The 71,487-nt window shown below is 43.6% G+C and overlaps 2 protein-coding genes across 8 annotated transcripts; both read right to left on the bottom strand.

The window, feature by feature from the left end:
- Positions 1-24,272: 24,272 nt before the first annotated feature.
- ASB1 (ankyrin repeat and SOCS box containing 1) lies at positions 24,273-38,208 on the bottom strand. Of its 3 annotated transcripts, none has more exons than XM_083712487.1 (6): positions 38,034-38,208; positions 35,081-35,222; positions 33,846-34,148; positions 27,252-27,314; positions 26,548-26,933; positions 24,273-24,660 (listed from the first exon to the last, which is right to left on the bottom strand). In XM_083712487.1, the coding sequence occupies exons 1-6, from the start codon at positions 38,191-38,193 to the stop codon at positions 24,530-24,532; spliced, it is 1,185 nt and encodes a 394-aa protein (XP_083568613.1). In that variant the 5' UTR covers positions 38,194-38,208; the 3' UTR covers positions 24,273-24,529. The 3 variants fall into 3 exon arrangements, with proteins under 3 accessions (XP_083568613.1, XP_083568614.1, XP_083568615.1); XM_083712488.1 differs by having other exon boundaries at positions 27,252-27,263; XM_083712489.1 differs by lacking the exon at positions 27,252-27,314.
- A 5,766-nt stretch (positions 38,209-43,974) lies between these two features.
- TRAF3IP1 (TRAF3 interacting protein 1) lies at positions 43,975-65,707 on the bottom strand. 5 transcript variants are annotated; one of them, XM_083708194.1, is made up of 17 exons: positions 65,531-65,707; positions 63,111-63,179; positions 62,812-62,973; positions 61,674-61,790; positions 61,082-61,564; positions 60,068-60,145; positions 58,556-58,631; positions 57,106-57,207; positions 56,267-56,341; positions 55,619-55,639; positions 55,138-55,231; positions 52,988-53,071; positions 51,918-52,035; positions 51,243-51,279; positions 50,695-50,768; positions 47,588-47,811; positions 43,975-44,254 (listed from the first exon to the last, which is right to left on the bottom strand). In XM_083708194.1, the coding sequence occupies exons 1-17, from the start codon at positions 65,651-65,653 to the stop codon at positions 44,095-44,097; spliced, it is 2,097 nt and encodes a 698-aa protein (XP_083564320.1). In that variant the 5' UTR covers positions 65,654-65,707; the 3' UTR covers positions 43,975-44,094. The 5 variants fall into 5 exon arrangements, with proteins under 5 accessions (XP_083564320.1, XP_083564324.1, XP_083564321.1 ...); XM_083708198.1 differs by lacking the exon at positions 65,531-65,707 and adding an exon at positions 65,161-65,185; XM_083708195.1 differs by lacking the exon at positions 55,619-55,639.
- Positions 65,708-71,487: the final 5,780 nt, after the last annotated feature.

Raw genomic sequence — 71,487 nt, 5'->3', positions numbered from 1 at the left:
TGAGAAAGCTTGAGAAGCCTCAGGACATTTGCCAGGGGTGGGGGGAAAGATGGGAAATTTAACTTTCTTTCTTTCTTTCTTTCTTTCTTTCTTTCTTTCTTTCTTTCTTTCTTTCTTTCTCTCTCTCTCTCTCTCTCTCTCTCTCTCTCTCTCTCTCTCTCTCCCACTGTGCCTAAAAGAATCTCTCCACTTGCACTCCCAAGGAAGCCACTATTGCTGCCAAGTGTGGCTTCCCTTTAAATGTGAACAGCAGCTTCAGAGAGCTGCAACTTTTTTGCCAGAGCATGGCAGAAAGAGAAAGAGGTATACTTCTCAGCGCCACCCCAGCAGTCCACACTCTCCACAGCTGCTATTTACACAACAAGTGTGTGTACAGTAAGGATATTCATGCAATTCTTGCCCATCTAGTTTGTCCCCTTCTTGTGGGCACCTGCCTGAACAGAAGAGCGCCATAATGAAATGAAATAGACTCCCAGGTGAGCATGACTTTGCCCACCGCTTCGCTTTTGTCATGACATGGAATCAAATGTCCTCAGATATTTGACAGAAGAAAATTAGTACTAATAGGTATTGGCAGGGGGTTTTTCAGGGGGAACACACAAGAACTCTGTTCCTGTACCTCTCAGGTGGGTTCCGGCCCCTCTCAGGTGGGCGCCATTGCCATTCTAAGAGAATGAGGGAGGCGTTCATGGTGAGTTCTGGCACCTCTTTTCTAGAAAAATAGTCCTGGTTAGATAAAAAATCCTCAAGCCAGGGGGCAAGCCCCAGCCTTATCTGTAGGGTGGGTGGGCTTGCCAAGTTTTGTGGGCCATAAGGGAAAGACTGGCAAGTGCAGTGGAGGTTTCCTACCCTTGCCATGGGGCTCTTCCACACTTTCACTCGTCACATCGCTTTCTCCCAAATGGAAAACGACTTGGACCCAGGCCATGAAAGCAGGGGGCGAGTGGAAAACCTTTCAGACCCACAGTTTCTGGGCACAGGACAAGCTAAATTGGATGAGCTCACAGATGTTTTTGTCATCTCCAAATTATCATGTCCCTAAGTACTGTATCTGTTTTATTGTATGCAGATGCCATTGTACCTTCATCCAAGACAAAAGTGGATTTGAGAACATTGCTGGGGGAATTTTGTAAAATAAAATAAAAAATCACTTTATGGTGAATTATAGCCAGCTAAAGCTATACTCTAAATTATGCAAAATGGTGTTTGGGTAAACAGCTCATTGGATAAGTAAGACTTTAAAAATATTTGGGTATCACTTTTCAATAGTCTGAAAGAGTGTTTTTCAACCAGTGTGCCGTGGCACCCTAGGGTGCCTTGAATGATAGTCAGGGGTGCCAAGGACAACACTGGCCTCTGCCCCTTTTCCCTTCCCTCCTTCCTCTGATGCCCTTTTGCGTCTCTGCCTCCCAAAGGCTTGTGCGTCTGTTTGTTGCAGCAGCCCTGGCTACAAGCTCCCTGAGGGTGCTGGTTGCCAGCAGCTGAGGCGGCCTTGGAGTAAGCAAGCAAGTAGGTGAGGGAACCCAGCCAGCCTGCCTGCCAGCCCTCACGGTTGGGAAGTTGGAGGCCAGGCAGGGGCCACACGGGCCTTTCTTGTGCTTGCTGTGTGCGGTGCCTACAAGAGCGGAGTGTCTGGTGCCAAAGGGTGACCTTTCTGCCATGCTGTCCCGGGGGTGCCCGCTGCTGCCACTGCTGCTTCCTAAGGTGAATAAGGTGCTGCCAAGGAGATAGGAGAGGAGGCTGAGGGAACACTGCCCCAGGGAGGGTGTTTGTAAAGGGGTGAGGGGCTGCCAGCTCTGCAGGCAAGGGGTGACATAACTGGGCTTCTGAGGCTCAGGGGAGCCGCGAAAGAATGTCGTTAGTCAAAAGGTTGACTCTGGTCTAGAACATGATCAGCTTAAAAAAAATACATGGTAGAAAGAGTTGTGCAAATTATGAAACTCAAAGCATGTTTCTTCATAATTTTTATACATGCTGTGCGTGAAAATGTTAAAGCTAAAGTCTTAGCCTAATTGTTTTATGAAATTTAAAATTGGGCTGATGCCAATTTAAGCCCACTAAAGATTGTGCAATCTTAAAATCCTTAGACTTTTTTCCTCTGTACTAGAATGTGTTTCTAATGCTGCTTTGTGATTCAGAGTCAGTCTCCCCTCCATTTTTACAAATGTCTGGGTCAGGACATTTAGCTGTTTGCCTCAGTTGAATTTAGCTCCTACTGGCTTGGTTGCCTTAGTTCTGCTTAATTTGTATGAAAACAGTTGGATGAAAGCCATTCATTTAAGATTATGCTTTCTTGGCTTTTCACCACAGCAGTTACTATGTTTAGGCCTCAGTAAAGCAAAAGTCCTGTTGAGGAAATACCTGTTTGATTTTGAACATCAGAACAATTTTCCTGTAAAACACCCCACAGTATTTCATAAGAAATGATAGTATGGGTACATGGATTGTGGTTCACATCATGTGCACATCACAAACTAGTAGTGGAAACACACTGGGTGCTGAGTAAATGGAAGTGTACACACAGCCATTGCTTCTGATTATTATTATTTTGTTTCTCCTTTCCAATCAAGTTAAGGTGGTGGCAGCCAAGACCACAAAATGTCTAGCAGGGTACCACTGAGATAAAGGGGATGATCCTCTCTGAGTTTTACATGGCATGAATTTTAATTTGATTTGGTAATATTACTTACATTTGCACTTTGTATACACACTGTAAAGGCTGGTAGCTGATGCAAATAAATATACTTCTACCTTTGTTCAGAATTTACTTGGTCTGATTATTTCAGTGCAGCATCCAAGTTGGCTTCAAGAGATTAGCCTTGTTCCAGGTTCCATGAGACGTTTCTTTTTATGGCAACCTGTTACTCCATGAGACTTTTGTTCCCTACCAATGTAATGAAGACAATGACATTTCCCGCATGTCTGAACATGTTTGAGTTCGAACTGTGGAACTGCAAAGTTGGAGCCAAAATGCAGTATTGCCAAACAAGGAACCAGAAGGCTAATAGACATTTGATGCCCAGACAGAGAATTCCCCTGATAGGCAGTTTACCTACGGATACTTCCATATAGTGGAGACAGCTGTTCAGGCCAATAATTCTGAAGAAGGCTATGTTATATTTGAAGAATTTTGGGGGGTAACCTCTGCTGGGAGGAAGGTATGGCTACTCTAAACGCATTCTTCAGCCACACGGCAAACTCTCATGTCCCCCAAGAAACCTTAGGAACTGTAGTTCTGTGAGGACTAATGATCTCTGAGATCCAGGCTACATGTTACACTCCCTGCGGAGCGTGGCAGGCTTGCCACCTAGGAACTCTACTTGTTAGACTCCTTAAGGCTCCCCTACCAAGAAGTAGAAGAAATTGGGTGGGAAAAATGAATCTGCCTCCCCTCTCTCCCTCTCATATAAACAGCCTTCATGTGATTTCTTCACCCACACTAATGGTACTACCACATATAATAGTGCAAGCATCTTAGCAACTGAACATAATATTAAAAGGTAGTGCCAGGGTGGGTGGAAATCATGCATTTCATTCTCAAAGAGCAGATAGATCCCCCTCCTTGATCTTTAAGTCTTATCTCCAATCTACCGATAATTCTAATCTATAGTAATACTAGCAGAGAGAGCCCACCACTGCCCTAGTATTTTTAGAAACCAAAAGCTATTGTGATTTTTAAATTTGTGAGTTTGGATCTAGGTGAAGTTAGTCCAAAGTGACATTTTGTGCCACCTTCTTGATTCAAAACGAAGCCCAGGATTCAAACGTCAATGAAAACTGCTGCTCCCACCTTGGGAACTCTTGTGCCAAGTTTGACAATGATATATTGAGAGTTGGCTAAATCTATGCCAAAAAATGGGCGAAGTCATGCCACAGTCATAGTTTGGTCTGCCATCTTGAATCAAAATGGTTCCCCACCCCAGGAATCATCATGCTGAGTTTTGCAACATACTGAGAAGTGGTTGGATCCATGCCAAAAGAGCAAGTGAAGTCATGCTGCCGATGTCAGGTTTTGGTCCACTGTCTTGATTCAAAGTGACACCTGGCACCCAAATGTCAACACAGTCCCTCAACCCCAACTTGGGAACCCTCATACTGAGTTTGGCAATGATATCTCAAGAGGCAGACAATCCTTCGCCCAAAATCAACTTAATTCCACCAAAGTGATGTTTCAGTCAACCCTCAACAAAGTCAACCATCAGCAAAGACTGCCTCGCTCAAAATGGGAACCCAAGTTTTGTGATGGTGATATCTCAAGAGATATCTCAAGATATCTCAAGAGGTGACTAAACCTATAGAAAACAAACAGACAAACCATTTCCCCAAATATGCAGTAGACGCTAATTAAGCCATTCATCACGGTAATGGTAAAAACCATAAACTGATGAAACAATGGGATGGTTGGCAGGTGGGCGGAGAGAGCTGGGACAGGCTGGTGAGCTAGACTGAGGGATGTGGCAGGCAGAGGTCCCCTGCTGCTTCCTCAAGCAGTGCCTGAGCAGTGGGGGGTTAAAACGTATCCAAGTATATTCTGTGACTGATCTCCTTCCCAGATGGAACTGTCTTTCAGGACCAACATAAATAAATCTCATGATTAACTCAATAATTCTGTTGACATAAATGCTGGCAGCTTTTCCTAACAGTAAAATAAACTTAAGTAAGTTCTTCAAATAAACCAGTACAACCAGTACATATTTATGAAGGGAACCCTCTCACAATTTGGTCCCCCCCCTTACATAGATATCATACCACTGTTGAAATGAATGTGAAGACCAATTACTATTCAGGTTAGAAAGGACATTTTCCCTCAAAGATGGAGATGTTCAGGGCTGCCAACAGGCTTTTCTGGACATTGTACAATCCACACGGTATGTGGATTGTGCCCCCCCCCACCTACTGCACTCGCAAGAGAGGGCACATATTTGCATAGAATTTGCATAAGCATTGTACCAGTGCTTTTTTTTCTAAACAAATGTTTAGGGGCACTCTCACTTTCCTACTCATATTGAAACACTGCCCCTCAATGAGGCCAAACTTAGATTCACAAAATGTTTAAGGGTATGTGTACCCCTGCGTCCCCCCAGGAAAAAAGCACCACATTATACTATATACTGTACACATTTGTGCCCTCTATTGTAGGAGGCTAAAATAAATTCAGTGGCCACACATAAGTAATAATAAATAATAATATTTTTTTATTTATACCCCACCCTCCCCAGCCAGGGCTGGGCTCAGGGCGGCTAACACCAAATATAAATTACAATAAAACGTAATGGGGGGGACACAGTTAATTAAAATACAGCTTAAAATGCAGCCTCATTTTAGTAGTAGCCCATAAATCAAGACCATAATGGGAGGAAACATCATATATTCACCCAAGCCAGCTATCCATGCTGGTCCTACATGGGCCTGCAAAAAAGCCAAGGGAAAATTTATATACCAAATCCCATATAAGGGGGTCAGAGTGAGTCCAAGCTGAAGACCAGGCGGAACAGCTCCATCTTGCAAGCCCTGCGGAAAGATGTCAAATCCCGCTCACCCTCTTTTGGGGCGGCAGATGCTCCCCCAAGGCCCCAGGGAGGGAATGGCAGCATCGGCTTCCTATCTTGATATGGGGCATGAGCCCCCACTGCCAACAGGAGCAGGATCCTAGCCTGCACCCGGGATTGACAAATGGGGTGCAGGCTCAGACATGGGTGGGCGAGGAAGCCGAGTCAACAGAATGAGGAGGCTTCCATGGGGTCTTCTCCCTGGCCATTTCAACAGCCCACACCTGGGGGCCCACCTGCTTCTCCTTTGTCGGGTTCCCCACCCCCACCCTTGGTTCACGCTGCTGGTCGTGCCTTGGAGGGAGGGGAGGAAGCGCTGGGGTATCCTGTTAATGGGATCCGGGGGAGTCGCCATGTCCTCACACCCAGCCGGGGGCCAGGGCCAATGACTCCCCCCCAGACGGCGGTCCCTGTGGGGGTCACCCTATTTGATGTAAGTCTTAGGACCCCCTGCACCTATGCCTCACTTCCGGCAGTTGGGCTGGAAGTGTTTAATTGCCCCCTGCCCAAGCCAAACCTCTTTCATCTGTATTCAATAAAGTTGTGACCTGCTTTGATCCAAACCAATCTCAGTGGTCTTTTAATTCTCTGGGGTTGGGGACTGGGGAGCACGATGCCTGGACCTGCAAGTCTGAATGACAGAAAGCTTTCCCCACAAATGTATTTCCATATTAGAAAAGGCTTAACCTGTTAGATTTATGGCTCCTACACAGCTGTAAAAGGCACGATGCCAATCCTAAACCATGCAAAAACCTCAAGTTTCATGAGTTGTAAACCAGTTAGGTTACTGTAGGCATTTTATCTATTGATCTGAGACTAGTAATACTACATACAGTGCAAGATCAAGTGTGCTGTCAGATTAAAATAAAAATTCAAGATTTACAGCAGCCTTGCTCAGATGTTCATGTCAAAAAGCATGCAGTGTGTTTATTTATTGTAGATATTTATTAATTTTTCATCACAGGTCAAACCATCACCTTTTTTTGACATGAGAGAAGAAAAGTCTTCTCTGGCACAAGGAATAAATTTGTATACACACTTTGATCCCTTTCTGCATTCTTTTTTAAAAGTTTGTTTTAGCCACATCCTTTTCACTGAACCACTTGGCTAAAGATGCTTTAAATTATGGAGCACTTGGTCTGTCCTGCCTTCCTCCCTTCCGCTCCCCTCTCACCTGCCTGCAAGGCCTCAAGCCACTCAGATAGCTTTATTTTGAAAACAGAAGAATGGCACAAATGAAAAGATTTTTTAATTTGATTTATTCAGATATACTGTAAAGCTTCTAACATGTCTTACAAAAAACAGCAAGATAAGCAAATGGATGTCATACAACTTTTTAGAAGCAATACTCAGCATGTCTCACTGGTCAATTTTCAAACAATGGGCCAATTTTCCAAAAATTTATAAAGAGTGACCCTTTCTGCACTAGGAGCTAAAAAAATTATGCTCCCCAAATGTATTTTGCAAATAAAAAATTGTAGTATTTGGAGCAAAGCTTCACTTTACACAAACATGGGACTTAATAGTGTTGCTTTCTGACATACTGAAATCTTGTTGTAATCCTTAAAAGCAGCCCTAAAAGGTAGACCAGTATTCCTCTGTTGGGCAATCCTTAGGAGAAAGGAGAATTTTAATATGTTCATAATAAAACCCCCAGAACAAAACAAGTACAGTGGTACCTTGGTTTACAAACTTAATCCATTCCTGAAGTCCGTTCTTAAATCAAATCCATTCTTAAACCGAGGCGCGCTTTCCCTAATAAGGCCTCTCGTTGCCGGTGCCCTTCCACCGTTTGGCTTCCATTCATAGAGAGGTAAAGTTCACAAACCAGAACACTACTTTTGTGCGTGTGTGTGTAGTTTGTAAACCGAATAGTTCGTTAACAGGGCCCGAAGTACCACTGTAATACATATTCTGTCCAAGTGAAGGCAGTGATATCCATGCAGACAGGAGGGTGGTTGTCATAGTAGATATTATATCTTGTTAAACCTTGTAGATCTTAATGCAATCAATATCTGATACTGTTTACTTTGCTCTCTTTGACATGATAAATTGAGACTCTGAATAGGTATTATCTTTTCTGAACAGGAGATCCCAAAGGGCCACCATGGATTGCTGCCTGCCACTTGTGGCACAGTTTGTGACTCAAGTTTGGGTCCCTTGCGCAAGTTTGGGTCCCGTCCCCCCTGCGCCCCAGCAGGTACCCTCTAGGTCATACTGAGAACTCTGGTTCCATGGAATCCAATTTGCAGCCCTGTTCTGTTTCTACATGCTTTCTAAAGTCATCATTTATGCAAAGAAGCAAAGACAGAATACAGACCAATGCCACGCAGCAGGACACAGTGTTGTTGTTGTTTTTCAGCAGACTAGGCAGCCGTTTCCAGCTTCCTTCTCTGGATTGCTTGGAGCTCCTTCTGGCTTCCAGATGTACAATACCAGCCCCCCTCCCTTCTTTCTACTATTTTCAACACAGGCTTTGATCTTTCTCATCTGTGACAGTAGCTGTGGGGGGTGAAGCAACAAAATGCCTCCTAGGTGCTGTGAAGTAAAGTGGCTGGTTTTCAGCCATGCATAACCAGAGCCCAACTTCATCTGCAATGAATCCAGAAGCCCCAGCTTACAAAGGTTGTTGTTTTTTCTCACCTTTTCAATATTTGCAGCAGTTGCTAAGGACCTTCCAGACAATCACATCATAGTCATCGTCATCATTTGCATCATGATCCTATAATTGCACAGATTTGTTACATGGAAATCAGATGTCTGCTTGTTAAACTATTCTTCCAATGTGAATTCATTGCATTTTGCCAGCATTCAACTTGCACTCTTTCTGGCTCCCGGAAATATGCACTGTTGTTTTTTTCAGCTAGTGGTTTGGTTCAACATAGACAGCATCTTAAAAAGCAGAGACATCACCTTGCCAACAAAGGTCCATATAGTTAAAGCTATGGTTTTCCCAGTAGTGATGACTGGAAGTGAGAACTGGACCATCAAGAAGGCTGATTGCCAAAGAATGGATGCTTTTGAATTCTGGTACTGGAGGAGACTCTTGAGAGTCCCATGGACTGCAAGAAGATCAAACTTCTCCATTCTGAAGGAAATTAGCCCTGAGTGCTCACTGGAAGGACAGATCCTGAAGCTGAGGCTCCAAGACTTTGGCCACCTCATGAGAAGAGAAGACTTCCTGGAAAAGACCCTGATCTTGGGAAAGATGGAGGGCACAAGGAGAAGGGGACGACAGAGGACGAGATGGTTGGACAGTGTTCTTGAAGCTACCAGCATATGTTTGACCAAACTGTGGGAGGCAGTGTAAAACAGGAGTGCCTGGCGTGCTCTGGTCCATGGAGGTCACAAAGAGGCGGACACGACTAAACGACTAAACAACAACAACATAGTTAAATGGCCTATGGTTTGCTAGGAATGAGCTAGTGTGCTGGTGGCACAGCACTGCTCCCATTGCACTTGCCCCCTCCTTCCTGCACCAGGAGGAAACAAACCAGATGCTGGCTTAGCCTGAAGTGTGATTTCTCTTCAAACAAACCAGGAGGACAAGCCATAAAACAGGGCGTTTGTAGTATTTTGTTTCTGAGCTCTGGTCAAGCAGAAAACTCACCCAGCCCTCTAACTATCCTCATCTCTACTGCCTGCTCTCTGATGGGCACTTTCCTGGGCACAGGCACCAGCTCTATGGGGCCCTAGTCCCTTCGCCCCCTAATAAAATATTTAGGGAGACTGGGTTCCACAATATTTTCTGCAAGTTGTTACTGCCCTTCCTCCCTTGGGCAGCCAAGACACACACCCCAGGCAGGGTGGGGTGGGGGATGGAAGGGGAGACCTGCGCCCAGTGGTGTGTAGTGGAGGAAAGCACATTCTGCAGAAGTGTGGGAAGGGGAGAGAATCGGGATTCAATATGACCTTAACAGAACTGGGCCCAAACTAACAAAATGTATTTCTATAGGGATAAATGTAAGGTTCTGCGCTTAGGCAGGAAGAGCCACCTGCACCAATATAAGATAGGGGATACCAGGCTTGTGAAAAGGATCTAGGGCAGGGGTCAGCAAACTTTTTCAGCAGGGGGCCGGTCCACTGTCCCTCAGACTTTGTGGGGGGCCGGAGTTTTTTTTTGGGGGGGTGAACGAATTTATATTATAGAATTATACACATTCTACTCATGTAAAAACACCAGGTAGGCCCCACAAATAATCCAGAGATGCATTTTAAATAAAAGCATACATTCTACTCATGGAAAAACACGCTGATTCGTGGACCATCCTCGGGCCGGATTGAGAAGGCGATTGGGCCAGATCTGGCCCCCGGGCCTTAGGTTGCCTACCCATGATCTAGGGGTCTTAGTAGACCACAACCTTAACATGAGACAACAGACTTCCAGTGCTTCCTGCCTTAATGGGCGCAGCTCCCACATTAGTGGAGATCGTTAGCGAAGATAAACAAGGATGATTTGAGGGTAGTTGTCCTTCCAAGTTCCCCCCAGGGCCCGGGGGAGTGAGCTTCATCCACAGATCATCTTGATACCTGGAATGCATGAGGCAGGAAGACACTGGGTGCCAAAGCACTTCGCCTATCAGTAACCCCCCAATGCAGCCATTAAGATGCAGAGGCTCTTCTGTTTATTAGGATGAAACTGGCTCTAATTTACAGACGTGTGCAGGGTGGATGGGACAAGATTATAAACTGCCAAGTGAATCAGCTACTGAGTTGCAACGTTTTGAACTGGAAAGATGATTTCCTTCATAGAAAAATACTGTATGTGAGCAGGGAGAGGAGCCTTTGCCCTTTCTTTATATATCCCATGTTTGCTACTTAAATGATTCGGCAAACCTCCCCCTGAGTGCCAACAAACTGCTAAAAAGCAAGAGGAGAAAAAGAGAACAAGATTATATTTATGGATTAATATGAAAATAGAACTGTGTGAGAACATTGAAATGATTTAAAGCACTGAACTTCCACTTATCACAATTTGGACTATGGGCTTAGAAGATTGGCCATAGCTCTGGCAGGACACTGGATGGTTAGTGATTTAAAGGTTGGAGAAGGAGAAACTGGAGAATAGCCGGGAGCTATGGCAGGGACACCAGATTACTTCTTAGGTAAAAAGGTAAAGGTACCCCTGCCCGTACGGGCCAGTCTTGCCAGACTCTGGGGTTGGTGCGCCCATCTCACTCAAGAGGCCGGGGGCCAGCGCTGTCCGGAGACACTTCCGGGTCACGTGGCCAGCGTGACATCGCTGCTCTGGCCAGAGCCAGAGCCAGAGCCGCACACGGAAACGCCGTTTACCTTCCCGCTAGTAAGCGGTCCCTATTTATCTACTTGCACCCAGGGGTGCTTTCGAACTGCTAGGTTGGCAGGCGCTGGGACCGAGCGACGGGAGCGCACCCCGCCGCAGGGATTCGAACCGCCGACCTTTCGATCGGCAAGCCCTAGGCGCTGAGGCTTTTACCCACAGCGCCACCTGCGTCCCCAGATTACTTCTTATCTATACTCAAACAAACCAAGATGGCGTGTGATGCAGCTGAAATCAAATGGAAACAGAGGAAGAGAAAGAGTGAAAAAGCAGGAGTAGAGAAGCTGCATAGGACATGAGCAGAACAGGAAAACTGAAGAAACAAAAGGGGGGGACTTCTCACACACAGGGAATTTACAGGATATAGAACTCCTTGTGTGGAAATTTTTTTTATTAAATGTGTTAATACAAATGGAAGTCAAGAACTCTGCAGCTATTGATAAGAGACTAAGATCATGACTGAATGTAATTGGATTAATCAAGATTTTGGAAGCAGAAAGAAATAAGAACTTTGCACCCCAAAACCCAGCACACGGGAAATCACACAAATTGTATAATTGACTTTATAACTGATATCTATTTGGGTATGAATTATAATTTGATATTAATAAAATGTGGCTGTTATTGGATTTTAGCAATTGAAAATTAATAAAAAATATTTAAAAATAACATGAGACAACAGTGTGGTGCAGCAGCAAAAAAAGCTAATGCTATTTTCAGCTGCATTGACAGAAGTATAGAGTCCCAATCAAGGGAAGTAATAGCACCACTCTATTCTGCCTTGGTCAGACCACACCTGAAATACTTTGACCAATTCTGGGCACTATGATTTAAGAAGGATGTCGACAAGCTGGAACATGTGCAGAGGACGGCAACCTAGATGATCAAAGGTTTGGGAAACGGTTGAAGTATCTGGGTATGTTTGGCCTGGGAAAGACGAGACTGAGGGGAGATACAATAGCCATCTCCAAATATCTAAAGGGTAAGATGATGGAAACTTATGTTCTCCTGCACAGGGGAGTAAGAACTGAACCAATGGATTCAAGTTAAAAGAAAGGAGATTCCAACTAAACTTCAGGAATAAGGTGCTGACAGTAAGTGTTGTTTGACAGTGGAAAAGACTCCCTTGGGAAGTTGTGGACTCTGCTTCACTGGAAGTTTTTAAGCAAGGGTTTGATGGCCCTCTGTCTTGGACGCATCAGTTGAGATTCCTGCACTGCAGGGGATTGGACTTGATGACTCTTGGAGTCCCTCCCAACTCTACAATTCTGTGATTCTGTGATTCATACTACAGTCCAGCAGTTTATGCATATTCTTTTAGTTATGAAGTGCACTTTGGTTGATCATGAAGATGGTTGTTGCCTTCAGATGCCTTGATATTGTCGTGGTTCAGGCTTCATGAGAGGGAGCTGCTGTGTTGCGTAGAAACAATGGCCTGAGAATGAGTGCATGAATATTAATAAAATTAATATGGGAAAGAAACAGCATGAGGACAAACTTGCAATAAAAACAAACTAACCCTGAGCCAATGTTTGCATTGTTCCACCTTCTCCCCTTGGGGGCAGGGAGGCTGTCCCCCCATGTGCTGCCAAGAAACAGAGCAGCCATAAAATTGCTGATATTCTTTTCAGTTCCCCTTTCAAATAGGCAGCTTTTGCCCCTGCTTCCCTCTCACAAAGCAGGAAATGTTTCAGGTTAAATTAGCGTGGAAGCCTGAAAGCCTGGAATAGGAATCATTCTCTTTGCTGGGCTCTGAAGGGAGAGAGGAGGGGGAAGTCTTCAGGCAGGATTTGGGAAGGACATCCCTTGCCAGCCCTTTCCACAAAGACAGGCACATTTTCCCATCCCATATTCTGCTTTAGTGCTTATGAGATTTATCCACAGCCTTGCTATGCCAATTCAGGAAAAGCAAACGAACTGGTTTAGTTGTATGTGAGTACAACATGACGTTTTTCAGATGTCTGCTTTGCAGAATATCATACTTGATTGTTGGCATTATTTAACTGTAATTTCAATAATGCATTGTTTAGAGCACCTGTAGGGAAGTTTTTTGAGGTGTTTACTTTACCCAGGCTGGTGGTGGCCTCCTGCTGCCACTTCATTCTACTTAGTCACTTTGCTGCTTTCTTCCTATGCTTTTCTAGCTGAACTTTTCAACTGAGGGAGAAATTAGCAGTCAGCAATAGTTGGACTTAGCTGAATGCAGCTTCTGGGAGCTCTGGACCAAGAGCTTGCAAAAAGGACTTGCAAACTGGGGAGTTTGTGAGGGGGTTTAGCAGGGGAATTTAGCAGCACAAAGTGCTGTCTCAATGGTGTGCATAGGACTATGGGAGTTTCTTAAGGGTGAAATATTGAAGGCCCAAATGCATACAATTCCAACAAGAAAGAAAAATGGGGGCATCTAAGGAAACCAGTGTGGCTGCAGATGAGCTGAGATTTAAGAAGGGCATGTATATGAAATGGAAGAAAGGGGAAATCACAAAGGAGGAGTACACACAGGTAACCAACAATTGCAGGGGGGGAAGTCAAGCTGGCTAAAGCTCAGAATGAGCTTTGTCTTGCAAGAGAGATTAAGAATAACAACAAAGGTTTCTTTGGCTATGTTTGAAACAAGAGAAAGATCAAGCAATTGCTATTGGGTGACAAAGAGGAGGCAAAATTGCTCAACACCTACTTTGCAGCCCAATAAAGGAAAAGGGGTGGTAAGGGAACACCTAGCTACTTTAAATGAATTCCTATCTCCAGGGCCTGATAAGTCACTTCCAGGCCTGCCCCAGGAGGTGGGGTTGCGGGCTTCACGCCCACCCCACGTGAGCGGGGGCTGGCTCCAGCCCCCGCGAGAGCAGGGGAATCCCTGTCGGGCTTGCCCCTCCAGCCGCCAATCAGCTGGTCGGCTGGGGGGCGTGGCTTGCCCTATTTAGGGCCGGCGCGGAGGGGGCTCGCCCTCTTTTCGCCGGCTCGCCCTTACGTTTTCCCACCCTCCCTCCCTTTAAGTAGGTTAGGCTTAGGCAGGCCTTTGACATTGCTATGGACTTTGGTCTGTCGCCGCAAGGGACATGGTAGGAATTTTTCCCAATTGGCAATTTCGGGCCTTTTGGTTTTTCGCCTACCTCGTAGCAACTCATCACAACTTCTCGGCATTGGCGGTAGGCATTGGTAAGAAGGGGTTAAGTCGATGTGTGTGGGGGGAGGAACGCCATCACCTCCCCCCAGCGAGCGAAGGGTGGTCCGTTAAAGGACCCCGGGGGGCGTGGCCCTGTCCGAAGCCTATGGAGGTGTGGGCCAAAGGCACGCCCCAGAGCGGTGACCCAGGGGAGCTCCTAGTCGACGTGCCTCGCGGGAGTCTCCCCCGATATAAGGTTAACCCTTCCCCGCGTCTCCAGCAAATGGGCTGGAGCCGGATAGTCGTTAGGACCAATGCCTATGCCAATGCCTCTCATTCCTGAATTCAATAAAGTTGTGGCCTAATTCACCCAATTTAACCCTACATTACGGTGTCTTGTGTCTTTATTTATCCTGGTGGGGGCGGGAACTCGCCACGCAAGCTACACCAAAGGGTACAAAAGGATCTTGTGGATGTAATCTCAGAGCCTCTGTCTATAATCTTTGAGAATTATCGGAGAACAGGAAACGTCACTGCAGACTGACGGTGGCAAATGTTGTCCCCATCTTTAAAAAAAGGGGGGGACCCAGGTAACTACCAACCAGTGAGCTTGACCTCAATATCAGGAAAGGTCCTAGAACAGATAATTCATCGGTCAGTCAGTGAGCACTTAGGAAAGGAAGCTGTGATTACCAAGATGGGTTTCTCAAAAAACAGGCCATGTCAGAAGAATCTCAATAGGGCAAATGTTGTCCCTATTTTCAAAAAGGGGGAAAGAGAGGACCCAATTAATTACCGCCCAGTCAGTCTGACATCAATACCAGGGAAGATTCTGGAGCAGATCATTAAGCAAACAGTCTGTGAGCACCTAGAAAGGAATGCTGTGATCACCAATAGTCAGCATGGATTTCTGAAAAATAAGTCATGTCAGACTAACCTGATCTCGTTTTTTGACAGAATTACAATCCTGGTAGATGAAGGGAACGCAGTGGATGTAGCCTACCTTGATTTCAGCAAGGCATTTGACAAGGTGCCCCATGATATTCTTGTAAAGAAGCTGGTAAAATGCGGTCTTGACTATGCTACCACTCAGTGGATTTGTAACTGGCTGACTGACCGAACCCAAAGGGTGCTCATCAATGGTTCCTCTTCATCCTGGAGAAGAGTGACTAGTGGAGTGCCACAGGGTTCTGTCTTGGGCCCGGTCTTATTCAACATCTTTATCAATGACTTGGATGATGGACTCAAGGGCATCCTGATGAAATTTGCAGATGACACCAAACTGGGAGGGGTGGCTAACACCCCAGAGGACAGGATCACACTTCAAAACGACCTTGACAGATTAGAGAACTGGGCCAAAACAAACAAGATGAATTTTAACAAGGAGAAATGTAAAGTATTGCACTTGGGCAAAAAAAATGAGAGGCACAAATACAAGATGGGTGACACCTGGCTTGAGAGCAGTACATGTGAAAAGGATCTAGGAGTCTTGGTTGACCACAAACTTGACATGAGCCAACAGTGTGACGCGGCAGCTAAAAAAGCCAATGCAATTCTGGGCTGCATCAATAGGAGTATAGCATCTAGATCAAGGGACGTAATAGTGCCACTGTATTCTGCTCTGGTCAGACCTCACCTGGAGTACTGTGTCCAGTTCTGGGCACCACAGTTCAAGAAGGACACTAACAAACTGGAACGTGTCCAGAGGAGGGCAACCAAAATGGTCAAAGGCCTGGAAACGATGCCTTATGAGGAACGGCTAAGGGAGCTGGGCATGTTTAGCCTGGAGAAGAGGAGGTTAAGGGGTGATATGATAGCCATGTTCAAATATATAAAAGGATGTCACATAGAGGAGGGAGAAAGGTTGTTTTCTGCTGCTCCAGAGAAGCGGACACGGAGCAATGGATCCAAACTACAAGAAAGAAGATTCCACCTAAACATTAGGAAGAACTTCCTGACAGTAAGAGCTTTAAGCAGAGGCTTGACAACCATATGTCAGGAGTGCTCTGATGGCGTTTTCTGCTTGGCGGGGGGTTGGACTCGATGGCCCTTGTGGTCTCTTCCAACTCTATGATTCTATGATTCATTTCTTTTTTTGATGGAGTTACAAGTTTGGTAAATCAGGGAAATGCTGCGAACATAGCGTATCTTGACTTCAGTAAGGCATTTGACAAAGTCCCCCGTGATACTCCTGTGAGGAAGCCGCTCTGGCAGGAAGGTAGAAAGAGTTTCTGTACGCTGCTCTAGTTTCGCCAGAAGCGGCTTAGTCATGCTGGCCACATGACCCTGAAAAACTGTCTGCGGAAGCAGACAAACGCTGGCTCCCTCAGCCTGTAAAGCGAGATGAGCGCCACAACCCCAGAGACGTTCGTGACTGGACTTAATTGTCAGGGGTCCCTTTACCTTTTAATACTATTCTAGGCTGCATGAACAGAAGTATAGTGTTCAGATTAAGGGAAGTAATAGTCCCACTCTATTCTGCCTTGGTCAGACCACATCTGGAATACTGTACCCAATTCTGGGCAATTTAAGAAGAATGTTGACAAGCTGAAACGTGTGCAGAGGAAGGTTACCAAGGTGATCAAGGGTCTGGAAGCCAAGCTTTATGAGGAATGCTTTTCTTTACACAGAGGAGTTGCCATATTGGGCAAAATTTCATTTTGCTTAAAGGAGTAGAGCAAAGGGGGAGGTGTGTGGTTTGAGGGAAGGGCCAGGAGATCAACTGATGGTCTTTGCCCAAGGACCCCCAGAAAGCCGGAGCAAGCCCTATGTGGGATAATAGCAGCCGGGGGGGGTAGTGGTGGTGAAGACTGGGGAAGTGGTGTGGAGATGAAAGAGTTAAACCACCCTTTTCTCAGCATTGCTCCTCTGCTCTGATTTAGGGGTCCCACAGTTGCTTTTATGTTAAATCTAAAACAACAGGAGATTTGCTGAGTGGCCTCCTGCGTCTTCTTGCTTCCTTTGGCCATCAGAGCCATATAGTATTTAGAAAACAAATCTAAAGTCTCTTCCACCCTGTCAACATTTTGTCCAGATGCTGCATTTAAATGTTCCATTCAGCAACCAAGCCCAGCACCAAACCTGTTTAGTTTTTTTGTTCTTTCAGCTGGAGAAAAAGGCAGGTGGGTAAGTAAAGGAGACACTCTCTTAAGCAAAGGGCAGCTGGGGAACAGTTACAGCAACCTGGGATAAGCAAATGCATTATAAAACACCCAATTCTCTAGTTAGTATAAAGGCCTATAAAACTCCAGCCCTGCTGCTGCACGTGATGTGGAGAGAGACCAGTGCTATTAAAAAACGAAAACACCTCTCCTCTCAGGCGGTTCAATTTGGCCCCCTTATCAGCACCATTTGAACTTTCCAAGACCTAGGTAAAGGTAAAGGTACCCCTGCCCGTACGGGCCAGTCTTGACAGACTCTGGGGTTGTGCGCCCATCTCACTTAAGAGGCCAGGGGCCAGTGCTGTCCAGAGACACTTCCGGGTCACGTGGCCAGTGTGACATCGCTTCTCTGGCGAGCCAGAGCCGCACACGGAAACGCCGTTTACCTTCCCGCTGGTAAGCGGTCCCTATTTATCTACTTGCACCCGGAGGTGCTTTCGAACTGCTAGGTTGGCAGGCGCTGGGACCGAGCAGCGGGAGCGCACCCCGCCGCAGGGATTCGAACCGCCGACCTTTCGATTGGCAAGTCCTAGGCACTGAGGCATTAACCCACAGCGCCACCTGCGTCCCATTTCCAAGACCTAACACCTCTATAAAAGAACAATTGCAGTTGCATTACACAGATTAATTCTTTGAAAAGGAAAGAACAGAGCTTTCCAAATTTTTCGTGTTGGTGACACACTTTTTAGGCGTGCATCATTTCATGACACAGTAATTCAGCTTTACTAGCAAACCGGCAGAGGACGAGATGGTTGGACAGTGTTCTCGAAGCTACCAGCATGAGTTTGACCAAGCTGCGGGAGGCAGTGGAAGACAGGAGGGCCTGGCGTGCTCTGGTCCAGGGGGTCACGAAGAGTCGGACATGACTAAACAACTAAACAACAGCAAAGCAAACCGGAGGTTAAACTAACTCCTTTCGAGCCCTGGGAGGAGTGTTTCTGTGACACATCTGCACACTGCAGCCAACACAACATACAAAGCTCTGGGAAATAACAGAATCCAAAAGATCTGCACCCAAAAGAAGGGAAAGCTGTGGTGGCCTGGCCTGGTCCAGGGAAGGCAGGAGAAGAGAGAGGGCACCAAGGCAGAAGCAGCTAGAGACATGCAATTTCTGGTAAGATATTAATTTAACAATTACCTTTTTATAGGGAGTTTTTTTAAATAGCAAATTTCCCAACTGCCCAAATTCTCCATCAGACACTCCACACTAAGAAGCAAACCAAATGAAGACAAAGCATGCTTTGCTCCTTGCTATTGTCCTGTATCAGTAGCCGTTTTCTCCACAGGAGCCAGTTGTTCTCATCTATTATACAAAAACTGGCAGGACAATCCCATGGCCCTCGCACCAATGTAAATGTCAGTTCAGTAACACTGGCACCAGTGAGGGCCCCAATGCATCCTGGAAGTTTTTTCCCCTCTTCCTGCTGCCTCGTCCAACTCATGCTGCCTAACCTGGTGCCTCTCAAAGCAGGGGGCTTCCACAGTTTTCGCCAATATGAGATTGGAGGCGTTCATTGTGAGTTCCTGCACCCCAGGCACCCCACCCCAATTGGCCGATCAAGTTCTAGCTTCCAAGGAAGAGGTTGTGTCACAGTTAAAAACATCTTGTATACTAATAAGTATTGGCACCTGGGCCAATTTGTGTTTGGCAGTCTAGTAAGCTAATGTTTGCTGGTGGCATTTATGATTATGTTATATTCATACAGTGGAACAGACTTCCTTGGGATTATTATTATTATTATTATTATTATTATTATTATTATTATTAATTTTATTTATACCCCTGGTTTCCCCAGCCACTCTCGGCACCTCCCAACAGAATATTAAAAACACAATGCAGCATTAAACCTTTAAAACTTCCCTAAACAGATGTCTTCTAAAAGTCAGATAGTTGTTTATTTCCTTCACATTTGATGGGAGGGTGTTCCATAGGGCGGGTGCCACTACTGAGAAGGCCCTCTGCCTGCTTCCCTGTAACTTCACTTCTCGCAATGAGGGAACCGCCAGAAGGCCCTCAGAGCTGGACCTCAGCCTCCGGGCAGAATGATGGGGGTGGAGACGCTCCTTCAGTTATACTGGACTGAGGCAGTTTAGGGCTTCAGAGGTCAGCACCAACACTTTGAAGTGCACTTGGAAACTTAGTAGAAGGTGGTGGACTCTCCTTCCTTGGAGGTTTTTAAGCAGAGGTTGGATGGCCATTTGTCATGGATGCTTGAATTCAGATTTCTGCATTGCTGGGCGTGGACTAGATGACCCTTGGGGTCCCTTCCATCTCTACAGTTCTATGATTCCATGTTGTAAGCCGCCTTAAGCATGGTTTGAACTGTGGAAAGGCGGCATACAAATCAAATGATGCATGTAAAAAGAGACTGAGATGTGGGTGGAGCATAGGTTGCGGCAACACACCTACTCTGGCAGCTTTTGCTCAGGGTTCAGATTTACTTTTTCATGTACACAAATGTGAGTCAGTAACTGTATATTACAACGTAAAATAATTGTTTCTTTTTGGAATACTTGCAATTAGATATAGATTACTCATTCAATTTATTTGAGTTTTATTTTTATGTGGTGGTAATCTGGCAACAAATAACACAAAAAAAGATTGCCCCTTCTCTTCCCGTGAACTGGAAAAATGGCAACTTAGCTGACATTACCCAACTCATACAAGTAGGCTGTTGGTTTGAGAAGGGTTCCCTCCCCATCATTTATTTGAGCACATTGGCCATCAGTGTTTTGTCAGAACTGATCCTCAGTGAGAAAATGATTTAGGAGTGCATTGAAGTTGAACTGAAATGGTTAGCTAGTTGTGGGAATGTGGCCATTGTTGCTTCAGGGAAATCTTTATTTGATGCGCATGAAGTTGAGCATCAGTGCTAGGAGAGGCTTCCAGAAGGCTTCCAATTTACTCCATCTGATGAGGAAGAGCTGTCAGTAACGTCTCAGGGCAGCACTCACAAGTCTTCCACTAATTGCCTTTGAAATGTAGCCTTACCTTTCACCTGGAATTCTAATTTATGGTCTGTATGGCATTAGCAAAGAAAATAAGAGATTTCCACCCTGGAAAAGGTGACAATTGACTGTCTGTTTCTGGGGGCTTTTCTCCACTAAAATAATTCCTCATTCTGTTGTAATGCAATAGTAACTTGCCAGACCTTCTAATGACTAGTGCTGTTTATTCCAAAAACAGTATGGCTTTTCCATTTATAATTCAAAAACCAGAGGGCACAACTTTCCTACGGTGCAATCACACCGCTTGATGTTGAGCCAGGTTCACAGGATGAAAATAAAAGCAACTGGGTCCCAAAGGAAACCAGTGGGGGGAGGGGGGAGCCTCTGCAAGCCGGCCAGAACCCATGAAAAGTTAAGTGGTGATGGTCACGGAGCAATAAGCTCCACTGCTCCAAGAATCTCAAACTGAAATAAGTTTCTGGCCCTCATGGTTCCCAAGATCTCTGGTAAAATGCTGTGGCAAAAGATTTTTGATGGTTGGAAACAAAAAGAGGCACATGCAGAAAAGCCCAGGTCCAGCAAAAACAAGGCCTGGATTACATGCCTAGTTAAAATAAGACTAGAGCTCAGCATTCACACACCCCTTGATACTGAATAAAGGGCATGTTATAACCTTTCTATTCTTTCAACAACCCTTTAGAATAAGCCAATTTTGGTGGTGGGGGGGTTGGTTTGCAAAGTTTATTATTATTATTTCATTTTATAATGTATGTAAACAGAGATAGCAATTTCATGAACAAGTTGCCTCCCCTCAACCATGACTTCCACCCAAGCAATACACAGGACAACATAGCTATTGGGTCAAATCAGGCCACAGCTTTATTGATGACAGATGCAATGGTCTTTGGAAAGGCATTGGGTACGGCCACATGACCTCCAGCCTGCCTGTTAGGGGTCAACCTGAGGCCAAGGGTTGCCGCCCTGAGGAGCACTATGGTCCCCGCTTGGGATTCTGGACAGAAGCAACTACTTCTGGATCCCCTTAGGACTGGAGAAGCAAAGGCTACAGTCTCCTCTCCACCAAAGACCAGGTCCAGCAATGATCAACAATGAGATCCCACAAGCAACCAAGGGAGGAGCTGGGCACCAGCAGTGTTCCTGAGGTGGACTGAAGTGAGGGATGAGTGCCTAATCCAAGCTGCCCCAGGGATGGAGCCAGCGAAGAGGCTTGCCTGCCATTGGCCAGTCAGCCAGCAGCCTTTGATCCACTTCCCAGATCAGCACAAAGCCCACTTGTGCTGGGCCTGGGGGAAATCCCCATCCCTTGCCAGCTCATGGTGGGGAGAGAGGCCCTGCCATGCAATGCTGCCTGGCCAGTAAAGGTAAGCATGATGATAAAGACAAAAATGGAAACCAAAACTATAAAATAGGCATGCAGAATGAATAGTTGCACATGACTTAAAATGAAGTCCAAGTAGAGACTATCAGATCATCAAGTATAATTCTAGATTTGCCCAGCTTTTGACGAGGGTTGACTTGAAAATGAAGGTTTTGCTGTATATGTCATAAAGTAATGCCAAATCATATTAAAACTGTCTGGAGGTTCTAGTCCTTGCTGAAATCTCAAATTATACATTATTTTCTCCATTACAGCTATATTCCAGAGTGAGTGGTACCAAGCGTTCAGTGTAAGATTTTGGGCTGTTTTGCATTGAGTTGCACTTCCAGTTTGTGCTGCCTATATCATATAGAAGACCAATTCTATTGGTATCATAAAAAATGTCCAGTAACATTAATTTTGGACAACAAACAATAGTTTCCTTAGTAGTATTTCACTCCCTTCAAGTGTCCCAGTTTTCCTGGTTTCTCAATTGATCCTGGAATGTCCTGCTTCTCCCTTTTCCTCGCCTCCATGTCTCAGAGAACAATTAAAAGTGGGGGTGGGGGTGGTAGCTGCAAAAAACAGAGTCCTGTTTATACCGAAAAGAAGATTGTTGCACCAATTGAAGGAAAAGGTGAAGCTAGCAAGCAAAGCCCTTCCTATAATTTTGAAAGAAAAGTTCACCAATCCACTTTAAATTATTTATTTGCAATGCTTTCACAATCAGCCACTTTTAGGAAACACAGGGAGCCTTGATTTCTTTATTGTAAGTTGAGCCTTCCACTGTCTACTCACAAGTAAGTCCCGCTATATTCAATGGCGCTGAAACCATTCAATGGCTGCCCCACACTGCAATCCAAAGTGTGTTTACTCAGAACTAAGTCCCACTGAGTTCAATAGGATTTACTGTCTGGTGTGTTCCTGATCATTTTCATGGTTACTACTGTTACTACTACTACTACTAACAACAACCACCAGTTCCCACCTTTATCCATGTCAGGGACTCAAGGCAGTTTATTTCATTGTTGTACATAATCCCTTTCCTCACACATTTTTTCTTTGCAACAATTCTGCAAGGTAGGTTCAGCGGAGAGGTGGTAATTGGCTCCAAGTGACCCATGTAGATGTGTCTATGACGTCTATGTGTGTGGGAGATCAAACCCGGGAGAAACTTCCTGGTATAGAAAGAGATAGCCCTATTTTCATCAAAGAAATGTTGGTGGGTATGATACTTATCATCTTTGTCAAAATTAAATTCCAAAAATCCCGCACCAACTAACATTCCCACCATAAAAGATAATACGTACCAAGTTTATTGTAACCCCTCCAACAATTAGGTGATATAGAATATTTTTTTTTGACATTTGCAAAGGGGTGCGTTACCATCTGTGCAATAATTTCCTCATTTTTAAAAGGGGTTCCATAGATCCATAAGTTACATTGAGCAATATAGAGTACAATTTAGAATCTAATCCTTTTGCCCCTCTGCATTTAATAAATTTTCTAATTGTGTTAAGGGTTTCAGAGCTTGTGTTTTAACATGTTGTTTGATTAAAATAGATTGTTACTGTTAAGATTTGACAAAGGTATTTTTATTTGGTTAATAGATATAGGTTGATTATTGCTATACAAATCTCATTATGTATATAATCCTATGGATTCCTAATGTTCAAATTGCTTCTCTCTCCCTTTGCTGGGTGGTGTGATATTGGGATTAATGAAATAATAGGTGTAAGTTTAGGTTGCCAGATTTTCTATACCCTAATAGTACAATTAGTAAATGGATTTGTTAGTGTTCAATAGATTTGTTTTAAGATTCTTAAATGAATGAGCTCATAGAAAGTTTGGAAAGTTTAGAAAGTTTGATTTCATTGCTGAATGGGAGTGAAAGGAGAGAAAAGAACCCTCCGCCACTGCAGTTTGGAGTTTTAATTATACCAGGTTTAATATTGTCAAGAATGATCCTGAATAATAAATTATTATTATTATTATTATTATTATTATTATTATTATTATTAATGCCCCGCCCATCTGGCTGGGTTACCATCTGGGTGGCTTCCAACAAAATATTAATATTAGCTCTGATGAGGCACAGACACTGAAGATAAAGACAATAGCCTGAAAACAGTTGGAGATTGTGAAGAATGGGATGTGTGGGTAAAATGTCCTGGGATTCCCTTATAGTGGTTTTTACAAAGCATTGATTCGCAACAGCAGCACACTGAATCAGCAAACTCTGAAGCCCCAGGCAGATGGCCATCCAGTATAAAGTACTGCATGGAGGGAGACCCAGGACTGCATTATCAGCCCACATTCAAGACCTCATTTGCACAGGAGCCTATACCCAATGCACAGCACATGCAGGATTCTCACATGCAACTTTGGCTTTGCAAAAAGGGAGGGTACAGGTCCTGCATAGAAAACCTATTTATGCAGCCCCTTCTGCAAGCATGATTGCAATCCGGCCCACACATATTTATTTGTATGTACAATTTCTGTTTACACACTGGGTTTGAGATATCTCTGTCTATATAAGGAAAACAATGGTTTCCACCCTCCCTGTGATCCTTCAGTTTTCTCTTTGTGCAGGTGCGGCCGGCCCCCCCTGCACCCCCCACGCTACGCCACTGCCTGGCCTCCCTCTGGCTGAGTTGCTGCCTCATCCCAGGATGGAGAAGGGTGAGGTGTCTGTGGCAGCCCCAAGGCAGAGCCTTGCCACAATGCCTGCTAAATAAATACCTTGAGCTGTTTTTGGAATAACAGCACGAACACATCCACACCACTAAAGACAAATACTGTCTGCACTAAAGCTATAGGACCATGTCCTATCTTTTTCATGATACGTGAAGCACTGTAACACATCAGATCAAATTCACCAGGAAGCAGCTTTGCTAAAACCCAAATTATAGAGAATAATTAACAGAAATAATATCATGAAAATAATTTTATAGCATTAAACAAACACAAACGGTTCTTCCTGTTTTCAATTGCTCACTCTTAAAAAAGCAAAATCCTCATTAAAGTGGGGGGGGGGGAGGAAACAATGAAGGAAGGGAAGTGTCCTCTAAAACATCCAAGGAGACCTTACTACTGTTTATGGAGTAAAAAATTTATGATTTGGTCTGGCACTGGAAGAGTATGGATCAGGTGCAGACGACGTTTCCCGAGTGTCCTTCGTACTGCCACGCGGCACAAAGACACCAGACTCCTAGGGCAGCCTGTGATGCAACAGACGAGAAAGAGACAAGGAGAGAAAAAGAAACAACTGAATTCCACAGCAGACCCACAACTCCTAGTCCCACAAACACCTATGGCTAGTTAATACCTTTAGGCTGCATGCAGAAGTGAGAGGTGCACCCAGCTCTAAGCTTTCACCCAGGGAAAACCCACTCTGCAGTGCTGAACTGGAGAGAATGTCAATCGGGCTTTTCCCGGAAAGTGGAGTAGCAAACGCTCAGTCCCCTGCTTTCTAGGCACGAGACAAGTGGAAGTGTGGAAAAGGCATAAGCAGGGAGAGAAAGAACTAAGCAGCGACTCTGCAGGAAGGAGCTGGTTGGATATCACTGCTGCTCACAAATCTGAACTAGCTGCCAATTTGTTTCCAGGCCATATTCAAGGTGGTACTATTAGTATATAAAAAGTCCTCAGTAGCTTAGGTTCAAGTTTACCTGAAGGATTGCCTTACTTTGTATGTGCCTACACAACTGCTTTGATCTGAAGAACTGGCACTTTTACACATACTTCATAAAGGTTTGTTCTGGACTTGCAAGGAATTGATCATTCAGTGCAGCAGTACCTACAGCTGGAACTCCCTACCCATTGATATTAGGCAGGCACCCTAAGGGAGCAGGTAGCGCTGTGGTCTAAACCGCCAAGCCTCTTTTGCTTGCCGATCAGAAGGTTGGCAGTTTGAATCCGCACAATGGGGTGATCTCCTGTTGCTCTGTCCCAGCTCCTGCCAACCTAGCAGTTCAAAAGCACACCAGTGCAAGTAGATAAATAGGTATCGCTGTGGTGGGAAGGTAAACAGTGTTTCCGTGCGCTCTGATTTCCGTCACGGTGTCCCATTGCACCAGAAGCAGTTTAGTCCTGCTGGCCACATGACACGGAAAGCTGTCTGTTCCCAGGCCCAACTCAAAGGGCTGGTTCTTACTTGTAAAGACTAAAACAGGTTTTATTGTAGTTGTATCTGTACTGCCTATCAAATTTAATATTATATGGTTTTATTGTTATGTGGTATTCTGCACTCTTCTACTTTTAGTAGAAGAGCAGGGTATAAATAGATGATTTATGATGATTATTTAATCCTTATTATGTCGCCTCCTGCATGATTTCCATGCGCAGAGCTTTTTTTCAGCCAGAACTCACCAGAACCCAGTTCCGGCCCCCCTCAGCTGGGCGCCATGGCCATTCTAAGAGTTAGGGAGGTGTTCACGGTGAGTTCCGGCATTTCTTTTAATAGAAAAATAGCACTTTCCATGCCACACCCACCTCTGCAGCACTGATGAGCTCCTCCTCTGAATTCCATCTTATGAGGAGCCTAGATTTATTTGTTTGTTTACAGTAAACAAACTTTATCCACCAATTGACCAAAGTAAAATCTCTAAAACCTTGTTTGCAAGGAGTAGGGCTTCCTTGTAGGGACCCCAGTACTATGGGTCACAACAAGATTCCTACAGCTTCTTCCTTGCTAACTTACTGAAAATAGGCAAAAAGATTTCTGTCTCAGTTGGCCTTTGAAAATGAATTCATTAATTGTTCTGGCTCTAATGTGGATTGTAGCTGTGTTTCTTTTTTGTTTTTACTGTTTTAGTTAAATTATTTTAATTTATGGGTGTTTTATTAGCTTTTTGTTTGTGTGCTGCTTTTGAAATTCATATGGAAAATTCTATATAAATTACTATAATTATTTAAATGAAAATCATATTCAGATACTATTAAATTTCCATGTTATGTATTAAAAACATTTCCCCATTTTCATCAGTTAAAAAATCCCCAATGGAAATTTAAACCAGCTGACAACCCTAATAGAGGTACTTTCAGTTCACTATGCACTCCTTTTGCAGGGATAGAATATGAATGCCAAAATAACTTTTTCCACTCACTCCTGGCTTCTTTGAACACCTGCAAGGCTTCTGGGTTCACTTTGATCCTTCCTGTAGCTCCTTCTCCCAGAGTCTCCCATTTCACCAGATTCAAGTTGGCACCGAAGTCAATCAAGAGGTTGACAAAAGCCACATCACACCCATGTCTCAAGACCGCATCCATGACACACACCGCAGAGCCCCTGGAGAAGCCCTGGATGTTGACGGGGCCACAGGAGTTAAAATCTGGGTTGGCTCCCGCTTGCAGAATTAGCCGGAAGCACGGCAGGTTGTGATAGGCTGCGCTAATGTACAACGGGCAGACCACCAGGGATGTGAGCGGCCGGGAAGATGGGCTGGGGGTCCCCGAGATCAAATGGTGATTTACATCCACATCAGCACCATACCTGAAGAAAGAAAATGAAATTCATTTGGAAAGACTATGGCAACCCTGCTTTCATTAAGCTCTTTTGTGGCAGCGAGATGGTGGCTAGGCAACCTGCAAAATCCTGCCCTGTTGGACTTTATGTGCCTTGGACCAAGCGGGATAGGAATAAAACCTTGTGAAGTCGAGCAGGAGATGATCGTCCTCCACCAGATTATGTACCTCTAGCGTTAGGTGAGAGCCAGTGGGGTGCAGTGTTTTCAGTGTCAGCCTTGGTCCTGGCGATTCAAGGTTCAAATCTCCACTTGGATATGAAGCTTACTGGTTCAGCTTCACCTACCTCACTGGGTTGCTGTGGGGATTAAAGGAGGAGGAGTAAAACCAAGAACACCACCTTGAGCTCCTTGGAGGAAAAGGTAGGATATAAATGCAATAAATACAATAGGTGCAATCCTCAGACAACAGCATGAGGCACTAAAGAAACTGGTGTGGCTGCATAAGGAGCTTGGAGAAGAAATGGAAGAAAGGGAAAATCACAGAGGAGGAGTATACACAAGTAGCACAGTTGCCCAGGGAAGGCCAGCTGGGTCAAAGCTCAAAATTAGCTCAGGCTTGCAAGAGAGGTGAAAAATAATAATAAAAGGTTTCTTTGGCTATGTCCGAAGTAAGATGAGAGTCAAGCAAGTGGTAGGTCCTCTGCATGGAGAAGACGGAGAAATGCTACTGGGTGGCAGAGTGAAGGCCTACTTTGCCTCTGTCTTCACCCAAAAGGAAAGCGATGCCCAACCTGGTGATAACAGTAAATGATGTAAGGAGGGAGCTGCAGCCCAAGATAGGAAAAGAGGTAGTAAGGGAACACCTAGCTATTTTAAATGAACTTAAATCTCCAGGGCCTGAGGAGCTTCACTGAAGGGTACTAAAGGAGTTTGAGGATGTAATCTCAGAGCTTCTGTCTATAATCTCCGAGAATTCTTGGAGAACAGGGGAGGTCCCTGCAGACCGCAGGTGGGCACATGCTGTCCCTATCTTCAAAGGGGAGGGGGGAGATCCAGGTGTAGAGGAGGGTGACCAAGGTGCTCAAGGCTCTGCCAACCAAATCTGATGAGGAACTGTTGAAGGAGCTGGGTATGTCTAGCCTGCAAAAAAGGAGACTGAGGAGATATGATAGCCTCTTCAAATATCTCAAGGTCTGTCACATGGAGGATGAACAAGCTTATTTTTTTCTGCAGAGAAGAGTAGGAACTGAACCAGTGGATTCAAGTTACTGAAACATCAGGAAGAACTTTCAGACAGTAAGAGCTGTTTGGCAGTGGAACGGACTCCCACGAGAGGTGGTGGACTCTCCTTCCTTGGAGATTTTTAAGCAGAGGTTGGATGGCCATCTGTCATGGATGCTTTAGCTGAGAATCCTGCATTGCAGGGAGTGGACTAGAAGACCCTTGGAGTCCCTTCCTGCTCTACAATTCTACGATTCTCTGACTATAACTACATCATCAGATATTGCTCTCGGTTGCTATCCTGGCTCCCTGCGCTCTCAAGTTCAGGCTGGGTTTTTCTTTAGCCGTCTGGCCACCTTGCCCTCTTTGCCTCTCACTGCACTGACGATTCCTGTCTCTCCCTCCTCAGTTTCAGAAGCTACAAATTCACATGAGCATCAAGGTGAGGCAAAGAGGCTTTGTTAAATCCTTCTCTAAAGGTAGTGCCAATTAAATCTGCTTTTCACCACATGTGGTTACAGACAACAATATCTATCTGCCAAGTAGCCAGCTTGCTAGTTGCTAGGATAGCTTTCACATGGCAAGATGGAAACAGAGTGTTTAGCAATATTCAGAATGTAAACTATGAAAGCCAAGACTCCAGAGATGTGCTGGTGCGAAGGAATTGTGCCGCCCTCTGTGGGTAAACTGGGGGAAAGCCCAGACTGAGCTCTCCCTGACTAAAATGAAAAATCACATATGCTATCCTGACTGTTTTGGGAAGCATAAGATTGAGGTTGTCTAAAATGTGGCCCAATAGAGGAGAGGGCTGAGGGGACACAGATTCCTTAAAAGAGCCAGTCCTGTTGGACTGCAGAAGCACAGAACCAGAAGTTACTCCAGGTATTCCAGCCGATCTCCTGCCTCAATTAAGTACAATTAAGTTCTCCCCATGCATGGATCACCCCCTCAATGCAGGCCACAGTATGCCATATCCATAACTTAAGGGAGATTTCGGAAGAATTTAGGTTAAGTGTTGACAAAATCCTTCAGCGTTTATTACTGATAAGATCATGAGGTTTGAGATTCTGCCCTGTAATGTACAGTGGTACCTCACGTTAAGAACTTAATTCGTTCCAGAGGTCCGTTCTTAATCTGAAACTGTTCTTAACCTGAAGCACCACTTTAGCTAATGGGGCCTCCCGCTGCCGCTGTGCTGCCGCCGCTGCACAATTTCTGTTTTCATCCTGAAGCAAAGTTCTTAAGACGAGGTACTTCTTCTGGGTTAGTGGAGTCTGTTACCTGAAGTGTCTGTAACCTGATGCATCTGTAACCCGAGGTATCACTGTATTTTGAATCCTTCCTGGGCAACCCAGTCAGATGGGCGGGGTATAAATAATAATAAAATAATAATAATAATAATAATAATAATAATAATTATTATTATTATTATTATTATTATTATTATTATTATTATTATTATTCCCACTCCCAAAAATAGGTGTGGGCCAGGGGTCAACCTAAAACAAATTCACAGCCATGCAGTGTCTCAGTATTCAGGAAAGAGGCTGTGTTAAAAGGCATATTACACCTTTCCTGGCCTTGTTGGAAATGAGTGCAGTGGTCAAGCTGATGCTGTTTTGAAATGGAAAATTGGTGGCTGCAACGTACACACTAACTTTACCTTCTGATATCTGAATATTGACCACAACCATAGAATTCCCACAAGGCAGTCACTGCTAAGTCAATAAAAAGGCAAAGCATATGGAGCTGCAATGGGCCTTGGCTAGATTCTCTGGGCTGGACTCACACGTCTTCCCTAACTAGAAGTGAGCAATGGCTAAGAGACGGGGCTGTGAGACGGTTGGTGCAATTCTTACTACAGCCATGAACTCACAAGACGGTTTTAGGCAAGCCTCTGCCTTTTGCCTTCAGTCCCCCTACCTGCTATATGCAAATAATAATAGCAACACTAGAGGACTGTTTTAGATCATGCATATTAAGTACTTTGAATATTAGAAGTACTCTATTAATATGAAGTAGTAGTATTACTGTGCTGAATTGGGGAATTGGGGGTGCCACTGGGGTAGCCCCATTTTTGGTTGCTTACCACTTGTCCTGCCTCTTTGGCCCTTTAATGTGACTGTTCCAGTGCTGTCAACTCACACAAACACCAACAGCATTTCCGAACTTGTTGCCTTCTAGAGATCTCCTCATATGACTTTCACTATTGACAGAGACAAAGATGCACACACCTTCAGGAAACCAACCTTTTGTGATAATAACGGCTGGCAGAGTAGAAAAGCATGGACAGCAGCAGCAAAAAGGGAAGGCGGGAAATGGCAGCTCGTCAAATAAATGGCCAAGTATTCTTTTTCTGTTTATTGCTAGACAGATCTCAAAGAGTTGAGCAGGATTTCAAAGCTATCACTGAGAGCAACATGTTTGTTTGTTTGAAATGTAAATCCTGCAGACTAGTTGCGCTTGCCAAGGCAAAAGTCACCAGAAGCAGAGCAGTTGTGTTTGGCTCTGCTGTAACCAGGAAGGGGATTCCACTCTAAGCAGAGTCTCCAAATGTCCCTATGGAGTAATTATATGACTTAGGAATAACTTTACCTTCCCATCCAAACAGTCTAAGAATGAGGTTCTGCTTTCCTAATTATATATTTCCATTCTACCTCCACTCCCTGGTTAATAAGGAAAGGGTGATATTATTCTGTGCCAGGTTTGTGGGGGAAAGTCCTGGTTATGTCTGTATGTAGAACTTACTAGTCATTGCGGAGCTGGAAAATACCACTTTGAAGAACGCAGACAATTCCCTGTGAAGTCAGTCAGCACTATCTGCACGCTCAGAGACTAGTCAGGCTACATAAAATCATGGGGTGGCACATGCTCTGCTTACAGTTTTTGTTTTCTGATTTGGCCTTTCAGGAAAGGGAATTCTCCAGAACTCTTTCACATGATGAGGAAAGAGCCTCCTACTCATGAAAAGGCTGTTCTACCTGTTAGAATCCTGGAACTGTGGAGCTGGAAGGGACCCCAGTCACCAAGCCCAACCCCATGCAATGCTGGAATCTTAGCTAAAGCATCCATGGCCTCTCATGCCAGAGTGTTGCCCATGAAAAGGCTGACAAGTGAAACTAAATCTGTAAGATGTTTTCTGATTCTGTAAGAGTGTTTGAAAGGGTAAGAACTGCTGTAGAACTTATCAGTTTGAGCAACACTTGCCCATGTAATTGCAAAACAGTGGTAGTGGCTATTTGCTTTCTGCTCATCCTGGTTTTTTGGCTCCAACTGTTTTTGTTTTGCAATTTAATTTTGAAAACATCCAAGAATGGCCTACTGAATCTTGCTGTGAACCTTCTTTCTCACCACCCTAAATAAAAAATGGTGTCCCTGCTTCTGAATGGCTGTCAGGAGCGAATCCGACATGCACCTGGAAAGGAGTATTGCAGTCTAGTTGAGGGATGGGAAGCAGAAGCTCCCCTATTCACTTCTCAGACCTTCTCATATTTCTTTTCCCGCACAGACACATGAAAAGCCATCTCAGATAAACCACGTACTCTGTGAATTGGAAATGGGGACACAGGTGTGCTTTCAGTGTAGCTGCATGCATTGCTAAACTAGGGCATGTGTCAGATGGATGGTTTATCATGTACCTAGGTCAAAAATGTTGGAGAGATGTTCTAACATAGGACAGTCCCTCCCCCCCCCAAAAGCATATTTGTTTAGGTCATAATTCTTAGGGTCAAGCTAGACTGGATGTGGAATTTTGTTTGCTTGCTTTAGCAGCTGGGCATATGTATGTATCTGTATTTTATTGGACGAGTGCATTTTCCGTAGTATGAGTGGCATAATTGATATTTTAAGCTTTCCACAAAGCAATTTAAACTGATTAATAGCTGCATTTCAACTTGACAATCTGGTATTAGCATAGTCATCTTGAAAGAGAAATTATTTAATGAGAAGATATTGGCCAGGGTCAGTTAATTTTAAACTTGAAAGCTTTCCAAAGTCTACATTTAATATTGCTGGCTAAGAGTCCTTGCAGTAGAAGTATAAATCTGCACACCATCACCTTACACCAAAAGGGCTCTTGCTTCATGAATTCATATAGATCATGGAGATGCAAGAAACCCTGGATGTGGTTCTGACATGTAGTTCTGCCACCATCACATGTGGTTTGGCTCACAGAACTGAATGGCTCAGCTGCCTCCACTGCGACATGACACTTCAAACAGCAGCTTTTCAGATCTGTATGCAGAAAATGTTGTGTGTACACCTAACTAAGTGGTGATTAATTAATGGGTGTTTAAGAATGTGTATCTATCTTATCTATTGTAGGCATTTATCTCCCACCCTGCAACAAGTTTATCGGAAGGCACACCTATTAGAGACTTGGGACTGGTGGTGTGAGTGGCTCTTGAGTATACGAGGTGGCAATCCCAGGGATTATTTGTTTGTTTGTTTGGCTCTGGACATATTTGCCCTAGAATGCCAACTCTTTATCTGCCTTCAGACCCCAGGTCAAGGAAATGTGTTATTGGTGAAGAGTTTAATCTGTCTGGTTCCCATACCAGGGATTGTTTCTGGCTTTGTTGCTTCTCTCTTTGAATTCTGCTGCCTACAATTTCATTGCAGTGGTGAGACATATTTTAAACCCTTTTTTATGTTTTTATGACTCATTCTTTACCAGCTGCCTTGAGGGTTGAGAGGTGGGGTCAAAATGGGACTTTAAATGTTTAACTTTGGCAAGAGAGAAGATGGAAAGCCAGACCTTCAAGAGGGGACATTCTGGGCTGCATCAATAGGAGTCTAGCATCTAGATCAAGGGAAGTAATAGTGCCACTGTATTCTGCTCTGGTCAGACCTCACCTGGAGTACTGTGTCCAGTTCTGGGCACCACAGTTCAAGAAGGACACTGACAAACTGGAACGTGTCCAGAGGAGGGCAACCAAAATGGTCAAAGGCCTGGAAACGATGCCTTATGAGGAATGGCTAAGGGAGCTGGGCATGTTTAGCCTGGAGAAGAGGAGGTTAAGGGGTGATATGATAGCCATGTTCAAATATATAAAAGGATGTCACATAGAGGAGGGAGAAAGGTTGTTTTCTGCTGCTCCAGAGAAGCGGACACGGAGCAATGGATCCAAACTACAAGAAAGAAGATTCCACCTAAACATTAGGAAGAACTTCCTGACAGTAAGAGCTTTAAGCAGAGGCTTGACAACCATATGTCAGGAGTGCTCTGATGGTGTTTCCTGCTTGGCAGGGGGTTGGACTCGATGGCCCTTGTGGTCTCTTCCAACTCTATGATTTTATGATTCTATGACCTGCAATCCCTGTTCCACATGTCAGCCATCAGCATGGGATGCTGCAGCTGCTGTGCGAATAACTCATATATGTTCTTATTCTCAGAATGGTCAGGAAGGGAAGAATAGAAGTGTGCTGTCTTGAGCACGTTTTTGTCAGAATGGTAACACCTTAAATTTTGCAAAGAAGAAAAAGAAGAAGTGTAGGTATTTGAAAGGATTCTGAATTTCTCCTACCCTAAAAATGGAATTCCCAAGTCTTTCCATTTTCTGAGGACCCTCCCCCAACTCTGCCTATCTTCTCTCACTGACAATTGCTGCCTGTTGGAATTGGACAACTGAGAATCCTTTCCGTAGCAAATGTACCCTATTTGGCTGACCGGCAACTGGCTCCTGGGCAAAGATGAAGCAAAATCACTCGGCACTTACCTGATCAGCTCTCTCAGGATGTCCGTGCTGCCTACCCGGGCAGCATGATACACAGGGGTGCTGCGGTGGTGACGGCTCCCATTGGGATCAGCTCCAGCTTGCAGAAGGATCTGTGCGCATTCCAGATGCCCATTCACAACAGCTACGTACAGGGCAGTTTGCCCTTTCACGTCCACAAGATCAATCTCTGCCCCTTTCTGAATCAGGAAATCCACACAGTTTCCATGTCCTGCCGTGGCAGCAATCCGCAGCGGTGTACAAGGCAGCCAACCACAACACCACACGGATTTCTCATTGATGCGGCTGAAGAAAGCAAAAGCAGCACAACTAAGTAATCCATGAGCGTGCCTGGATCTTGCCTTGCTTCCCCCCGTGAGCATGCACTGTTCTCAGCAGGTGTGGGGCAAAAATTAAGAACAAACACCAACTTCTCTCTCTCTGGATTCTTTCCCTGGATGTCCTATGTTATCCATAGCAACAATTTTCTGACAGCGTGGGAATAAAATCACGTCTAAATAGATATATAAGGCACAATCACATGCCGCCTTTGCTAACCTGCCACTCTTCAGTTGTTTTGGACTACGATTCCAATCAGCCCCATCCAGTATCCATTTGATGCAAACAGTCTGTCCCTGACTGCACACATGCACACCCAAACCTACCATATTTTTTGCTCTATAAGACTCACTTTTTCCCTCCTAAAAAGTAAGGGGAAATGTGTGTGCGATTTATGGAGCGAGTGCAGGCTGTGCTGCTATCCCAGAAGCCAGAACAGCAAGAGGGATCGCTGCTTTCGCTGTACAGCGATCCCTCTTGTTGTTCTGGCTTCTGAAATTCAGAATTTTTTTTTCTTGTTTTCCTCCTCCAAAAACTAGGTGTGTCTTATGGTTTGGTGCGCCTTATAGAGCGAAAAATACAGTATACGCAACCCCAGCTTAGATACACACACCCAGAATTACGTATGCCTGAATAATTCATAAGGAAGGCTACCCATAATCTGAACTGTACAAAAATGGACAGTACAGATCTGATAGATGGAATAAATGTGCAGATGGAACCTGGAACATACAGAGCCCAGGAGGATGATCAGTAGGAGATCCCCATCTTCATACATCCCTTTGAACCCTCGGTGTTCCTCAGTGACTATTTGCATGAGGCTAAAATGTACTCAGGGCTAAAGTGTTTGATTTATCACCTGAGACTCCATGCTCCATTTCAGTAAAATTGAGAGCTACCTTTGGAAGCTCTCTTCCTCCAACAGGTTTTTAATGGTTTGCAAGTCTCCCACATAAGCGGCATCATGCAGCCGGGTGTCCTCACAGTGCTCGATGGGGTGGTCACAGAATTGTTCCTTCAGCCACTCCTTCAGATTGCGACCTGTGCTGGAGAGATTGTTGCTGCTTTAGGTCATAAAACTCAGCAGGAGCTCAGCCCTGACCAGGAGGTTCTGCTATGGTCACTGGAGTAACCCACTGCGGATGAGAAAGAAGCAGGGCCACAAGAGAGGACTCAACCACATTTACCTTTTGCTCAGGTCTGTGCTTTAAAGCTCCATATCCAACCGCTCTTTCTTTCGCCCCAAAACATTGTCTGTAAAAACCCGCTCTTTAAAGCTGAAGCGCGACCAATGGCAATTCAGGTTTTCTGTGAATTGCTGTTTGCTCTGATTCAGCGGTAAAGTCACAGAGCTTTAAAGCACAGACCATGTCTGGAAAGCACAGAGGAGAGGTAAGTGTGGAGAAGCCCTGCATAAGAGGGTCAGGTGGGGCCTGAGATATTTTCAACCTCTTTGAGACCCTGTTGCTTTTTCCAGATATTTGAAGGTCATGTGGCAGGACTATTTTGCCCTCAAGTATAAGATGTTCTTTTATAGGTTTTATAGGTTGGGAAGAAAACAGCTAAAACATCAGCAAAACCTATATGACAAGAGACCATTGTGGGACATAGCACTATCCTACTGTCTCCAAACATCCGAATAATTATTTTTTACAATCCAATATGTCCTAAAAACAAATGCCTTTGCATTTGAGCCACTTACCATCACATTTAAAAATATCAAAGATTTGTAAAGTTGCCTAACATGTTTCATAATATGGCTCCTCCATTATACTCAGCCAAATAGGCATGAGGCAAAATGTCCCTAGATATATTCTGAGCAGTCTCCTTTGCTCAAGGAGTCCTTGAGATGTGACCTAGCACAATGCAGGTGAAAGATACTTGTAACATACAAAGTGCTTTGTGATGTTTAGAGTTGTTACCTAGCTTGGAGCTTCAGAACAAAAGTAAATGAACACAATCATCTGACACTCCTTCCCTACAGGATCAAGATACGAATAAATATGTTCACAAAAACCAATTTTCAGTTGAATTATATTAGCAACTACCTAGAGAAAACAGGGAAACTAACATAATTAGACATCAGCAATCGAGTCCTAATTCTCTCACTGAGATTGTAAACCTATGTTTTGGGTGTTTTCCTTCAGGTCATACAGACTGCAATACAAAGACTTATCTATCACCACATCATCTAGAAAACAACATGAAAAATTAGTTTAGTAACTATGTATAAGAACCTGTGATGAAATCTATTATTGACATTTTCTGGGAATCCCAGGAAGTAAAGCAAACATGAATTAAGAATAATTGCTTGCTGCATTAAAAGCCACAATCTTCAAACCCATTTGCTAGAATGACTGAGAACAACTGTGCGGCCTGGGAATCCATTAGCAGACAATTACATTTCTTCCCCAAACAAGTCGCTGTGATCTGATTAGGTGAAATGAAATTATAATTGCATGTGTAAGATTCAGAGATATTTGCCTGTTAAATATTCTGAAGGTATTCTGTAACATATCCTACTAATAATTAATACAATGTTTTCTCTCTCTCTCTCTCTCTCTCTCTCTCTCTCTCTCTCTCTCTCGCGTGTGTGTGTGTGTGTGTGTGTGTGTGTTTGCTGGTGTTATAGAGGAGTGGCTGATGCCTTTTTCAAAAAAGGCAAATATCTGTAGATGTCCAAGACAGTAAAGTGCTTTAAATTTGCTCATGAAATTTGCTCATTGCTTAAATTTGCTCATTTGAATTTGCTAATGAAAGTTAATCTCAGCAAAGCCCCAGATATACACAGAAGCATTTACAAACACAAACGCTCATCAGACATTCCTTGCTTCCTGTATTTGGGTGAGGAAGCAGATTCTGTACTCACACTACTATGTCTCCCAATTTACCCTTTGAATCTAAAAGTAAAGAACTGTGCTTAGTTAATTTATTAAATTTGTATCTTTTCTTTCCACCACACTGAACACTATTGCAATGAGGGTAAAACCCAAGAAGGAGCGGCAAGGGCTTCTGTATTGCTGTATTGCATTCAGCACTCAATGTTTATAGAAAATCAAAGCACCACCAGGAATTTTGTTAGCAGGGAACAGAGCCTTGGATTTATATTGATTTTTATTCATTTTGATTGATGGGGGGGGGCTGCTCTCCCGGCTACGCCCATGGCACCACCATTATCCCTATTTTACCGAAACAAATAGCAGGGGAGACGGAGCAACATTTCCCCCAGATTCATCCGGCAGCTGAGCTAAGAATACAGGTCATTTGATGTCCCAGCCCACAAAAGTGACCACAGTCCCCAGCAGAGGGTTTCCAAAAACAAAAAAGCACAAGCTTTTTTTGAAAGCACTGGCTTATTGCATACAATCTGCTTACTCTTATCAAATGCCCTCCAGTAGATCATGGTGAGGATAAAAGCGAACTAGTTACATTAGCAAGGCTATTTCCCAGTGAATAACTACTGAAAATCACGCGCAAACCATCCCTCCCTCGCTGAGCCTCAAAAGAGAAGCGTGAGGGATCCGAAGTAACAGGTTGCGAATAGGAGCAAGATGTGCACTGGATGCGTCTCAAGTGCCTCCAGTGCCCAGGGAGCCGCCTAAGTGTCTTGAGGATCCTGGTAAATTTAAGCAGAAACCTGATTTTTGTTTGTTCAGCGTTTTCCAAGTCCACTCTGAGAGATACTCGGGTGGAAAATTCTATATCGGAATAAATATGCACCACTTACTGGAAAGAATCCTGAGGGTCGGCAGCACCTGACTGACATGAAGGAATGAACACATACACACGAACACACACACACGCGTTTGACTCTTTTTTGCGTGTCAGATCCCCCTGAAAGGAAGACGTTACCTGCCTGGCCCCGCGCGGCCCCCGGAGGAGCCCCTGGGGCTTGGGGGCTCCCCTCGGCCTCCCCCGCCGGCTTCGCCTCGGCCATCAGCCCCGCAGGGAGCGCGGCCTGGCCGGCCTCTCCAGCCGCCTCCTCCCGGCGCCGCCTTCGCTCTCGCCCCATTGGCGGAAAGGCCACCACGCCAGGGATTCCCGCTTCGGGTTAAGGTGGTTCGCGGAAGTTAAGGTGGTTCGCGGAAGTCTTTCCCCTCTGGGTTTCGCGTGGAGTCGGAGCATGAAAGGCTAAAGCGTTTGGGGGCTCGATAGGTTTTCGTTTTTAAAAGATGCCTGAGAGGAGACAGGATAGAGGCTGGTCAAGTTGTAAGAACTCTGCCTTTTGGCGGGGCTGCGCCTGCCCTGCGGAACTCCCTGCCTCGTGACACCAGGCAGGCGCCCTCACTGCGCTCTTTCCAGAGGGGCCTGCTTAAAAAAACATTCCTGTTTAGACAGGCTTGCCCAGATGATTAGAAAGCTGATGTGAATGTCAATCTATTTTAGCTCCTGTGTTTTAAGTTTGCTTGTAAATGTCTGACAATTTTATTGTTTTATCTTTTTTGGGGGGGGGGAAACGCTTTGAAGTTTTGTTTTGTTTTGTTTTACAATCAAGCAGTGTATAACTTTTATGAAACAAACATTAATAACGTGAATACAGAATCGTTTCTCTATCAGAACACTAGAAAGCCAGTGAGACTGATGGGCAGTAGATTCAGGACAGAGGTGCCGGCTGCCAGGAACCCTGGGTGCCCAAGCACCCACAAATTTGCCCGTGAAGGGGCTGGGTACCCACAGATTTTGGTGCCAGGGCCACTCAGGCTTCATGGCACCCACAGCCCCAGGCGCCCACAGTCGCAGGGCAAAGTTGGCACTCCTGATTCAGGACAGGTAAAAAGAAACCTCTTCTTCCACACAGTCCATATGCATGGAATTCACTCGCACCTGATGTGACTACACAATTAAATGGTTCTAAAGGGGATTTGACAAATTTGTGAAGGTGAAGCCGATTGAAGGCAATTGGTTGCAGTAGCTAAATGGAACATTCATGTTCAGAAGCAGCACACCTCTGGCAGAATGCCAGTTGCGCGCGCTCTCTCTCTCTGTTTGTGTATCTGTCTCTGTCAAACAACAGGGTTAACAAACCTGACGGCCCTTCTGGTATTTGAAGGTGGCGGATCCCAGACTCTGGAACTCCTACCCTGGAGAAGCAAGTCTGGCTCCCTCTTTGCTGTCCTTCTGCCGGCAGATGAATATATTGTTTTTACTGTATTGTGTTTTTATTATCAAACACTGCTGTGTAATCTGATGCATGAAAAGGAGTCTATAATTTTTTAAAAAGAAAGAAAAAAAGTGGGAACTCTGATTATACTTTCCTGCACAGTAGGAAATCTGTATACATATGGGGTCTTATTACCTCAAGCCATGCTTTCAAAATATAATAAAATAAATGTGTTGTAAGTTGTTTGGAGAGCTCTGTGTAATAAATAATAAATTATGATAAACTTCCAACAACTAAAATGCTGTGTAAAAAATAAACCAGACAAATGGAAGAGAAATCTGCATGTTTTTGTAGCGCTGCAGCATTTATATTAGATTTTTTTTAAAAAAAAATAACTAACAATTCTATAAGCATTTCTTAAGTTTTTGTTACCTGTTGTTTTGTACAAAATACACAGAACTTTAGAGAAAGTAAACACAGCATTATCCGCAGCATCTTGTCATGTTTGCTTTCACTATGGTTGCTGGTCCTTTCCACATGCCCATCAACAACATCTGGAAAATCTAGAGGGCTGTTTTAGATGGAGAACAGGCATTGTTCAGGTGTGGCAGACGGCCTGCCTGCTTTTTTCTGTCTCTCTGTGTGTGTTTGTGTAGGAGAATGCTTGCTTTGCTTTTACTTTTCTCTTCGCTTCAGAACAGCTGTTGAGCTTTTGTGTGAAAGAAAAGTTGGGCATAAAAAGTGGTGGGATGGTTCCATTTCAAATTTAGACCAGACTCAGTTAGGCCCTGTGAAAAACCAACCAGTTTGAACAAAGAGAAAGAGCAGAGATGGATACAACACCAAAAGGCTAACACAACAGAGTGCTTCCCAAACTTCCTTCTCACTTGATACAAATCTTGTTTTAAACTGCCACTTTCCTCCTCTCAACGTCACCTCATTCATTCTAGTGGTTAAACTGCTTCTGGTTTAAAATGGTAATTCCCCCTTCAGTTGTTTAAAACCTGCTGCATCAATTGTGATGCGACATTACAGATCCTCCAGTGAGGGCTGTGCAATGACCTCAAGTTTTTCCATAAATAGGAATAAATATATCCCAACTTTCCTCCAAGGAGCTCAAAGTGGCACTCGTGGTTCTCCTCTTACCCATTTTCTCCTGCAAGGTATATGGTAGGCTGAGAGACAGTGACTGCCCCAGGTCACGTAATGAACTTCATGGCTCAGCAGGGATTTGAACCCGGGTCTGCCAGGTCTCAGTCCAACATTCTGACCACTACACCACACTTGCCATGTGTGCTTGGTTGCAGCACACGAGGTGCTCATGAGTTTATTTGGCTTGTAAATGTGTCCATGGGCCCAGATAGCTTGGCAATGCCTGGTTGGAGGTGTGAGCGATGTTGAGAAGACCTCACACCATTCAGTGTGAGAGAGGGTAGGATCATGCCCCCTGGGCACTCCCCCCAAAAAACCAGGAAGCTGACTGGCCAGCCTTCAGTTTGGATGGAGGAGTGCCCCCCCAGAATCTGGAGTCTGGGCCTTGCCCTCCAGGCCAGGTGGAAAAGACCTTGCAGCAGGGAGCAAGTGCCCCTGCAGTCACCATGGACTGTTTATATAACATGCAACAAAATGACACCACCACAAACTGGCTTATAAGTATAAAACCAAATTTACCAGAATAATAACTAGAATAGACTTGTGACCATTCGAGGGTAGCACGCTTCATCAAGTCCGAAAAGACAGTCATACAAAACGGTTTGCTCATGATAAAAAAAGTATTCACAGGCATAGCGTGTAGCGAAACCTGTAATATATCCGGAGAACAGGTCTCCTTTTGCCCACTTGCTTTGTGTTTCTAACTCAAGACCTATTGAAGAACATCTCATCCAGTTCAATCTTTGAAAAACAGCTTTGAAAAAGTTTTTCATATTCTCCAGTGTGCTACTCTGGCCATTGTGGCAGCACAGGGTTGCCGTTCTGTGATTGGACTTATGCTACTTGTTGAATGGTTCATTTATCCAGTCTGTACAGTGGAACCTCGGGTTACATATGCTTCAGGTTACAGACTCCGCTAACCCAGAAATATTACCTCAGGTTAAGAACTTTGCTTCAGGATGAGAACAGAAATTGTGCTCCGGCAGCGCGGCACCAGCAGGAGGCCCCATTAGCTAAAGTGGTGCTTCAGGTTAAGAACAGTTTCAGGTTAAGAACAGACCTCTGGAATGAATTAAGTTCTTAACCCGAGGTACCACTGTATAAAGTTTATTGCACATATAACTTGTTACGATACAGTTGTACATTTATCCACTCCATGTTTACAGTATCTCCGCTTGAATGGTTACTAGCCTATCTCTATTCTAGTTATTATTCTAGTAAATTTGGTTTTATACTTATAAGCCCGTTCGTGGTGTTGTTGTTTTGTTGCATTATTATTATTGTCACCACATTTGATACTTTGTGTATATACTTTGTTTCTATCAACAGTCTTCTTTCTCATTTTATTGGCTTTCAAAAATAACTACAATCCAAACACCACTATTCATAGAAAAAATATGTCATTTAATTATTATATATAAAAAGAAAATAAATTTATAATACAAATTATATTTTAGACTGTACATTTTTACTCACATACAGAAAATGCTGGATTCTTCTAACACAAACAGTTTTAACCATATATACAGATCCACACTTAAATGTGACGGGATTTTTTCAATGCTGAATTCAGTCCTATATACAATTATATGCATTTTGAAAAGACTGCAGCTGAAAACAGTTCAGCACTTCTGCTGATGCTTTTTAAGACTTTTTCCCCAAATTAACTTCTAATATCCCTTTCCAAATATGACAATCATACCATACACTAAGGCTCTGTAGTTACTTTGAAATATATGCAAAAACATTTGTTGTAGTAATTTTGGGATGGCTTCTTTATAAAGGCAGCGGGAACCATTCAGTCAAAAACTCTACTAGACAGCACACAAATCATATACACTCCTCAGTAAGGGCTTACTGTTATCCTAAGCTGTGTTATTTATTAGAAGTAAATGTCATTACTTCCAAATGTTTTGATCAGGGCGTCAGACGGATAAAGTGCACACAATTTATTAAATAGCTTGATACACTATTGCAACACGGCATTTTTCTCCAAGCCTTAAACATTTCTGAGACTTCTCAGTCAGTAAGTACAAGGTTTCAAACCATATCCCACATTACGTTTCTCCTGTGCAACATCCAGCAAGCCATACTTAACCCATAAGAAATTTTATGAGAAAATGGAGAGGTGGTAGATACGCAAATGAAGAGACCATGAGATTTCTCAAATCCAATCCACCAGGGTGGGGGCGGAATGGAAACTTGAATCACATTCACTTAAATAATGGCGTAGCTTCAAAAGATTCAGATTATATGTAGTCTGTGCTTATATGACACAGGGACATCAATAAGCCATGGTCCACAAGCACACACAGCATAGTGTGTCCTTACCCGCTTTTGCCAAGCATGACACGCCTCAGGTGTCCTTCCAATCTTGAAGTTACAGTGGGATGGGAAATCCATGCAGTTGTGCTGTTTCTAAGGCACTCTAAGCACTCTGCAAGTGCAATGCAACGTGAACAAGTCCCAACCCTCTTCATGAATTTGAAGCTGGGCTACCCTTCAGAAAGACTCAAATGCTCCAGAGGATCTGCACAAACACACTATCCCTTTCCTGAACTAAGAAACCAGAAGGAGGGATGGGCTTATATGTGTTGTGTTTGCTTCCAAGGTGCTTGGGACACCCCAGAAGCAGAGGACAACAGCAGGGATTCTTTTGTCTCAAGTGTTGGGAGAAGAGCTGGGATTTGTTACTTCAATATGCCTTGAAGGAGTTCCTAGCACCCTGGAAATGCAATGCAACAGTTAAGTTTCAGGCCTATTCCAGAGCTGCGTTATTTTTGACTTTGCAATGAGAGGCACTTAAGAACATCTCCACAACTCAGTATGACATCAGACAGTACTCCGTTAGGCAAGGCTAGAAGCCACAAATATGGTTGATTACCAAGACCATCCAAGATTTATGGGGTCTCCAAGTGCAAGTATTGCAGCTACTCTTCAAAAAAAAAAAAAAAAAAATTGGAACCCCCCCCCAAAAAAAACCCTCCATGCAAAAATGCATACACCCCCTGCTCAAATTCTCTCAGAATGATTTAAAGTAAAAACATACATGACTGGCCATTTAGTTGGAGAAAAAGTACTTAACTACGTAAATAAAGGCAAGTATAATTAACGTGTTCAGATAAACTTATTTTGTTATCTTTCTTATTTGTATGACTTAAGGAAATACAGATAAACCCAATTTTGCTTCTTGATCTGCATGAATTTTTAAATAATTCTTAAAGGGTTTGCCAACAAAAGGTCATATTTCAAGCTACTCCAACAGTAAATTCAAGCTACACCCAAAATTTCATACAATATATTTATATATTGCTCAAAATGCCACACATATGCCAGACATGAAGGGTACAAAACCTGATCAGAGTATATTGTTATTAAATAATCCAGGAAAGTGAGCTCTGCTGACAATAGAAAACCTATCACAATATAGGTTAAATATAGCGAATGTTTTGCATTGACTGTTTTTTAAAGCTTTTTACAAACATTGAATAAATGGCAAATTTCACCTACACAATATAAATCTCCCGAGGCCATACACCATCACGTGAATAAGTTTATTTGAAACTGTATTTGCTGCTGTATGCAACAGATTTCTTTCAACACAAAGATTTATTTCTTCTATTTAGAAGAAAATCCATTCCAGCTCTCACGTTCCATTGTTCACCTCCTTGAGTTGATGTTATGAACCATCTTCTGAATTTTTTCATCATTCTTTAAAACATTGGCCATTTTAGCACAAATCTTATCTTGTTCGTCTTTGATCAACTGATCCAGCTCCGCAAGTTCTACTTTCAATGGTTCCACAACACTGTCTGTAATACTGTTGAGACAAAACACGGAACTTACACAAAAATTCTTGTGAAATCCATTATGGTTAGACAAACAAATCTGAAGCAAAGAGAGCAAATGTAAGGGGAGAAACTAAAAGAAGTACATATTACAAACAAACAAACACTCTAATGTACAGTGGTACCTCGGGTTACATGCGCTTCAGGTTACATACGTTGCTAACCCAGAAATAGTGTTTCGGGTTAAGAACTTTGCTTCAGGATGAGAACAGAAATTGGGCTCCAGCGGCGTGGCAGCAGCAGGAGGACCCATTAACTAAAGTGATGCTTCAGGTTAAGAACAATTTCAGGTTAAGAACAGACCTCTGGAACGAATTAAGTACTTAACCTGAGGTACCACTGTAGTGGGTAGGGGAAGAGGAAGTCAAGCAGGAGGTTGGAATGAGCTCTGAGAGTTCTACACTCAAATCCCAGTTCAGAGGGGGGAAACCCTCAACTGCTTTTAGGCAAGCATCTTACTCTGTTTACTATTCTGTAAAACAAGAACAGTTGGTATCTGCCTGACAAAGCTGATATGAGTAGGAATGATAGCTATCTTAAGCCTTATCTTACACCTCATCATAGGCAGATATTAATCATAAAGATAGTGTTTTTATATAACCTAGCAGGGGTGAGAAACAGCCGCATAACTTTCTTTGTACTATCCACCTGCATTGTGAAAAGGGGGGGGGGAGTAGTACTGGGGGCTTAAATACTCTTGCTATGAACAGCATTTAGTTAAGTTACAGATAGGTAGCCGTGTTGGTCTGCCATAGTCAAAACAAAAAAAAATTCCTTCCAGTAGCACCTTAAAGACCAACTAAGTCAGTTCTTGGTATGAGCTTTCGTGTGCATGCACACTTCTTCAGATACACTGAAACAGAAGTTTCCAGACCCTTCTATATAGTGAGAAGGTGGGGAGGGGTATTACTCAGAAGGCTGGTGGGAATGGGTGATTGGCAGATAGCTGTGATGAGCCTGTTGACGACTCTTAACGACTGCAATAGGTCTTACAGGAAGAAGCAAGGGGTGAAAAGGTGAAAAATGGCTTTGTCATGTATAATGAGATAAGAATCCAAGGTCTTTGTTCAGGCCAGGTTTCTCCATGGTTTTAAGTTTGGTGATAAGTTGTAATTCAGCAGCTTCTTCTTGAGATAAGAATCCAAGGTCTTTGTTCAGGCCAGGTTTCTCCATGGTTTTAAGTTTGGTGATAAGTTGTAATTCAGCAGCTTCTTCTTATCTCATTATACATGACAAAGCCATTTTTCACCTTTTCACCCCTTGCTTCTTCCTGTAAGACCTATTGCAGTCGTTAAGAGTCGTCAACAGGCTCATCACAGCTATCTGCCAATCACCCATTCACACCAGCCTTCTGAGTAATACCCCTCCCCACCTTCTCACTATATAGAAGGGTCTGGAAACTTCTGTTTCAGTGTATCTGAAGAAGTGTGCATGCACACGAAAGCTCATACCAAGAACTGACTTAGTTGGTCTTTAAGGTGCTACTGGAAGGAATTTTTTTAGCATTTAGTTAAGTCACAATCTCTAATTAAAGGACTGTCCTGCAGATAAAACAGGATCATCCATGTATGCTAACACACTGAATTCCTTTGAAGGGCTGGGTATTCCCATGGAATGCAGAGTCAAGGACCCCCATCTTGGAGATATTCAGATCACCTCAGAATCTAAAGACTGCTTTAGATATCAAACAGTCCAAGCTGATAACTGTCTCTGAGGCTTTGGAACTGTTTTGTAGCCTCAGGAGGGCTTCTAAAGTTTGTTGGTCAGAATTTTGTAAGAATGCAATAAAGGGAGCATGCTAGGCAGAGAGGAGGCAGGAGGCAGAGAAGGAGAAGTATAGTTTGGTGACTGATAGAGCTACCTTTCCTCTGTTATATATGGGTAGTTCTCTAGCTACAAATGCTAGAGTAGGGAGATTGGTAAGCATTTTCACTCTTAGCCCCCAAATCCTGACGGGTTTCTGCTCACCCACCTATGGCTAGTGCTAACCCACTGACTGCTTTATGGCCCACCTACTGGAATTTATTTATATATAAAGTTTCCGGTCCATCTTTCAGCAGTAACGTTCCGTTTGGACAACTGCAGTGTTTCGTTCATAGGGTTGCCAACAACAACAGCTTAGAAACTCCAGCTAGTGGAGAATGTGGTGATAAGATTGCTAACTGGGACAAGTGTTTTGAGTATATTACATCAATTCTTTCCTTCTTCCAGTGACTTCCAATTTATTTCCATGACCAATTCAAAGTGCTGGCTTTACCTTCTAAACCTCCACACCACTTGGGCCCCCAGCATCTAATGGAACACCTTTTCTCATGTGAACCTACCCAAGCTCCAATAGGATCTATAGAGGCCCTCCTATGAATTTCATCTCATACTAAAGCAAGGAAGGTGGCAAAGAGAGGACCTTCTTGGTGGTGGCCCCTTCCCTGTATCTGGAAACCTCTCCTTAAAGAGATTTGCCTAACACCTATTTAAATGTCTTTTCAGCACCAGGCAGTGGCCTTCTTATGCTCCCAGGCTTGTTAACAATTTAATGTTATTTCAGCATCTCCAATTTTAGTTTCTAATCTGCTGGAAATTAGTTTTAGGGGTTTTCATTTTTATACGAGTGTGCTAGAGCAAATAACTTGTCCTTTATTGTTGATTGAGTGCAATCACCCAATTCTGAATTGTTTGTATTTTGGATGTTCCAATGTTTATATTGTATGTTACCTAGAGGATCACTGCGTGAGATGACTTGACAAATATATATAATCAAACAAATGTCCTCTTCGTGTACAGGGCAGGTGGAAGGACTTCCTCACAATTCCCAGTGGAGGCAGCAGCTAGGAAGCTCCTTGGCTCACAACTTTCAGGGGAGGTTGCTTTGAGCAGAGGGCAGGCAGTGCTGCTGTACTCCTTAAACCTCCCTGCCCAACCTCCTTGGAGCTAGAGCTTGGCTGACTGCTCAGCTGGGTGCCAGTCAATACATAAGTGGTGGGAAGCCTTGTGTCAGGCTGCTGAGTTGCTCACTTGCCTTTAGCTTAATACAGTGACACGACCCCAGAGGCAACAGCACCTGCGCATTTGCTTCCACTACCATGATGACATACTTAGCTCACACCATTTAAGTTTGTGGGATTGTTCTAATTCCGCCCATAATATTTTACTGCAGTAGAAGCCTTCACTGCTGGGATACACCTTCCATGCCCCACCTTCTCCCTCAGCCTGGCCCTCCCAGACCTGACTAGCATCACAAAACTCTATGCATGTTGTTTTGGATTAACCAATTGTGCAGCAACCGTGCAACTTCTCAGTATTCTCACCTTTGTTCTTTCTGTAGGGCCTCTTCAAGTTGTTTATTTTCATTCTGCCACATCTGGAGTTCATTCTTCATGGCATCCACATCTTCCTGAATATAGTCCATGATTTTTCCAAGGGGGAGAGCGCTCCGACAAAGGGCCTGAATGGATCCACGGAACTTCTCTATTTCTTTTGCTACTAGATCTTTCTCTTTTCTCCTTGCTGCTTCTGACAAAAGTGGTTTTTCCTAATTGTTAAAAAACACACACACAAATAGACTGAAGCGAATGAACGAGATTGCTGTTTAAGGGGTGAATTAAATATATGGGATAGATTTGAAAATAAAATATAAAAATAGAAAAGGGGTGTGTTCTGAGACACATCAATGAAACCAATACTAATTAATAATTAAAGATTGCTCACCTTAGCCCAAGTCTGCCATTGGAAAATAGTGCAATGGTCAAGAATGATCTCAAAGATAGCACACCTTCTGTTAAAGCACAGAGATGCAAAAGGACACACAGCCAAAACTACATTATTTGCATAACTGTATGCCCATTATTATCCAAGGCCGATTTAAGATTCTGCTTTTGACTTGTTTGGCTTAGGATTTAACGTTCACTGCCTCTCTTACTATATGACTAAACACCTTACATGCGATCTCCACCAACTAAGTTCTCCAAGCAGAGAACTTCCTGCTCTGGACATGACAAAGCTGTAAGAGGGGTGCAACAGGCTTTTCCTCAGTAGCACTAGCTACTATTACCACTACAGGAATTCATTATGATCTGCCGGGACCATATAACACCAGTCTCAAAGGATCTACACTGGCTCCCAGTATGTTTCTAAGTGCAATTCAAAGTGTTGGTGCTGACCTTTCAAGCCCTAAACGGTCTCGGCCCAGTATACCTGAAGGAGCGTCTCCACTCCCATCATTCAGCCCAGACACTGAGGTCCAGCTCCGAGGGCCTTCTGGCAGTTCCCACACTGTGAGAAGCGAAGATACAGGGAACCTGGTAGAGGGCCTTCTCAGCAGTGGTGCCCATCCTGTGAAATGCCCTCCCATCAGCTGTTAAGAAAATTAAAATCTATCTGACTTTTAGAAGACATCTGAAGGCAGCCCTGTACAGGGAAGCTTTTAAGGATTGAGGTTTTTTGTGTTTGAATATTTTGTTGGAAGCTACACAGTGGCTGCGGCAACCCAGTCAGATGGATGGCACATACATATGATGATGATAGATTCTTATGCCATTCTTTCTTCAAGGAGTTAAGAACAGCATAAACTACTCTCCTCTCATCCATCTCTTTTATTCCCACAACATTCCTGTGAGGTACATCAGTCTGAGAAACAGACACCCAGTTAGCTTCACAGCGGAGAAGGATTTAAAAGCTCTGGTTTCCCCAGGTCAAAATCCTGGGGGAAATCTATCCAAAATCTATCCACACCAGCACACAGGGAGATTCAGTGATGCAACAATGAAGTACGGTCGTACCTTGGTTGTTGAACGGAATCCGTTCCGGAAGTCCGTTCAACTTCCAAAAACGTTCGACAACCAAGGTGTGGCTTCCGATTGGCTGCAGGAGCTTCCTGCACGCAATCAGAAGCCGCAGAAGGTGTGTCAGACATTCGGCTTCCAAAGAACGTTAGCAAACCAGAACACTCACTTCTGGGTTTGCGGCATTCGGGAGCCAAAACGTTCAAGTCGCAAGGCGTTTGGGATCCAAGTTACGACTGTGCTTATGTACACATTTCAACAAATAATAAAGATATAATGAATGTGGGCAAAAAGTAACAGATTGTGGGCCATAAGTACGATGCAGCCTGCAACAGAAGGTGTATGTCTGCAGACAGGATGCATATGCAGTGAAGAGGGAGCTGTGCTTTTGAGGCTAGTTCTCTTGGACCTGCCTGAGGAAAGGATTGTGTCCAAAAGAACCATGATTGGTTCTCTCCCAGTATGACTTGCTGTGTTTGGGACCTGCCTTGTGAGTTAGGATGGATTCATTTGGGTCAATATGAAGGTTTGTAACTTGAGGCCACAGCATGTTCGGCAGCGGAGTTATGCATAACCAAAACTCAACAAAGAATATTGAAGTCACTTTGTCACCTGATGATAGCAATGATTGTTTGGCTATCAAACAGTAGCAACCAAGAGGAACTGCTGATCAGGCTTCTCAGTGCTGCACATTGCTGCCAGTTACCAGGAGGGAGGGACAAGGCAGTAGGAAGCTTAGCAGTGGCACAGCAACAGAGCCAATCTGACACCCCTGCTGGTGTGCCAAGCTCTCTCCGGCCTCCTCTCTCCCCTTCTCTGCAACACAGCAGCAACATGCGATGCTGGGAAAGGAGATCAGCAGTGCTGGTGGGGTTTCTTATGATCTTCTTATCGCAGGCTCAACAAGTCTGTTGTTAGGAAGCAAAGGATAATGGGCAGATTCTTCCAAGAGCATAGCAGATGCACACATAACTTGTGCTAGAGGTTTGCTGGAGTGATGAGGGAAGTAAAGTGCTCCTGGTTTTATTGAAACAGACAACCTTTAACATACATGCTTGATAAAAAGTGACGGTGTCTGCTAGGGTTTTTATTTTATAGTAAAGGTACCCCTGCCCGTACAGGCCAGTCCTGTCCGACTCTAGGGTTGTGCGCCCATCTCACTTAGGAGGCCGGGGGCCAGCGCTGTCCGGAGACACTTCCGGGTCACGTGGCCAGCGTGACGAAGCTGCTCTGGCGAGCCAGCACCAGTGCCACACACGGAAACGACGTTTACCTTCCCGCTATAAAGCGGTACCTATTTATCTACTTGCACTTAGGGGTGCTTTCGAACTGCTAGGTGGGCAGGAGCTGGGACCGAACGACGGGAGCTCACCCCGCCGCGGGGATTCGAACTGCCGACCATACGATCGGCAAGTCCTAGGCGCTGAGGTTTTACCCACAGCGCCACCCGCGTCCCACTTTTATTTTATTTTATAAGAGGTTACTAAAAATGTTCCTTCTTTGGAAATCTGTTGACATTAGTTTAACTTTGTAGGATACAGAACAATGCAACGTTGAAAAAGAGGTTGGAATGAAAACACTGAAGAATAAGCAACTAAGAACACTCAATTCTTTGAGGTTCATTGCATGATTACCTTCTCAGCAGATTTTGGCAACTGGGACAATTCATAATCTTTCTTTGTTTCCAATATTCTTTTGACAAGCCCACCTGTTGAAGATAAAAAATTATAGTTCTTAACTGCAAAAGACCTCTCTAAAAAGGCAAAAAAAAGTGCTTATAGTGGCTCAGTTTTGGTTCATACACCCAACTAGTTTCTTCTGTATAGAACATTGAAATGAAACATTTTTTGTACTTACGGCCACTAAGGTATAATAAAAGTCAGCAAGAGAAGGCATCATATTTTTAATTGGATTACAATCATTGGATCTATCAAAGACCTGACAAGTGTCAAAATCATTGTACTTGTGCCAAGTTTCATTAAGAACAAGGAACAAAAAGGATGGAAAGGGATTTTGAAGTTATCCCAAGTCAAAGCAAGTAGTTGACAAGAAAGCATGAATTGGACTGCATATGCATTGAATCTTGAAAGGAAGAACAAGGATATAGGAAGTGACAAGTTATGAGGGACTTAATCACAAACAAGCAAGTAAAGAAAAACCTTAAGAAAATAAAAAGACTTGCCATGCTTCTCATCTTCTTCCAACTCTACTGTTGCCTCCTGAACAACAGAAATCAAAGGGAAGTTAATAAATTAAAGCTAGACAAGTAAGGAGACAATAATACTTGAGAGCTGACCATTCATTTTCTCTCTGTTCTAAGAATAGCGACTGCCTCCCTGCCACCTTACCACCAAAAAACACCCACTGATCTGCCAACTTGAGAACTGCATTTTACAATTCTATCATCCGTCCCTGTAAAATAAAAAGGGAGCTCAATTGTACAACTTGGAGCATGGACCTATCAAGATGACATGTGGTTTGACTATCAATGGGATTTGCGCCAGATCCTCATAATATAAAATACAGAGGGAGGGGGTCCCACAGCAGCAGCTCTAAGGTAATCAGGGGACCTCATACTCTGGCAAAATTATGAAATGGAAGCAAGGGCTTTAGGCTTCTAGGCTGCCTGTAACTGTTAATTCACTGTTCCCCTCCTTAATCATACACTATGACAACACAAACTTCCTAGTGGGGCTGGAGGGTGCTTCCAGCTTAGACTCACTTCCATTCATCATGCTTCAATATCAAGCATAAAGCATACTACTGGAACTCTATTCAGAAAGAGACAAAAGGAAGCAGCAGACAACACAAAGTTAATGCTTGGTTCACATCTGTATGAGAAAATGTATTAACCAACCATTGCCATTTCTGCCATTTCAGGCAGATGCAGTGCTGCCTCCACAACAAACTGATCGTCATCTTCTTCCTCCTCTTTGTCTATAATGACATTTGTCACTATTTTGGCACTGCCATTTCTAAAAGAAAGGAAGAACAGGACTATACTTCAGGCATGGTGTTGCAAGAGATCATTCAAGGCAGAAAATACTGTAGAATCCTTTCTTTAAAAGAAAAATGTGTATTCAGTCCTGTCTAAAGATAAAAAGGTTTTGGGAATTTTCAAGCTATTTACCCCCCATAAAGATGGCAAGTTGGGTGAGGAGTGGAACTGAAATGTACACAACATTAACTTTTAATTGGATCCACACCGAAAACTATGGGACCAGTAGGTAACGATTAACTTAAGTCTCATTTATTCTAATGTAAAGCATTATTCTAATGTAAAGCATAGCTCAAATCTGGATCCAACCTGTACCTACTTTAAGAACACAAGATGTATTATTTTTAACTTACCAGATCAGAAATTTGTACAGTTTAGTATTACATTTTTTAAAGTTCCACTGATTTATGAGCAAAGCAGTCGTGTGTGGGTGTAAAAGAATCTGTGGCACAAGAACTGCAAAACCCAAAGCCCTGCTCATCTGATGCTAGTCAGGGCAGAAAGCTGGGGAAGGGACACACAGAGAAAAGTCTTACATTATCTTATGGCCACTTCCCAAAAAATGTGGGAAAATATGAAAATGAAAACTATTGACAATATTGTAAACAAAATAAAGGTTTTCTCCTCTGAGCTTAGAAACACTTATGCTTCTCAGCATTCTAATGCAGAAACAGGAGAGACTCAAGAGTATGCCATCATCATGGATGCTGTAGGACTGCAGTCTAATTTGCTGTGACTATCACATTACGCCAACCTTTTGAGGAATAACCGCATTTATGAATATACCACATCAATAGGAAAAATTGTGTTGAGGACAATCTTCTAGTCTTCTAAAGGCCTAGAAAGTTTAACACACACTTGACTTCACATTTGATAATAAAACAAACTATAGAACAATCTGACAGCAGAAATATAAAATATTTCCTGACCTCTCTGGTGCTAAAACCTCTGCACTTTCTTGGCGTTTTATCCGGGGTGGGGCTGGCCTTGCACTGCTGGGTCGTGGAAGTCTTCTGTAAAGGGAGGTAAAGAGCATTTCCTTTCTTAACACAAATTAGTGTGTGAGACCACTTATTTTGAGCAATTTGCAAAAATCTTAACAAGCACTGGCGTGCCTTCATTAAAAAAGAATATACAATGCAATTAAAGAATTGTTTAATTCTTAATTCATTGTATTCTAATCAGAACACAAGGAGATTCAAAGCCAGACCCCCCTTCCCCCCAAAATCCAGCCAAAATACAGTACAGTGCCCTGATTTCAATCCCAAACAGTAAAACACATACTTCACTTCCACTGAAATCAACGGAATTGAAATATATTTCATTTTGATTGAACAATGCTGATTGGATGTACAATGCTGTAGATAAATGACTGAAGGGATAGAACAAATTAACCCGAGGCCGATCTTTTCCTGCTGAATGCAACTTGCATAATTTAATAAGCTTAATATTAATAATGCAAATCAGCATTTCCCCCAAGTAGTAGTGATGGCCATGAAATTGGACGGCTCCTAAAAAGGATGAAACAGACTTAGGGAGGATGAAGCAATCAATGGAGAAATCAAGGGCTCCAAGCCCCAATGGGTATGTTCTAGGCCCACATGCAGAGAAGGCAGAGTAAGTCTCTGAAGGCCAGTTGCCCTTGTGCCCTTTCAGGCTTTACAGACATCTGGCTGGCCCCTCCGAGAATAGGGTGCTGTAACTAGATAGGTCACTGGGCTTATCCAGGAGGCTCTTCTTCCACTTAATATGAATGTTTGTTTCAGTTTGAGCATCCAAAATCAGATTCAGCGTAGGAACTGTTTTTTCCATAGCTCTGAGAATGCACTGACTTGGACGCAGGCTCTCCCGTTCATTACAACAAAGGACGCCATGCCAGAAGGAACTGCTATATTGGGGAAGACAGTCTTTCAAATTGGATTACATCTCAAGAGGTAAGAGCTCAAATGTTTCTAATCTGAAATTTATGTATTACAGTTAATTTTACTCTTTGTTGTTTCTATTCAGGCATAATAATGCATATTAGAATAAGTGCCACAAACTTTAAAGACAAAACAGTAGAAAACAACAAACTTAGGAGTAAGTCATATTTCAACACCATTGTAGTCCAGTGCAGGTGTTACGTTGATTCCTTGAAAACCATCGTTTGTAAATTAGGAGTTTTGGAGACATACATTCCCACTCCAGAGCAAATGTCCATTGTTGTGTGCTATTGGTCCTATAAATATATACACATGACACTAACCACAGTTTACTCCTAAATTGGTTTTCTTGTAACTACAATCTACAATTCAGAAGAATTCAAACCATGGGTTCAAATTGTGGTTTATGATTAACAACAACCAAGGTTAGCAACGCTAAAGGGCTCTTCGGATCCCTTCCAACTCTGCAATTCTATTATTTTCAGGCTAGCATTTGTGCACTTGCAATTCTAAACCATGTTTAATGCCAACAAGGGCAGGGGGGAAATTATTCTGGGGGAAGGCGGGGAAGGAGCCGGGAACTCTTAGCTACCTCTTAATTAGCAAATCACAGTTTACTGAGTAATGCAGTCATACCTCGAGTTGAATGTGCTTCGGGTTGAGCTCATTCGAATTGCGCTCCACGGCAACCCAGAGGTAACAGAGCATGTTACTTCCGGGTTTCGCCGCTCGCGCATGCGCAGATGCTCAAAATGACGTCACGTGCATGCGCAGAAGTGGTGAAACGTGACCCACGCGTGCGCAGACACGACTTGCATTCCATTTGGGATGCAAACGGGGCTCCGGAACGGATCCCATTCGCACCCCGAGGTACCACTGTATTACAGTTTGATCTGAGCTTTTACAATTTCATAGGCTCTGATGAATTCCCTGATTATGGTCAATTTACTATCTAATGTGTCATAAAGCCATTGTCAGTTTAAATTCATGGGGTTACAATCCAAACCATAAGCAAGTTTACACACCACTGACTTAAATTAATGAATTAATAATGTTCAAATCTTTCTAACTGAAATAAGTAGCATTTAAGTGCATAACATAAACTGGATTGTACCCCAAATTTTTAGCTTTTAATAAAAGGGAAGATACAGACATACCTTTGGGTGACTTGAGGTGGAATCTCATTAGTAATTTCACTATTTTCAGAAACAACTATTTTTTCAGGGGCAGCAGTGTTCAAAACATCTCCTTCTATGAAACAAAACAGTCTGTCATTTTGAAAACTGTATAAATACCAAATGCTGGTAACATATATAAATTCAATAAATAATAATAATTTCTTTTCTAATACTGAAATAAGCAGAACTTCCCCTCCCAGCACACACAGATGCCATTATTATGCTGCAGAGATAAATTCAGTATTGCATATGAAACAAAGGCCAATTGGCAATCTATTTCGCCTTTACTGCTTATGTGACATTTATTGTATTCCAATGTAAAAACAAATTAACATTGGATTAATAGCCATCTACCAATATGAAAAAGCTGCCTCTTTCCAAGCTCTACTTCACTATAGTTAAAATTCTCTTTAAAAATTAAAAAAAATGATTATGTGTTAAAATTCAGCATAATTTTTACCTGCATCACTGGATGAGTCACCTGCAACATAAATACATACTAATTATTCCTCATGCTTAGGAGCAATTAAAAATTGGATTAGACACTCCACTGTTTGTATGCAGGACAGCAACACAAAACACTCTTCTTGATTACTGGATTGTTGCCGTACATCTACTAGAAAGGTAGGCTCACATTCTGTGAGGTCAGGGTGTACGATTCGGGGAGTGGAGCAGGAAAATGCAAACACACATCAAACACAACATGTTTCCCTCAGTTTGTCCTGGGATGCCATATTTTCACCCTAGGGAAAAAACAGCAAAATTGCTCCAGGCAGCAAGCTATTAATTAGTAATAGCTGCTTTTGACCTTATCAGTCTCTATTTCTTCTTCAGAGAAAAAAAACTATGTTGAAAAGAGTCTATTCTTTACAACAAATATGGCAGGGGAATCAAAAATTCCAAATCTATTATGATAATTATGTCTGGTAAGCTAATACTTTAACTATCAGTCTCTTCAAGTTACACCCTGGAAGGCGTTGACATGGAAGGGAATTTTTTTAAAAAGAGGTTAAAACAAAACATGAAGCTCTACAGTGCAAAGAAACAATGGCTCTGAAAAGATAACCTTCCAAAGAGAGCACAGAAAAGTGCCTACTGTTTTGCTTACCTCTCTGTTTTACTGCAATTTCTGGCTCAGCTTTTCCATGTAAAACAGTTGCCGGTTTTTCATCTGCAAGTGTAGCTGCAATGATATTAGCTCCCATTAATATTCCTAGCATAAAAGTTTGTGGTAGGAAGCCATTAAGCTGGTTAAAGAAACAACGTGCTGTGCTATATATTACTTTGGGTCATTGTTCAAGACAATACAAGTTTTCACCCTCCACTCTCTAAAAACTCTCTCCTAAACATGTTTGCCAAAAGTTCTGGAAACCCAAAAACTACAGTTCCAGTTTCTAGGCTGATAGTTCGGGACAGAATACCCTTCCCAATTCCCTCTCATCAGAGGCAGGAGAAGAAAATTTATTGGGATATTCAGGAAAGGAGCTGGCAAATTTTCCATTTAGCCATCATGTCTCTGCTACCGAAGGCAGTAGCATTTGGGGAGTCCCCAATGATTTGCCACTTACAAGGTTGGCGAACTCCTGCCCTAAACGTATTAGCAATTCTTGCCATTAAAGATTGGTAATAATACTTATCATCACTTCCAACATTGTAGGCCACGTCAGTATTATCATCCTATACTGAAAATAAGTGACTGAATCTGAATGAGACTCACCCAGTGAGATCTAAATAGACACATGGTTTGCAATAGGGACTTTTTGATTTGTAGCACAATGTCTTAGTGACTAAAGTACATCAGCTCTCTTGGATTCAAAAGCACTTCATCAACACACTGTATGTTGATTTGATACGTGGTAAAACATAAGCTGTAATTATAGCACTTATAAAAAACTGACATCTAGTTAGTGCTCAAAGACGAAGCAAGAGAGCTTTGCCTTTTCTTACCTGGCTCTTGTGCTGTAATAACTGGCTCAATTTTCTGTTTTAACATGTTAGCTGCTCTTTCAATTGCACCACTAGATACACTTTTACTAGTTTCCTTTCGCCCTGACATGAGAGAATTCACAGAGAAATGTGTACTATATGCTATTAAGATCATTTAAACATGTTTAGATTTGGCAGAGTTATGCAGATACTTCATCAAGATCTTCACCACAATGTTACCTAGCCGATTTATCAAATGGCTGTGCTACTACTTCTTCAAACTATCAAAGCTGTACACTGACAGATATCTCCTGCTACAACATCAGCAGCTAGTACTATAACCTTAGAAACACTAAAATATGCAGAGACCTGATAAAGACACGGGGGGAAACCATAGTTTCCTGCTATGTGAATGAGTCGGCTCCCTACTCCCCTATCCTTCTCTTTCACATACCAAAACAAAGATTGCAAATTTCCACTTCTTACTTTAAAGTACATGTCCCTGTGACGCATGACCTTTTCTGTTCATGTAGATTTCCCTTGCAATTAAGAACCTTGATCTTCCAGGGTCATAAATCACATGGCAAGCTTCCCAGGTAGCAGTTCCTTGCTGTGGAAGTTACAGCTGAACTCAAGAACAGCTGACAAGCGCAGCATAAGGACTGGGATGGGGCCAAGAGAAAGGTCTTGCATCTCCTTTGTGCTCATGCTGTCCATTCAACTCACACAGGTGTGAAAATGAAATTGTACGCAGGCTGCTTAAGTAGTGTGGGCCATGGCTGCAAGTTCTGTGAAGTTTATTGTTGTTGTGGATCATTAACTCCTTGTGATTATTAGACTGTTATGTTTATGCAATTGTTCCAATTACGTTATATACATGTTAACTGAACAACATGCGGTTTTGTGTTTTAAAATATGTGAGATCTCACACCCCTTTTCTTTTATGTTTAAGTACAAATGACTTCTCTGTAACCTAAAAGTACTTTACTTTTATAGCTTTTTATTTTATAGTACTTTATAATTCCAGCTTTCTTAGGGTACACTTGACCCCCAAACCAGACTGATACAGTTACAGTCGTACCTTGGAATTCGAACAGCTTAGTTGCCAAACGATTTGGTTCCCAAACGATCAAAAACCGGAAGTGATTGTTCCAGTTTTCAAACGTTCTTTTGGAAACAACTTCCTGCAGCCATGCCCTGGAAGTTGAACATTTTGGAAGTGAAACAGACTTCCGGAACAAATTCTGTTCAACTTCCAAGGTACATCTGTATTCATGTTACAAAGAATTGTAGTTAGTTAAAAAGTAAAAGCAGAAGCTTCCAGCTCCTCTGGCACACAAAAGAGAAGCACTTGTTCATGTAGTGGGAAACCGTGGCTTCCTTGGTGCCTTATGTGGACCGAGGATTATGAAGTGCTACAAATTCAAGAATTCTCAGGAAAGAATGAAACAAAAAGACTTGTTTTGGCTACCTTCACCAACAGGTTTGGCTCGTTGTCTTGGTCCCTTTGTTGAATGTTGCCTTGATAATCTTGCTGCGTTTTCACTCTTGAAAAGATATACAAAGCACGCAATTTTAAAAGGCACAACTCACAATTTTTCAGTCTACTGAAGTTTTCCACACTTTCAGAGTAAGCAAGATTCACCACCAGTGCTGAAGGAGCCTGGTGTCTTTATCTTTTGTGGCAACCCACTTTGCTACTATTTTGGGAAGGAAGCAGGGTTGGGGTGTGTGGATTCCATAAATTCCCCTACCCCATTAATTTGAGCACTGGTGTAAACACTGTGGTCAGAGCAGCTGCTCCTCCCTATTGGTAAGGAAGGAGGTGATAAAGAGACGGCATATTTTATATTTATACATGTACACTTTTCCATAAAGAAGAAGATAAATAGGAGAAGCTCCCAGAAGGAGTAATATAGCGAAAAAGGAGCACAAGGCATTTGTTACAGTTGTGTTTTGGCAGATACCGCTTGTTATTTGGCACTGAAATTTCCTCTCTTACGTAACTATTAAAAGTTTTGTCTTTACCTCTGGTCACCTCAGTAAAAGTGTAAGTATGGGAATTTATCTAGAACCCATTTTCTACCCATCTCTTCAACAATGCACCAAACAATGAACTGGAGTTGAGTCCCTTGTGACATTTCATCTGCACTACAAATTTCACTCAAGCCCAGAAGCCCATAAACTTGAGGGGAAGGTGCATCACACAATTTTGGAATATGAAAAAACATTGGGAGCATTTTTCAGAAGTAAAATGATAATATTTAAGAAAAAAATGGAACAAGCACCAGGTTTACTTAACTAATAACGCAATTCTAAAAAGGTTACGTTGTGATTTCTTTGTAATATGTTTTTCTCTGACCACAGCATGAATCATTAAAGTCAGGAAGACTATTAGAAATAGTCAGGAATAGTTAAAGAAGCTCCCTTTTCCCTTGAGTGGACATCTCACCCCCATCAAGGGTTTCTGACTGTAAAGCATCTTCCTTTGGATTCATTCACATGCCAAACCATCAGGCTGCAGGCATCAGAGGGGAGATGGGAAGAAGGACCCCTTCGTTTACTCTGGCCAGAGACCAGTTTCTCTTCACTCTGTCTCTCACTGAACAGGTCCCATCTCAGCTGAACGTTCTAAGAACTCTGTAAATAAGAACTGGGCCTGAGTTTGGTTTTTTCCTTCTTCTCCCTTTTTCCTTTGGTACTGTGTCATTTAGTTGCAGGTCTAAGAGCAGGGATGGTCTTTTTTTACTGATCAGTAGTTTGCTCTGGGAGCCTTTTTGACAGAGGAGTGGGGTATAAATGCTGTATACAGATAAATAAAACAAGGTTTGTTCATGCAATGTCAAACCAAATATGTTAATAAAATAAATAAGTTTTTAAATGGCTTTAATATTTTGAAATCACAAGCTGATTTTCACTTGTACTGAGTACAGAAATGAAACATTTGAACTGCTTTGCAAAATGCGTATACTTGATTACTTACTTCTTTATCTGGCTCAGCTTTATCTTTTGCAGATCGTTCCAACGGTTTTTTAGTTACATTCTCCTCTGATCCTGAAAGCTACAGAAAAATATTTATACTGAACTTTATACTGCAATGGTTAGTAGGAGCTGGTTTGCAAATTATGCTAAGCCAAATGAGAACATGAGGGTTCTTAGGAGACTGAGTGTTCTACTCTCCTCCCTTGGTCCTCCTGCTGCTGTGAGCTAGACCATGTTTGTTAGCCCAGAGGTGGGGATCCTTTTTTCATTCTGAAGGTCACATTCTCCCATGAGCAACCTTTGGGGCTACATGCCACTGGTGGGTGGGGCCAGGTGCATAAGTGGGTGGAGCATCTAAGATGGGTTCAGGACTGTTTCACACATTACTTCACTGGACATAGGTATTAGGCTATTATTGTAAAAAGCATTTGGGAACACGGATTTCATTCTTCAAACACAGTCAACACATCTATTCCCATATACATTTTACACACTTTTTCCACAATCAGCGTGGGCACCCTATTAACCCAGAGACTATATACCATAATACTCCCTTAATCAGTTCAGCAACTGAAGCATGCCCCTAGATTTTCCTGTGGTTTATTTCTGAAAATCCATCTCTAGCTTTGCTAATATGAAGATAACCATGTTTTTCCTGAGCTTTGTCTTACAAGGGAGCCACACGTTCTGATTAGTGCTACAGACAAACTTGTATAAATAGTTTTTGCGTTTTCAAAGAGAAAGCAGCCACTGCTTATTTTTCTCTCAGGAGCCTTTTGGTTTAACTAGCCACCCTCAAATTAGGTTACATTTGTATTCATTTGCTCTTCCCAGTGCAGGATTTTGATACCCACCCTAGCCCCGAGGTATTCATAACAAGCAAGCCTTATTCCACACAGAAGTCTCATGTGCAAAACCGAAAGAAAAACACAAAGAGATTGTTCAACAGATCTGCTAATTACAGTTCTCATCAATGGCTACTTTATGCCTTTTTTTAAAAAAAAAATCTGTTTACCTTTTTATCTGCCTTGTCCTTTCCTTGTTCACGTGACTGCTCCGTCTCTTTCACTCGTTCCCTTCGTTTATCTTTTTCTCGATCTTTTCCCCTTTCTCTGATCTTCTCATGTTCCTTGTCCTTGGCCCTCTCTTTGTCTTTTTCTCTTAATCTGTCTTTTTCTCTTCCACCCTCAAGTTGTTTCCTTTCTCTGTCCCTTTCTTTATCGTGCTCCTCTTTTTCTTCTTCCCCATCTCCTTTTTCTTTGTCTCTGATTTTCTCTGACTCTCTTCCCTGTTTGCTTGACCTATTCTTATTTCTCTCTCTTTCATGTTTCTCACCTTCTTTAAAATTGTCTTTATCAAGATTTTTGTGCCGGTTCTCATAATCCTTATGTTTGTCACTTTCTCTTTCTTTTCGCCTGCTCCCTTCCTCCTTTATCTCTTCTTTGGGTTTTTGGTCTTGAATTGAGTTTCGGTCTTTCATTTCCGAGTCACCTCTTCCCTATATAATAAAATGTAAAAATATTAAATTGTAACACAGTCTTCTCTCTAGTTGCTCAGGCAACAATAATTATTTATACTCCCCTTAACCCAAAAGTTGTTGACAACACCTCTTTATGGGATCTTTGATCTTCTGTTCTGTTTTGGGTTTTAGAAGATGATATCCCTCCTTTCATATCAGCTTTCTCCCCAGCAAGGACTCTTTGAACAGCTTCATCACTGGATAGCTACAAAGAGATAACCTGTTAAACTGAGCATAATCTTGGCAGTAGTCATTTCTATCCTATACACAATGCTGATTTCTTTCTGTCTTAAAAGAAAAATATGTATACAATCTTAGTTATCATTCCTTTCAATTTTGAACAATTCCTTTTAGGGCAACAACCCTAATTATGCTTAATAAGGAGCATGTTCCACTGAATTCAGTGCAGTTAGGTGGACGTCCAGCTTCTAAGTTTTGCCAGTGGAGAGGCTCTTAAACCAAAGTCTAAACCTGTACCCATTTACCTGGAAGTAAACCCCATTAAGCACTAGGGCTGGGCAATACGTGGCTTTCAACATTATGATATATCAGCAGCTAAATGTATCTCAGCTGCTTCTTTCTCCCCACTTTAGAGGAAGAAGTAGCCAGAATACATTGCCCGGCCCTACTAAGCTCCAACATCGCACTGGCTCACACAAGCCGGAGGGGTATCAGGGCTTCGTTGAGTGGGCGAGCGTCAGGCCTGATTGAAATGTGCAATACTGGCTGCCAACAGGGCAAGCAGGGATTCGCAATAGATTGCCTGATGGGAAATTCTGAAATTGCTCTCGCGATTTTAACTTTAAACCAGTTTCAGGCATTGTATTGATACCTATTAAGCGCAAGAGACTTCCTTTTGAGTAGAGGTGCATGCCATTGTACTGTAAGTTAACTATACAGTGAATTCTTAATGAGTGTCTGATCTTCAGTAACAGGAGACTCGTTATGAGACCTGTTACTAGCCAACTCTTGTATACAAATGCCTGGTTGCTATGTATCTACAGTACTGCAAAGGGCACTGGGAGGATAAACTTCAAGAGGGAAGCACTGAGTTGGTGGTGGTGAGAGAGGCATGTAGCTTTTCCACAGCAACTGTCCCCAAGGTGCCTTTCCCTTGTGACTCCCCAAAATCGCTCCCCCCCCCAGCTCAAGTTCGGTATGGTGCTTGCAGGGAAACTTTGCGTAAGATTTAAGTCTACGGATAAAGCTCTGTGTGGAGATCCTACCTTATTAAGACAGCATTTGGCAATAGCCTGGAGTAGTTCATTGGTTCTTTCAGGTTCATGCCCAGCAACAATACGTGCAGGCTTCACTGCCAAAGGTTCCCCCGACACCATGATGACAACATCAATTGCTTTCTGAAGGAAGCCGATTTTTGCATCTTTATCCTGGTAGGGCAACACAGTTAAATAAAATTATCCAGATTTCAACATAAACTGTCATCTTCCTGGCATATAATCAGATTAGTGTGCATGTGTATTATACTTTCAATTTAAAAGTTAAAACAATTAAAGGGTTTGCATACCTTAACATTATCAGATTTCATCTCTGCTTCTGTGTACAGTCCTTTCATGAAACCAGTTGATCTAATTACCTTTATAAAAGAAAAAAATGTGTTTCGTTTCTGGATTTGGCAGGCAGCTTGATTTATGATGTCTGATTTTCTATAGGAATTCTAACATTTACAGATTTTATGACTTTTCAGTGACACTTCACATATATTAGAATTCTATCAGGAGGGGGTGGGGGGTTGTGCCAAAGCATACACAATTGTTACTAGAGCACAGATAATGGTAGAGATGATCATGACAGTGCATGACAACCTCTGGAGAAATTATGCTCTATGGTATTCTTACATTTTGTTTATAACAAAACTCCTCTTCGGTTACAACTGTTATCTGTACAGAGATTAAGCATTTTTTTAGCAACTAATATTATAAGTACATGGATACGTATCTGTGCAGGTGGGATGGGTAGGTGAATGGAACTTGGATTATTGTGAGACTCTGGATGGTCTTGAATTTTCAGTTCAGATAATATTATGATAGATAACTTCCAAAACAATGAGTAACTTTTCAGTGCTAATTAGTTTTGAAGACGGTTCTCTTCATTACCATTTCAAATGCAACTTGCAATTAAGGCACTGACATAGTAAATTGGATGAGTAAAACAAAAGCATGAGTAAACCAGTTTTTAGTAAGTTACAAGACCAGGAAGGTATTGCTCAAATGTCAGGGGAGAAGCCACCAGTAGGTCATGGGAATATTATGGGTCAGTTGCTATGTTATCATTGGCTAGTAATATGTAAGAGCTCCAAAATTCTCTGTGTGATACGTCATATGACTCTATGGCAACGAAGTGCAGGTTTGGGCAGGTGAAGCTTCTATCTGCATGGTATTTTAGAGATGCCATTTTTGAAGCCTTCCTCAATAGAGAACTATAGAACAGTCCCAAATAAGTTGTCAGCATTTACAGTCTTAGGAAACTATTTGAGAACCACCACCAAGGGTAGGGAGATCTAACACAGAAAAATTAAGTCTGAATTTGGTAACTAATGAAGGCCAGGCAGTAATAAAAATAAAATGTGAAAGCATATAAAAGCCAACAGAAAAATAAGACTAATCAACCAGCAAACTGGACTCTTTCACTTTCAGTAAATGCTTAAAACTACTTAGATGTCTTTCTGAAGATTTTCAATATGGGAACAAGCCAAAGTGTAGAATTTAACATCTAATTTATTTTGCGGAGAAAATTATGATACAATGAATCTGGTAGTTTTTTCAGTGTTAAAAGATTACAGTGGTACCTTGGGTTACGAACTTAATTTGTTCTGGAGGTCCATTCTTAGCCCGAAACCGTTCTTAACCTGAGGCGCACTTTTGCTTAATGGGGCCTCCCGCTGTTGACGCACCACCACCATGCAATTTCCGTTCTCATCCTGGGGCAAAGACCTCAACCCAAGGTACTACTTCCAGGTTAGCAGAGTTTGTAGTCTGAAGTGATTGTAACCCGAGGTACCACTGTACCTGCAATGAAGGGATAGCAGGTGGATGCCATTCTTTCGCCACCTTCAATGCCCCTAGGGTCTCTCCCCTATCTCCCTCCATAGTGGCCTAGGCAACTTTAACTGCAACCTGACCTACAAAAATTCATAGGTGAAGCTATTTCATGGCATGTGGAAATCAAAAGAACAGCATTCCACCTACTATGCTAGCCTGCTAGACCTGGGATAACCCTGGCTGCTACTATCAGATTTTTATTTTTATTTAAAAAGCCTAACAACTGAAAGTATGGCTTCATATGCCTGCGTATATGGGAGGGCTTTTCATCCGGGTGATTGTTAATTTTTTAAAAAAGATCAAAGGCTATATATACAATTTTGAGGTTTTATAATACTGCGCCTCTTTTTATTGGCTTGGAACCTGTGGTCTGCTAAAAGGGGTAGCTGCACAGAAACTAGACAGGGAGTGGGCGACCTTGCTGAATTCTACAACTGGGAAGGGTGATGGGGCCGGGGGCGCGTGGCTGGGGGGGATGGCAAAGTCCCACTTCTGAGGGACTTGGGAGCAGTTCACCTAGGAAGCTGCTTTACCCGGCACGTGCCCACGGGGACCCCTCCCCTGCTGCAGGCGCCGCATGGATACCCGCCTGCCCTCTGGAACTCCCTGCCTCATGAGACAGCCTTGGCTGCGCTCTTTCCGCAGCCTGCCGAGAACAAGGGATGCCCAGGACCGCGGAGGCGAATTCTTATCATCTGCTTCAGCCTGTTAACCTTCGAGAATTCCTCTTTTGTAAACCGCTTGGAGGCGGCGCTTAAGAAAAGAAATCCCGGCGCTGGGGGGGGGGGAGCCCCATCCCTTCCTTCCCCGCTCGTTGCCTGGCAACCGGGGAGCGCAGGCCGCGCCATTTCGTCGGTCCCCCCCCCCGTTCCGCGCCCAGGCTGACCTCCCCGATCACGTCGTGCAGGTATCGGAAGGGGGGCTTGCTGAGAAGGCGCTCCGTGAGGGGCGGCTTCCGGATCACGCGCCCCAGCAGCTCCTGCGTGCGGCGGACCATGGAGCCCTGCATGGCCCCCGCAGCCCGGCCAGGCCAGGCGCCCAGCGAGGAGGCCCCGGCACGCCGCTCCCGGCCCACCCGCGCTGGCTCGCTCGCTCCGCGGGGCGCGCGCCCTCCGGCCTCTCCTCGCCGTTGCTACCCGACTCCGCGGCCCTAGCAACAGAAGGCCGCTCCGGGGCGGGGCCTGCTTGCCCCGCCCCTCTGCATCCGGCGCCCGCATTGGGAAGGCGACGCGGGAAGGTGACGTCGGGAGGCCCCGGGAGCCCGGCCGGAAGGCGGAGGAATTTTGTGCCGCCGGACCGCTTCCCCCGGAGGCGCTGACTTTGAGTTCCTGTCAAGGAAAAGGGCGGCATATAAAAATATAAAACAAAACAGGGAACGTACTTTTTGCTGGTGTCCTTATGTTTTTATTGTAATTATTTACGTATGTTATTACTATTTATTATATACAGCTCTTCCTCTGGAGGCCTCGGGGCGGTTCGCAGCCTATAAAGTCTATCCATATTCAATTCTTATTATTTTAAAAATTGTTTTCCTCCTATGTTTTGAGCTTGTTTTTCTCTGTAAGCTTCCTTGAGCTCGTCAGGGAAGCCCGCTTGCCCCCTCACTGCGCAGACGCCGCTGTGACCTGGCCCCGCTCCCCGGAGGGCGATCTCCCTTCCTCCAAGATGGGCTGCTGGCTGGTTCTTGGCCTGGCCATGGGAGTTGTCCTTGCCCTGTTCGGGGCTGGCCAGGAGTTTTTCTGCTTGGCAAACTGGCTCTGGCTGAGAGTGTATGTCAGATGCGACTCCAGTAGGCCGCTTCCCCTTTTCCTGTTCCCGCTGGAGCCTTCTTTGGCTTGCCATGCCTGCGGGCTCTCTTCCGGCCAACGCTGCCAATGACCGATCTTAAAAACTTGGGGTCGGTGAGATTCGGCAATCGCGGCTCCTTGCGCCTGCTGGACCTCCTGAGCGGAGCGGGTTGTGCCTTGCTCCTCGTGAAGTAGGGCGAAATGTGAGGAGTGTTGCAAGCCGGTGCAGAGGCAGAAGGTCTGGCCGAGGTGCTAGAGCACGGCTTCTCTGTCAGGGTCGTCTTCCTAATCCAGTGGAACACCATTATCATACGCCTCTTAGATGGGTTGGACATGCTGAAGAAGGGGCTGGAGGCCCAAAGACCAGGGTGACTTCAAAGCGGAGGACGCAGCAGGCAGTTCCCTATCAATGGTGCCAAATCCAAGCAGATGTTAGCTCCAGTCCTGTTAGATCGATCCAGCAATTCTGAACGTTCAATAAGGGATTAATTCCTCAGGCAGGCAGTACGAAAAGACTTCCTGTGGCTTTTTAATAGCTGGGAGCTCCCAACTACTGCCACTGCTGACAGCCTGTTGCCCCTTATATCTGCTTGAAGGGGTTATGTCACAATGGTTCCTTCATCAGGTGTTTGTGAGCACGAAAATGCTGTTGGGAGTTTCAGCAATGAAGGCTCAGGCATAACACACTGTTTGAAAGTCTGAACATTTCCCCTTTTTTTATTTAACAAAATTTATATACCACTTTTATAATTTATATACAAATTATTAGGAGAGTAAGATAAAAATATACTGTAGTTTATTTAATCACTTCTAGGCTAGTTTACATACAATTTTATTCCTTCTTACACTTCTATCCCACCTTTCCTCCACAGAGCATACACACTTCAGCCTCCACCTTCTCCATTTTATCCTGACAGCAATATTGTGAGCTAGGGCCATAGCTCAGTGGTAGAACAACTGCTTAGCATGCAGAAGGCATCAGGTTCAGTCCCCAGCATCTCCTGGTGGGAGTGGGAGAGATCCTGCCTGAAATCTTGGAGGTTTGCTGCCAATCAGCGCAAACCAAGTACCTTCAGCCTTTGAAGACCCAGGACCTGCCCTGATGGCTCCACTGCCTGAGAGGACCGTCAGATCCTGGAGCTGGCCTGGCCCCACAAGAACCCTTAAAGTTCCCTCGAGCTCATCAGGGAAGCTCGCTTGCCCCCTCACTGCGCAGGCGCCGCTGTGACCTGGCCCCGCTCCCCACCCCGTCGCAATCCCGCAGTGGGCTGCAGCCCCCGTGCAAGTGGGCCAATGGCAGGCGGGCTCCTGCGCAGGCCTCTCCCTTCCTCCAAGATGGGCTGCTGGCTGGTTCTTGGCCTGGCCGTGGACGTTGTCGGGGCAACAACTGGCAACAACTGGCAAACTGGTAAGGCGGTTGGGCATTGGGTCAGCCTTAGTCTTTAAATGGAGGGCAGGTTGTAGCCTCCGCCTGCCCCTACTTGGTTAAGGGTATCCCATTCAAGGGATCTGTGAGCAGTTGCTTCTTTGGATGCCTAGAGCCAGAGCACACCTAAAACAGGGACACTTTGGGGGGAGGGGATACCTCTATTGGATGTGGGTCATAGGACACTCACCCCCCCCCCCGGTTGGGTTTACCCAAGAATACATACCCAGCAGTCGGACTGGAATTCAAATGTTATGCCCAACGACCTAAGGCAAAACCTTCACTTCTGTAATCAATAAAGTTGTGGCCCATTTGGCCCTCTCTTCACTTACACTCCTTGTCCTGCCTGGTTGTTCCCCTCTATTGGGGGTGAGGGGGCCCTGGCATGCAAGCGAGCATTAAAAAAGAACAATGGCACTGCTGCCCCCTGAGAATTAGCCAACAGGTTAAATGGATCACACGTGTTTTGACCCTATTGTGCATGCACCAGGACCTGCAATGCAGTGAAGTTTAGATTGCCTGATAATCCTCAATTTCTAGCCCCAAGAGGAGCGCGGGGAGCATTTGTAGAGCATACCTACACACCGCTGCTGACACACAAATGTGTTGTGACACACAGTTTGAAAAGCGCTGGTTTAATGGAAATGCGCTGTCTGCTGAAGATTCAGCAAATGAGGGGTTAATGAGCTGGAGTGCTGGAATTAGATGAGCAATTAGAGGCCACTTGCTTTGTTTCTTGGTCTGCCCTACAGCTGTGAGGGTCAAGGGAATGGTGTGTGTGTGTGTGTGTGTGTGTGTGTGTGTGTGGAGAGAGACATACCATACTTTTCCATGTATAAGACTAGTTTTTTTAACTGGAAAACAGTGTTCAGAATTGGGGCTTGTCTTATACTCAGGTAGCGCAGAAGGGAGATGGGTGATATCAGTCTCTAGAGCAGTGTTTTTCAACCTTTTTTGGGCAAAGGCACACTTGTTTCATGAAAAAAATCACAAAGCACACCACCATTAGAAAATGTTAATTTTTTTTTCTTTAATGGCAAACAAAAACGTTGCGGACCGTTCTCTGCTCAGCGGGGATCAATCCGCTGATCCCCGCTGAGCCGGCGGATGACAGCTCCGTCTCCGCACTGTGTGCAGAGAGGGAGATGTCAGAGCCCTGCTGCTCTCTATGGGGAATCGGATGAGAGCGGACCACCTGCTCTAGAGACGCAGCCGACGCTGTAAATCTCAAACAGTTTGACTTCATCCCCAAAAGTGCACTCTTCCAGTTTCCCAAGATAGATGGATTCCAACCAAAGGAAGGAATCTCAATTCCAACCAAAACCCACCATGGCTATTACCGTATTTTTTGCTCTATAAGACTCACTTTTTCCCTCCTAAAAAGTAAGGGTAAATGTGTGTGTGTCTTATGAAGCGAATGCAGGCTGCGCAGCTATCCCAGAAGCCAGAACAGCAAGAGGGATTGCTGCTTTCACTGCGCAGCGATCCCTCTTGCTGTTCTGGCTTCTAGGATTCAGAATATTTTTTTCCTTGTTTTCCTCCTCCAAAAACTAGGTGCATCTTATGGTCTGGTGCGTCTTATAGAGCAAAAAATATGGTATATTCTTAAATATGAATTCTTAAAAACTATAGAAGAGAAACTGTTTGATATTTGATGGCAAATTAATAATGATGGGTGAGTTTAATGGTGTGGTGTCCCTAGATTTCGACTGATCTATAAAAAAATCAGACTCTAAAGAAGGGAAACTACCTAATGCTTTCTTCAACATGGTGGCCAACATGGATCTAACTGATCTTTGGTGTCTCAGACACCCACTGGTCCGGGAATCCACTTTTTTTTCTCAAACGCAACAATTCTTCAAGTAGAAAAGACTTGTTATGCGCTTTGAAAGACCTGACAACTAGAGTAAAAAAGGTTGAGATCCAACCAAGGATGTTATCATGTCACAATGGTATTCTTATGACCATGGCAGGCTAAATGATGCGATACTACATCATATAGAAATTGTTAATAAGTGAATATGTTCCCTACAATAATTTTTCAACCTCAACCTTAATAAAGGAACAGACCTAAATATTGTTTGGGATGCCAGTAAGGCAGTAATGAGAGGCTTTTTAATCAAACAAAGTGCATGCATATACACCCACCCCCACCTCCACACACCACGGAAGCTCGAATTTTGCTAGCCCAAAGATGGAAAATGAGCGAGATCTCTGGTAAGGAAGACTGGCAACTTAAGATGATAGAATCTGCAGAAGCAGCAGGTTTAACATAGAATAAGAGGGCAAGAAGAATCTTTATTCAAAGAGGAGTGGAATTTTTTTACTGAATATTTAGAAAACAATTGTGTACAATTGAAAACGCTGGTAGTGTTTAGATAAATTCAACAGTATGGTAAATATCTGAAGGATGTCAAATGGAGAAATGATTAGATTTGCTATAGTAAAATATGCAGGAATGTTGATAAGTAAAATGAACCATGAAAGGGGAAGGAGGAAAGTCAATTGTTACATCATATTATGCAAAAAAATTATTTTGAGATGTATAAACTGAAAAATTAATAAAAATTGTTTTTTAAAAAATGCTAAATAATTTTATTTCATTTTTAACGGGGATGTGGAAGGGATTATGCAGGAAGACACTCTCGGGAGATTTATGCCTTTACAAAATGAAAAATGTGCATTTGTGGGAGTTTTTTTAACAAACCAATTCAACATATTCCACAGGTGAGAGCAGTGCCAACTTGGCAGGAGTGTCCAGCTCTTCCGCCCCGCATGTCGCTGGCACCCAAAGTTCATCAGGTGTCCATCTCCTCGTCCCACTTGGCGGCGTCAGGCAGCTTCATGTTTTGCCACATGAAATCGAGGAACATGGAGGCCTGCAGTAACCGGCCCAGCCTCTGGAAGTGCCGAGTATGGTAGGAGAGACTCCACTCCCTTCGTATTGCAAGAGGCTCTCTGGCGTCTCATGCTTGAGGAGGGTTTTCACCACTGCCTGAACCTCGAGGTAGTTCCGCGAGTTTGTGTTCCACGTGATGGAAATCTTCAGCACAGCCTCTGGAAGAAGGGGTTTGGGGAAGACATGTCAGGAAGGAGTGGAAGTTGCAGGCAGCGTGGCCACCTTGAACCAACACACCTCTCTTGCGAAGCACGGCCAGGTCTGCGCACACATCTGACCGGCGCCTTTCTTCAAGGCAGGGGAGAAGTTGAAACACCCCTCCCCACCCTAGAAGAAAAGCAGCCTGCGGAGTTGGTGGGAGGTTTTGAATCAGAAAAATGCCAGGAGGGCGCAGGGTCAAGCAACCTCTCCTCTCACCCGTCTTTCTTCTTAAACTCACAACTTTCCCATGGCTGTTGTTCAAAAGAACAAAAAAAGACTTTGCAAAAGGGCACCTGCTGGGTAATTAAGTTCAGTAGACACACACACCTTTAGAGGCGCCGTCCCTGCAGCATACCAACTAACCTTTCTGGTCTTTCCGAAGCTTCAGGAGGTTCTTTCCCAAGTCGTTATTAGTTATTATTGATGAACTCCATTTGCATGTAGGAACTCCTCTGACTACAATTAATGATGGGAGAGGTGACTGAGTTTATTCCAGACTACATGGCTTGCAGGAATGGGTTTTATAATAT

This window comes from Podarcis gaigeae (assembly GCF_964106915.1).
Source record: "Podarcis gaigeae genome assembly, chromosome: 1".
NCBI classification, from domain to species: Eukaryota; Metazoa; Chordata; class Lepidosauria; order Squamata; family Lacertidae; genus Podarcis; species Podarcis gaigeae.
This window is presented reverse-complemented; position numbering and strand designations above follow the sequence as displayed.

Coding starts and splice junctions, on each gene's coding strand:
- TRAF3IP1 (XM_083708194.1), bottom strand. CDS start 65,653: ATGCAGGGCTCCATGGTCCGCCGCACGCAGGAGCTGCTGGGGCGCGTG. Junction 61,565..61,673: donor ATCAAAGATCCCATAAAGAG/GTGTTGTCAACA, acceptor TTTATTATATAG/GGAAGAGGTGACTCGGAAAT. Junction 51,280..51,917: donor AAATGGCAGAAATGGCAATG/GTTGGTTAATAC, acceptor TCTGTTGTTCAG/GAGGCAACAGTAGAGTTGGA.
- ASB1 (XM_083712487.1), bottom strand. CDS start 38,193: ATGGGGCGAGAGCGAAGGCGGCGCCGGGAGGAGGCGGCTGGAGAGGCC. Junction 34,149..35,080: donor GAGGAAGAGAGCTTCCAAAG/GTAGCTCTCAAT, acceptor TGCTTTCTTCAG/CCGCATCAATGAGAAATCCG. Junction 27,315..33,845: donor ATCCTGAGAGAGCTGATCAG/GTAAGTGCCGAG, acceptor TTTTCCTCCAAG/GAGCTCAAGGTGGTGTTCTT.